The sequence below is a fragment of the Canis lupus genome, chromosome 16, assembly GCF_048164855.1.
Source record: "Canis lupus baileyi chromosome 16, mCanLup2.hap1, whole genome shotgun sequence".
Lineage (NCBI taxonomy): Eukaryota > Metazoa > Chordata > Mammalia > Carnivora > Canidae > Canis > Canis lupus.
In genome coordinates, this window is record NC_132853.1 from 34,532,044 (window position 1) to 34,592,991 (window position 60,948).

Sequence of the window (60,948 nt, forward strand, 5' to 3'; positions counted from 1 at the left end):
GGCTCAGCTCAGCAGAATCAAAAGTGAATTCATCACCATACTTGAAACCTGTTCTTCCTTCTTTGACTCAAATCTCAGTAAATGGCACCATTATCTCCCCAGCCAGAGACCTGGGTGTTATCCTTCATGATCACACTGCCTTCCCAGTCTATCAGGGGCTCTTCCTTGACTGGACTTTGCCATCACATACCTACGATCTATTGAGCCTTTCCCATGTCCGGACCTTACACATTCGTTCAATCCGTAGAACAACCCAGCAAAGTAGGTGCTAATATTATAACCTCTATTTTGCAGATGCAGAATTTGAGGCACAGAAAGGTTAAGTAACCTACCTAAGAAGATATGAGTGCCAAAAGCTGGGATGCAAATCCATGCAGTCTGGTTTTAATCTTCATACTCACAAATAACTGTGCCATATGTCTGTACTACTTCTATTGTAATACTTATCACCTTCTATTGTTTGCCTCTCTCCCCTGCCAGACTGTATTCTTTGAAATCAGGGACTTTTGTTTGCAGCAACACCTTCAGTGACTAGAATAGTGCCTAGAATAATACCCAGTGAATTAGAGACCAAAGGAAGTATAAACAAATGAGGTAAAAGAATAGCCATCAGGTTGCATTCAGTTATGGCCAGGGTTAGAGGTTTTGTTTGCAGAGAAAGCTTTTGTTGTTGTTGTTGTGTGTGTTTTAATGTGAGGATAACAAAAAGACTGAAGTCAAAGATAAGCAGAGGTCCAGTTTAAGAAGATGTTAACATCCACTGATTTAACAGTTATTTTAGGGCACACGCTGTAATCCTTTTAAGGAAGGCTTCACAGACTTTGTCGTGCGGTCACTACCAATTTTTTAAAACTGCTTTTTTAAAAAAGAGGCCACTACCTACTCCCGTGTCACTCAAATTATGTTAAAGGACCCAATTCCAGTGCGCAGCACGTCAGCCTCAGATGCAGTATCACGCTGGATCTGAGAATTAAAATTTAAATTGGGGGACACGTAAAAATGTAAGCTCAAGCTGAGTTCCAATTTGCTTGGGGGTCAATGGAAGTGCGCAGTCGGTTTATAGTCGGCACCACCTGGTGTGCACTGAGTACTGTGCGAATGACTGTGTCAGAATAAACAGACATGGGTTTTTCTTAAACAGTAGCAAGAAAAATGCTTGTCATGCAGACCCTGGGCAGCCCCAAGAGAGGGAAATGAAAACTCCAGGCCTACATTCGTCCCTTCCTAGTTCATCTCCTCCCTTTGTTCAGGCCTTTCTCCTATCCACCCCAGGGTGGTTTCCTTAGTCCTCCCGACTCCATCTGCAAGGTTCCATCCTGTGCAACACGGGAAGATCTCTCCGAGGCACCTGGGCTCAGCGAAACAATATTCTGTTTTCCTCCCACGGTGTGTGTGTGTTGGGGGCGGGGGGGGGGGCGCAAACCAGGGCCAACCCAGGCCCTGAGGTCGATCATGCAGGAGTCGGGCAAATGCTGTGTATATACAGCCTCCGTGGTGCTTTTCTTTACGCTCTTCTATCCTTACATGGTCTTCACGAAGAGTCCTTAACCATGATGTACGAGCAGTAGGAAATTACAGCTTATAGACTCCCAGGCACAATATAAATATTTCCCTGAAAGCCAAAATTAGAAGACCTCTCTAAAGTGAGCCGTCAAACAACAGCGATATTCGAACCGGATGGTCCCCAGCACTGTCGAGAGAAGAAAGAGCAGTGTAATCGGTCTCCGCTACTGCGGGCGGACACTAGGAGGATCGTTTCCAGCCCGTTTCCCCATCCTGCTGGGCAGGAGTCGGCTCAGACAAGGAAAAAGAGCCCAGCGGACTAGGGTGGTGGAAAGCACCGGCTATTATTACTATTATCGTCTTTGAGGCCGCGGCCAGCAGCCTGCGCAGGGCACGGGCTCTTCCGGCGCCCCGCCCGGCTTCGCCCTCCGCGCGCGCCGCCCTCCTCCCCCGGAGCCGCGGGGCGGGGAGCGCTAGGAATAGCGCCTGAATCACGGCGGGGCCGCTCGGTGCGGCGGTTACGTAAACAGCCGGCCGGGCGCCGCGGCCCAGGGTAGGAACGGAAACCCTCCGGGTCGGGGTTGTCACTGCGAATAGGGTCCCCCGGAGGCGGCCGGCAGGAGGCGCGGCCGGGGCGGAGGCTGGGGCCCGCGGCCGGGAGCAGCCGGGGGGCGGCGGCGGCGGCGGCGGCGGGCGGGAGCAGCAGCCCCGGGCCGGGCGCCAGCAGGGCGGGCGAGCCCCGCGCTCTCCGCATGGCGGGGAGCGGGCCGCGGCGGCGGCGGCGCTGACGGGCCCGGGGCGGGGCGGGGCGGCCGGGCGGGGGCCTGGGCCCGAGGGGAAGATGAGCGCGCTCCTAGAGCAGAAGGAGCAGCAGGAGAGGCTGCGGGAGGCCGCGGCCTTGGGGGACATTCGGGAGGTGCAGAAACTGGTGGAGAGCGGGGTGGATGTGAACTCCCAAAATGAGGTCAACGGCTGGTAAGTGGGGAGCGGGGGAGGCCCAGGTCAGAGCAGCGGGCCGGGGGGAGGGGCGCCCCTGCCGCCGAGGCCCGGCGCTGCCCGCGGACGCCCGCGGAGGCGTGGCCGGGCGCCGGGGCCTCCGAGGCCTGCGCTCGCGAGGCCAGCCCGGGCTCCCCCTCCCCGCCGCCCCCCTGCGCGGTGCCGCCGCCCGCGCGGCCCTCCCCAGCCCCCGCCCACGTGGTCCTCCCGGGGCAGCGCCCCCCACCCCCCTCCCCCCCGCACCCCGCTGGCTCGCCGGGCCGGAGGGAGCCCTGCCGGCTGCGATTCGATTGATCCGCACGCTCGTTCGTATGGCGCGCACCCCAGTTCCGGGGGCTGAATTATTTTGCCGTAGGAGCTTCTGGAGAACACACCTGTGCACAGCAGAAAAAAAAAAAAAAAGCATTTAAGCAACCGAGCAACTATGAATCTTATAAATTAGCACGGTTTCTTTTCCCAAGACCGGAAGGAAAAAAAAAAATCACTCTTGTGTCTCTCTCTGTGGCCTCACTGCACCAGTGATTTGCAGCCGCCTGTGGAAGGCAGACTTACTCGGTCCCCCGGAGTGTTTTTGCTTTATTTCCTTATTACAGTTTTACATATAGAATTTGAATCCAGACTCTCGATGTTTGCCTGCAGACTGAGTCCTTCCAACTAAAGGAGTCCCCATCTTAGGATGTGCTGGTCAAATTTTTAGTGTTAAGTTACCGAATGTGGTGTTATTCTGTCCTCTTCACACTTCATTTTTGGAGTTTTATTTGAGCCAAGTCGTGCTTAACCTTAGGCCTGTTTTTGCTAGCTTAAAGTGAGTTTGGAAAGGTTTTATTTTTTAAAAGTGGAATCCTACATTTTGGAATGGAGAGGGACATTGGAGATGGCTCCAACTGCAGAAAAAATAACCTGCCCTAAGGTCACACAGCTACTGACAGGCTAACCAGAACCACAACCATGGTTTCCTGACTCGCTTGTAGACTTACCTACCTCCTAAGGAGAACAGCCTAGATAGCTATCCAGAAGGCCAGGAAACAGTGGCCTGCTGCCTTTTGGTTTTGTTTTCCTTAAAAGTGTTTGCAAACAAGCTTGCTGCTCTGTGCGTACCTTTTCTGAGCATTGCTCTGTGGTTCACAAGCTGTGACTCACTGTTTTGGCAGTGGGAGGCAGTGTTGTGTAGAAGGAGTCCAGTCTTTCCAGCAGGTTCTTCACCCTTCCCTGCTTTAGCTAATACAGCCTTGCCTGGGTAACTTCATTTCCCAGTCATTTGAGAAGAGTGTTGTGAGCAAGGAAGGAGAAGCAGCATAGTATGAATCGCTAACATGTATTGAGTTTGCTCTTGACATAAACAAGGCTCTGAGAGCTTATCTCATTCACAACTACTCAAGAACAGAGATGTTACTCTCTCTGTTGTATGGATGGGGAAACCGAGGCCCGGCAAGATTAAGTAATTTCCCCAAGGTCATAGGATTTACTGAAAAGGAAGCCAGCATCTGACTCCAGACCCTACTTTCCTAACCACAATGCCTGCCACGTTGCAGTAGGTGTTTGGTATTTGTAAGTTGAATCTGAAGCAACCTGAAGAGGCTTCTCCTCAATCGGAGAAGATGTCTGTTAGGCACCTCATGTTGGAGGTTCAGGCTTGCATTCGTGATCTCCCCTCATGCCCCTAATTGCCCCAGGCCTGCTCCTCTGAGGCCTGCTCAACTCGGCGTCTGGGGTGCTCAGACCAGAGCCGATGGTGCCCTGATGGTGTCCTTGCCTCCTGTCTCCCTCATATTCCACATCCAGCCAGTCAGCTAATTCTGTCAGCCTCATCTACAGCTGTAGTTAGAATCTTAACACTTCTCATTAGCTCTACCTCTACACCTCTGGTACACAGCCACCATCGTCCTGTTGCTTGGATTCTCGCTGCAGCCCCCCGACTAGTCTCCTTGCTTCTACCCTTCCACCCTGCAGTCTTCTCAGCACAGCAACCAGAGGGATCCCGACATAAAACATAAATCGTAAGTCGGATCCGTTCATTCTGCTCAGAACCCTCTAGTGGTCACCATCCCACTCTGAGGAAAAGCCTGCAGTACTGGAGTTTCTACTTCCTGTCCCTACCGCTCTCCCTCCTTACCTCTATGTCTCATCTCTGTGTTTGCCTCCTTGCTCCCCTGGCCTCCTGGCTTTTCCTGGAACACCAGGCACCATCCTGATTCAAGGCCTCCGTGGTTTTTCTTCCCTCTTAAGTCTAAAATGCTTTTACTCCCTCACCTCCTTTAGGTCTTAGTGTAGATAGGTTGGTGAGCCTTTCCTGGACCCTTGATTTAAGATGGCACCATGCCCCTGCCCTGCCTCTAGCATTCCCAAGTCCCTTCCCTTGCTTTATTGTCTGTGTAATGCTTAATCACCACCTGGCATACTATTGGTTTGGCTTATTTATTTGCTGACTGTCTCTGTTTCCTCTTCCATAAAATGGGAGGAATATTGAAAATAACTAACTCATGGGCTTTTCAGAGATTGAATGAGTTAATGTATGTGAAGCCTTTAGAACAGTGTCCCCCATGTAAAAAAGCATTATATCTGTGTTAATTATTATTTTCTTCTTATTAAGCAGTGCACTATCTAATGGGATACAAAGGTTACCCTCAAATTCAATCTCTAGCATAGACAAGCGGAATGGTTACTGCTTTCAGTCTGTAGTTGCTCAATAACCACAATTTCAGCACTGATGAATGATACCCCGTGCCTCTGGTCTGAAATACTTCCCAGGGCTAACTGGATATACTGACTGCAAATTTAAAGCCTGAAGAGTTGAAGTTCAGAGATAGAATTCCCACATCAGTTGTAATTCAAGTGTGTGCAAACCCCTTGGCTTTAAGAAACAAGTATAATGGCTGGTGAAGAAGTTGAAAATGCTTCCTGGCTGAGTTATGGCTGCCCAGAGCCACACAGGTCTGGGCTGTAAATGATGATCACTCAGGGCGTGGGGTTGTGGAAATCATTCCGTGTTGACTTAACCCCACTTTACATGGTGATGCTTTAGCTAGTTGGTTTTCCCAGAGTGTCTCAGACCCACTGGCAGTAAATTACCTTCTTCAGTCTCAAGCTTGTCATGAACAAGTGATTTACTACCAGCGAGTGAGTACTTTATTTCCAAAAGGGAACATACTTTTCTCATCATGATCCATTCATTTTTGAATGCTAGCTTATCATTATAATTATTCACTTTTCAAGCCTGTGCCACAGAAACACACACACACACACACACACACACACACACACGTACTCTTTCGCTCTCTCTCTCAGCTGCAGTTTGCCCACAATCAAGGATGTTTGGATCCTTCCACTCTGAGCAATGTCCTTCCACTCTGAGCAATGTCCACCTTGTTCTTGGTTCATTTGTTCAGCGATTAAGTACCTGTATGTCCAAGCAGACACTTCCTTATCTTCATGAGCTTGTATTTCAGAAGTTGAGATCAAGCCTCTTCCCTTATTTCTCCCAAATTGGGAATCTTTTCTTCATACAGTTTACCTTAAAGGTACCCAGGTAACCTAATTCTAATGAATAATAGTGTGGAATATCACTCTGAAGTATCAGTGGAGTGGTTCCCAGCCAGCCAGACAGGCTCGCTTTCTGTAAGTCAGAAATGTTTAGGAGGCCAGGGCAAATCAACATCTCCTTGGAACCAAATGAACTTTCTGGATAGTTAATACTTCCAGGTTGGTGACCTATCCCTCAGTACTGAACACATCATTCTGTTCTTTACTATATTGTATTTGGCCATAAACTGAAGATACTTACCTCCGTTAGAGAATTGATGAGTGGGGACATTTCAGAACAGAGGGGAAAAATACTTTCCTTCTACAATAATCGTTCAGCTTTGGCAACTGAGGATGAATTTCGTAACTTTGAATCCTTTCATTTCTGTTAAGATGGAGTTTTTAACCAGCATGCTAATTACATTGCTATGCAGTGTTAAAATAATAGCCCTTCAGAGTGCGCATAATTCCTTCCTATGTATACAATAGTAAATAATTAGTTTTACTTAAATGAGTCTAATATGTTAGAAGAGCTTGTTCTTGAAAATTTTGGTCATTGATGTACATTTTTCAAGTGCCTTAGGAATTAAAGTCTGTGTGCCATGCCTTACGCTTAAGCAGATGAGCCTTCTGGAGGGGACTAGAGGAGCCAACTTTTTCAAAAATGGAAATTTCAAAACCTTGTGTGTGTATGTGTGTGTGTGTGTGTGTGTGTGTGTGTGAAGGGAAGAAAAGGCAAAGAGTGAGCAACTGAGATTCATCTGAGAATATCTACTATAGCAATAATAATTTCAGCAGCAGAGCAAGCTGTAGATGATTATTAGCCTGATATTTAATATTCGCGTGTCATTTGATGCATATGGAGCAAGTTACTATTGTTCCTGAAAAGGAATGTGGCACTCTAAAAATAAAAACATTTTAAGGAGACTGGGACAATCTAATGAACATTACTGATGGAAAACCACTCAGCAGTACCAGTAGAGGTAGCTGGCCAGTGGAACCCCCTGGAAGCCATTGAAACAAAAGCACCTTGAATAAATTGGTTTTTCCCAAGGGCCTGGAATGAAATTTGGAAATAAATTTCAAGCATACTAAATATTTTGATCATCTGCTTTCTGAAAAGAAAAGCTGAGGTTGCCAGCCTGGCTTCCTGGTTCTGGCTGAACTCTTAATGGGCTTGCATGTATTTCTTGACTAGCATATGGAATTTGAAATCCCAAACCACCTCTCCTTGATTAACTCTGTTTTTTTTTTTTTCCTTTTCTGCGGACAGGACCTGTTTACACTGGGCATGTAAACGCAATCATGGTCAGGTGGTCTCTTACTTATTACAATCAGGAGCTGACAAAGAGATTCTTACAACAAAAGGAGAAATGCCAGTCCAACTGACATCAAGGAGGGAAATTAGGAAGATCATGGGAGGTGAGTCTGTGTTTGGGGGCAACTTTTGATTTTGTCAAACTAATTTCAGACTTGCAGTATTATTGGCTGTGTTCTTTTTTTTTTCTTTAAGATTTTATTTATTTATTTGAGAGAGTGAGAGTGAGAGAGCATGATTAAGGGGAGGGCAGAGGAAGGAGTAGACTCCCCACTGAGCAGGGAGCCCCATGTGGGACTCGATTCCAGGACTCCGGGATTATGACCTCAGCCCAAGGCAGACGCTGAACGGACTGAGCCACCCAGGCCCCCTACTGGCTACACTCTTGATGGCAGTCAAACCACAAATACATTTTTTAACATTTATTTTTCTTTATTTTTTTCTTTATTTCTTTATGATATAAATACATTTTTAAAAGCAAAAGTAATATTACTGTGCCAAGACAGTAATTCCATGTGGTTTCCAGGCAGGTAGGCATTTTCAGGTTTTATATTTTTAATCTGTGAAACTTAAGGTGGCAAAAATGGTAATCACAAACTTTGATGAAACAGTCCTTTCTCTTCTGATTTGAAGAGTCAGTGAACACTGAACAAAATATGTCATATACCAAAGAACACTAGCTTTCACAAGACACTCTTTTCTGGGTGATCTTTAAAGGGCCGTGTAAATGCTCTGTGTTCTCTTCTTTGTAAGTGGAAGAAGACGATGGTGCCGACAGCCTCCCCCAGCTAAAGAAGGAGTCAGAACTGCCCTTTGTTCCCAACTACTTGGCCAACCCAGCCTTCCCTTTTATCTACACCCCTGCGGCAGAGGATCCAGGCCAGCTACAGAATGGGGGCCCCTCCACACCGCCGGCATCACCCCCTGCAGATGGCTCTCCTCCATTGCTCCCCACAGGGGAGGCTCCCCCGGCGGGGGCCTTTCCACGGGACCACACCTCTTTGGCTCTGGTTCAGAACCGGGATGTGTCTGCCCCCTCTGCCATACTCAGAACACCAGAAAGCACAAAACCGGGTCCTGTCTGTCAGCCACCAGTGAGTCAGAGCCGCTCGCTGTTCTCTTCTGTCCCGTCCAAGCAGCCAGTGTCTCTGGAGCCTCAAAATGGGACCTACACAGGCCCGACGCCAGCATTCCAGCCATTCTTCTTCACAGGGGCATTTCCATTTAACATGCAAGGTAAGCCTGCTGCAGTCTGCGGCTGTCCAGAGGTTTCCTGCTGTACCTCCTGGGTGGTGGTGGGGAGGAGGGTGTTGGGTAGTGTCGGTAAGGTGGGATTTATTTATGTACAGAAATCTATTCACAATCTTACAGAAATTTTGCAAGACTTGTATGAGGAGCTCTCTTTACTCTGATTCACAAATTGTTTACCTTTTGCCTTGAAATAGTTAAGTGTATATTTCCTAAGAACAAGGATGGTCTCTCTTACATAACCACAGTCCGATGATCAAATTTAGGAAATGTAACCTTGCTATAATACCATTCTCCAATCCAGGCCATTTTTAGATATTGTCAGTTGTCTCCATGGTGCTCTCTGTGCTGCCTCTACCCCTGCCTCCTGCCCCCAGCTCCTCCTGGGGATACCCGTTGCACTTAGCTATCCTATTGTTCCCTTCTCCTTTCACCTGGAAGGTTTCTCAGCCTTTCTCTATCATTTTGGACCTCTAGTTTTGAAGAGTCCAGTCCAGGTATTGTGTAGAAAATGATCCTCTATCACTTTTCTCTATATACTAGTTGGTATTCTACTGTAAACAGGGGCCTCCCCTTCTCCTCCATGTATATCAGTATGAACCTGTAGATTCTTTTTTTTTTTTTTTTTTTAAGGTTTTGTTTATTCATGAGAGACACACAGAGAGGTGCAGAGGGAGAAACAAGCTCCCTCTGAGGAGCCCAATGCGGGACTTGATCCCAGCCAACCACTGAGCCACCCAGGTGCCCCTCACAGATTCTTTACATTAGGTTATAATGCATTATTATCATTATCTTTTTTTTTTTAAAGATTTTATTTATTTATCTGAAAGAGAGCATGAGTGAGAGAACACAGCCGGGGGATAGGGAGAGGGAGAAGCAGACTCCCCTGCTGAGCAGAAAGCCTAATGCAAGGCTCGATTCCAGGATCCTGGGATCTTGACCTGAGCCGAAGACTTAACCAACTGAGCCCCCCAAGCACCCGCATTACTGTCATTATCTTGATGTTCAGATTATGCCAGATCTGTCCAGAGGGAACCCAGTTCCCATGTCGCTTGGACGTGTCCCATCATTCTTGGAGCATTTCCTTACTTTCTAGTCCAGGAAGAGGGTCCAGGCTCCTACTGTTACCTCCCTCGCCCCAGCCCTGGAGTCAGCCATTTCTCTAAGAAGTCCTGTTCTTTCAGATGAGAGTGGTGTTCAGGTACTAGGATCTGGACACTGGGTACACTTATACTCCAGGTGTGTCATGTCTTCTAGGTCTACATGGAGAACAGAGCCAGGAAAGAAAGGAAGAAAAAAGCAAACAAACATACATGCACATTCATATATACACTTTTTCCTACATTTCTGTATCTATTTATCTTTTTTTTTTAAGATTTTATTTATTTATGTATTTATTCACGAGAGACACAGAAAGAGAGAGAGAGAGAGAGAGAGAGAGGCAGAGACATAGGCAGAGGGAGAAGTGGGCTCCATGCAGGGAGCCCCATGTGAGACTCAATTCCAGCTCCTGGGCTCACTGAGCCAAAGGCAGATGCTCAACTGTTGAGCCATTCAGGCGTCCTGTATCTATCTTTTTTTTAATTTATTTTTTATTTTTTTATTTTTTTTTGTCCTGTATCTATCTTTATAAAAGTATTAAAAGACATAAGTTCATCCAGATACCTCCAATTCTATCAGACACCACAAGGTACAGGCCAGTCTTACCTTCACTTTTTCCACATAAGTCACCCTGTCCTTTTCTGGTTTGGAGGACCTGCTACTCTAGGCGCTGGTGACAGTGGCCTAGGCATGCTATGAAGGACTCGTACATAAGGAGCAAAGCAGAACCACCAAACCCACCTAGGCACTTAGCTTGGGCCATCTTGGCAGCCAGGCTCAGAATTTAGGGGCAGACTGCTTAGATCCCAGACCCTGAATGAAGTGCACAGATTGCTTCCGTGTTGAGGTATCCTGCATTCAGATCATAGATAGACGGTCTTTTTCTTTTTCTTTTTCTTTTTCTTTTTCTTTTTCTTTTTCTTTTTTTTAGATTTTATTTATTCATGAGAGACACACAGAGAGAGAGAGAGGCAGAGACACAGGCAGAGGGAGGAGAAGCAGGTTCCACACAGGGAGCCTGACATGGGACTCGATCCCGGGTCTCCAGGATCAGGCCCTGGGCTGAAGCAGTGCTAAACCGCTGAGCCACCAGGGCTGCCCTAGACTGTCTTTTTCATACTAGTAAGTTATCTTTCTGCTCTCTCACTGTATTTACTGCCAGGAGGTTCATCTTTCATAAATACACTTAGAGTCACAGTCATTACGTTCTCATAGAGTCACTCCTCTCCCATATCTTATGTGTGCCTTTTCTTCAGCTCTCTTCCCATTCCCTGCTCATGTGTGGTTTGATTCTCAAATCCATTCGTGTGCCTTTATGTCAGCTCCAGCAGCAGAAGCAAATTGTCCTTCTACACACTGGATGGTTGTCTCTCCCAGCCCCTGCCCTTACACAACCCCCTTTTATTCTGTGAACCCTGTCTTTGACATAGGGAAGACAGTGCAGGAAGCCGCTGGCAGAGCCAGAAATGGGGTTGAGCTCACCCCCACTGAAGGAGCTGGGTTTTCTCATTGAGAGGTACAGCCTTCGGCACAGGGCATGATTATGTATGATCATCTTCTGGAAAAGATCTTAAATTACATTGGCTGACTGTGTAGGAACCATCCATTAGCATTTCTCTCTCCTTTTTTCTAGAGCTGGTACTCAAGGTGAGGATTCAGAACCCATCTCTTCGAGAAAATGATTTCATTGAAATTGAACTGGACCGGCAGGAGCTCACCTATCAAGAATTGCTCAGAGTGAGCTGCTGTGAGCTGGGGGTTAATCCAGACCAAGTGGAGAAGATCAGGAAGTTACCCAATACCCTGGTAAGAAAGGTAAGAACGGTCTGTTAAGCATGTGTGGTTGGTAGCTTTTTTGCATTTTGGAAAATAGCCAGTTTCCTCCTTGGCTGTATGAATCATAGTTGAGAACTGAAAAGAGACCAGAAAAGGAGCAAAGGGTGGTTTTCCAGACACTATCACTGAGCTTTTCTTTCCCTCTACTAGGTCTACTCGGACATGACATTTTTGAAAGTTGTAGGTGCCCAAGAGAATTTCCTGAGCTGCCACTCACATGTACCTATATTTGGTTGTTTGTGTAGTGACATGTAAGGATTACTTAGTGTACCAGCAGATATGCCCCATGTTAAGAACCAGGTTAAATTACAGGGCAAACCCACATGGATACATGTGTGGGCCTGCCAACATCTGTGGTTTTCAGGGCAACTGGGAAAACTGATCTAAATGGCCTCTCACTTCGGGGGGTGCTTATCCTAGGGCAGCTGCTGTTAAGGGCTCCTGCACCCTGTGGACCCAACTCACACCCCTGGGGAACTTCCTGCACTATCTACTCTCAGTGACATTGTGCCATAGGGGTCTTCTTCTCCTTCCTCTTCTTCCTCCTCTTCCCCCCACCCTCGTCCCCCACTTCCTTTCCTCCTCCCCTCCTCCTTCCCCCATCTCCCTCTCCTCCCTTCTCCTCCCTCCTCCTTCCCCCATTTCTCCCCCTTCTCTTCCTCCTCCCCCTCTTCCTCTTCCTTCCTTTCTGTCCTCCCACCTCCCCCTTTCCCCCTCCTCTTCCTCCTCCTCCCCCTCCTCCTCTTCCTACTCTTGCTCCTTATACTAGTAAGCCGCCTTTGAGGCTTTAAAATGAGCTGAGATACTGGTATGGACACAACACACCAAACACATAGAGACAAGTGATGACTCCTAATCTGTTTAATCTATTTTGTTTTAGGACAAAGATGTCGCTCGACTCCAAGACTTTCAGGAGCTGGAACTGGTTCTAATGATAAGTGAAAACAATTTTCTGTTCAGAAATGCTGCATCCACACTGACTGAAAGACCTTGCTACAACAGGAGGGCTTCCAAACTGACTTACTGACACAGTGGGGACTTTTATTGCTGAGTACTGTGACAGTGTGCAGCACCTCTGGGCCAAGGCCAAGCCATGGATCTGAATGCCTTGGGCTCCCGGGAGGGCCCCGGTGCCACTGTGTAGTGTACACTAACATGGTTCTGCCAAGGTAGGAAGCCCCTGACACCCACCCCACCCCCCAGCAGCGGTGCCACTCCTCCAAGCCTCTTGGTGCACAATAAACCGATTGCTTGAAGCTGCAAACAGCTGAGAAGTGGTCTGGAGAGGCAGAAGCTGGCAGTTCTGAATCCCCTGTCTCATGTGCCCCGAGTAAGTGAGTGGTCCCAGCAGATGAGAGAGAGCAGAGCAGGCCTCTTACAGCCACACCTGTGGCCAGTGCACCTGCAGGGCGGGCCTGGGCCTGCTCTATGGGTGGTGCACCCTTGCGCCTCTGCACCCTGGGCCGGCTGCAGAGGAAACTGGGGAAAGCACAGGTACCGGGCAGAGACTTTTCGTGTGACTAGTGGCTGTGAAGTTTCACATAACATATTTATACACGTTACTCAGGTTCAAAGTATTTAAGAATACAGTTACCTAGTTGTAAGTCCGCTGTTAACCAAAAGAGCTGCCCCTACCCCCGCTACCCCTTTAATCCTTTTTGAGTGCTCACCGGCTTCTCTGGTCCACCATTGCCTGGACAGTCATCGCTGCATTAACTATGTGGCCACTAGAGGGCTCTCTGATGCTTTCCAGAAGAACAAGAGCTTTTTTTTTTTTTTTTCCTTTTTTTTTCTTTTTTTTCCTTTCAATCTCTGAAGTGGTTCCTGTCCTCTCCATGTTTTCATCGCACTGTCTGAGAAGAGCACAAACATCACCAGGTCCGTATTCTCCACTTTCATTTCCCACCAGAAATGAAGAGCATTTTTTGAAACCGAGCCTGTTGCTGTTTTTAAGGTTATTGTGGGAAACCTGACCTAAGGGAGTTAGCATCTTTATTTTTATATCAAAGATAAAGGTTATTTTGAAATTATCAGGATTTTTACACAACCCTGAAATCTGTTGCTTTTGTAAACAAACTATTTCCCCCCCCCACCACCACCACAGGTCCACTTCACAAAGTCAGTTGTGAGCTTACCAGGCTTTGTTCAGGAAGACACCTGATGAAGACTCTTGAGCCTGGCCTACCAGTTTTTTTTTTTGTTTTTTTTTAAAGAGTGCATTCAAGAATTCTTTTCCTTTTCCTCGGTGTCATTAATGTTAGAGGAGCCACTGTCTTGTTGAAAAACAGCTTAACTTTAGAAATAAGAACGAGCACACTTAGACGAACAGGAGGGCAGGGGTTCGAAGCCAGCTGTTGAAGAGCATCCCTGCTGTCTTAAGAAGCGTTTTCCCCATAGTGCCTATAGTTTCCAAAGAGACTTAACTTCCTAACTGTGTTAATTTTATTGGAACACTGCAACCGATGGAGCGAGAACACACAGAAGGCGTCAACGGAAGAGAATGTTGTGCTTAGCTAATGGCCTCCTGCGGTTGCCTCTGTGCTGAGCTGAGGTGGAGGTGTTTTCAAGGCCAGCTTCCTGGAGTCACTCTGTTCTGTGACTTCACCGTCCTCCACCAATTACCCGATGGTGACTTACCCTTGCATGGTGTTGGCATCACCGAGGAAAGGTTACTTATCATCCCTTCTCTGAAAGGCTTTGAAGAGGAAACCTCCCTTGTGTTTCAAGCAACCAGAAGCTAGTTTACCTAAACACACTAACCTTTTTTCCTTCCCTTTGGAAAAAGTTAACAACGTACTGATAACATGAAGGCTAGTTCCATCCTGAAGGAAATAAGTCCAGTATTAATTTATGTGTAAATCACTGGGGTTAAACTCTTCTAGCCGTCTAGATCAATTAGAGACTCAGAAGCAGTGGAGGTCCCTGCCCGGAGGCGGCCCTACGGGAGGAGTAGCTCCAGGGCATTTAGAAACAGAGGTTAGCAAGGGAGACAGGGAGACCCTGGTGAAGGTGAGGGCAAGGGTGGGGCTTAGTGGCTCTGGTGGGAGCTGAGCCCTCCGCTGGCCTCTCTTCTCCTTTAAAAAGTCTTCTGTGGTCAACTGACTCCTGCGTCTGGCGGTGGGATGAGACTGCACAGTTGATGGTAGGTGAGTTTAAAGTCTTAATCTATGCATTCAGAGAAATATTTTTATATGCTTTGTGTAATTTATAACAAGGACTTTTTTTTTAGCTTTGTTAACTGTGAATTCACCCCTCCTCCACTGCATATTTAAAGCATGTGTTCACACTATGTGTAAACATTCACTGAAGACTCTATTCCTTGTGCATTGCCGACTGTTCATAACAAGTATCATTAAAATAAAATATTAACAGACTGAGCCCATATCCTTTAATTTTGGCTCCTAAGCAGTACTGCCCTTCTAACCTTGGTGGGGGGTGCAGTTTTCAGATTCCTGGACAGCCCAAGGAACACAGTGCTCTGGAGGAAAAAATAGAAGGGACCGTTGCCCCCACCTGAGGCACCTCTGTCCTGTGGCTGCTGGGTTCTCAGGCCCTGTCACTTGGCACCTGGAGACAGATATGTTGTGCAGTGCCTTTTCTCCTGGCTCACAGCAGTCAGCTTCATTTCCCCGGAGGAGCTGAGCCAGCTAGATGGAGGTCATCCTCTATTAACCACAGTTTTTGATTATCCTATTTACTTTATGCAACTGAGCCTTTCCTTTGGGCTGTCAGCACCTGTCAGGGCCTCTATGAGCTCAGAAGCAAACTCCCGAGGCAGAAGAGGAAATACATATAGCCTTGCACCTTCAGATCTTCAGCCGAGCACGATGCCGAATGAATCTGCGTTTCTGTTGGTTTAGGGCGGCCGGAGCCTCACAAAGCAGACGTCATGCCAAATTGGCCTAATAAATCAGGGAGCACAGCAGAGACCTTTTCTTAGCACCAAGGAGAAGCAGAATAATTTGGGCATTTGTGCTTTCATACTCGCTTTATCACAAGGATGGAAGTCTTCTTCCATACACTCATAAACATCCTGGGCAGAAACAGGCTGCCAAAAAAAAAATGTGATTAACCTTTAACAAATGGTCCCGCAGCACAGGCTGACCCAATACGTAGAGGAAAACCAGATCAAAGGAGCCATCTCTGCACCTACCACAAACCATTTAGGGAAGAAAGACAAACCATCCTCTCCCACTAGTCACATCACATCGAGCAGAAAGGTCAAGGAAGTGAGAGAGTCAGAGATCAGAAAACTTCTAAGGTAACAAAGAGGAGAGATCCATCCCAAATATAAGGCCTTGTGCCAGATGGACTCTGACCTGCAGGAAATGAGCATTGTTTTGGCTTGCTCAACAAGAAATTTAATGAACCCCCTCAAGATGTGTTTACCAGCCTGGACTTTCAGGGTGGGGGGTGGCCCCTGGGCCCCTCTTTGTTCCCACATCGAGCTTTGGCCAGACTGAGAAAGATGAATGGCTCGGAGGCCTCACTGGTGGTGGGGACCTGTCTGGAATAGACTTCTAAAGAAGCAAGGAAAGGAAGCACCCTGCTCATCTCAGCCACTGGAGAAGCAGGCGTGGAGGTCTGAGGGACGGCATAAACTGTGAAGGTGCTCATAGCAGCCTTCCCAGGAGGCCTCGAATCAGATTTCAAGGGCTTTATTTCTCGCCTTTTTACAGTATCTGCACAGCAGAGCAGGAAGTACTGGCAATTACCCAGTGAATTTTGGCTGTGAAGACAATTTTTCTAGCCAAAAGCTCTCGAGTCTGAAGTTTTCAGATAATTCCAGCCATGTGGATGTGTATAAAGTCCACTTCCACCTCTCTCCCTGCCTCCCCCAAAGGTCCTAACCCCAAACCTTGTGAACAGGCAGAGAGAGGCTACGTCGGGCTATATGTATTGTTGACCACATAGCTTGATTTCATCAGTGCCCCGTTTTTAATGGATTCAGGCCAGCACCCCAGAGTACAGGACTCTGTTCCTGAGGACGGCCTGACCTGGCAGTCTGCTGTTCCAGGAGGAAAAAGCTTTATTTAAAAAAAAAAAACAAAACCCCAACGACTTCAGAGTAGAAAATATGAAAAATCATACAGAGTAGAAAGGTCACTCCATGAAATGATTGAAAACAGCACAGTGTGGAAATAACACTAACTTGGGAATCAGGAGACCCAGGCAGCAGTCTGGGCTCTGCCTTAAACTAGCTGTGCCTGAAGGCAAAAATCCAACAAATGTCCCGGCATCTGTCATCAGGTCCATCCTGCAGATGTGGTTGGTGTCGTCCTCTTTCCTGAGGATGGGTGGCTAGGAGGAAGTCCCAGGAATGTATTTTAGGCAAGTCCAGCGTCTCTGGCCATCCCGTAGAAGATGCCTCTGGCTGCAATGAGGTTGGCTGGAGAATCAAATTCAGCTATCATCCCTTTGTCCAGGACAAGGACCCTAGCCAAAGAAAAGAAGTGGTCAGATTTCCATCAACCTAGACCTGGCCTTCTAGTCCACCCCTCCCTTCTGGGTACTGACTGCTCAGACCCAGCGGTGACATGCCAACCCTCCTACTTCAGGCGATCCACCCAATACAGCCGCTCTGCCACATGTGCACGCTTGCAAGGCTGGTTATTTTAGCCGTTCCGTTTGCTCTCCTGGCAGATGAGGCGGTTTCTGGGATCAAACACAAGGTTCCTATTCATCTCTGCTAGTCGGAGCTCTGAAAACCTTTCCTAATGAGCCCTTCCCTCACCGGGGTCACAGGACTGTGCCCAGGGAGCCACGGGCCTGTGCGCTGGGCCCTGTGCGCTTCCATCTGCTTTGTGCCAACTCACAAAGGCACACGGCAGGAAAGCAGGCTGCTGGGAGGCCTGACACTGGAATCTGGGACTTTGGCTGCAAATCTGGTTGCTGCTGATGGATGGATCTACACACGCACACACAGTCAGGCCTGGGCCTGGGATTCGAATCCCCTGCCAATTAAGCACAGAGTGCCCCTGGGGCAGAGTCACCAGCCTGGCTCCCAGGGTAAGGCAGGAGCAGAAAGGGCTCTCCTGTGCCAGGGGAGATGCCCCTTTGATGGGAGGAGGTGGCCGTACTCTGTTTCCTTACCTCCAGGGCTCCTGGGAACGTGTCCTGGGGAGGTGTGTGTCTCTGCACATCTCTGCCTGGCCACTGCCCGAACTGGAGCCCAGAAGATGGCCTCTCCTCCCTTCAGTGGCTTCTCACTGTTCTTAGGGTAAGGACTGGCTGCTTTACCACAGTCCTCAAAGTGCAGCATAGTAGGGCCTGTCCCTCTGTCTCTCCTCATTTTGGTTCTACTGCCCCCTTCATCCTTTGCACTCCAGTCTCATGTGCCCTCCTACCTCAGGGCCTTTGCATGTGTTGCATCCTTTGCCTGAAATTTGCATCTGTATCCCATTTCCTCACCCACTCCCCAGCTCTTATTCGTCCTTTAGGGCCTGGCTGGTACTTCCTTTTCTTAGGAGAGATAGTGTCCCGCTGCCCAGTGTGGACTGGCTTCCTCTGGTCTACACACATGGACCCCTGCTTCCTTCCTGCAGGCTCTACTAATATGTCCAATAGCATGATGATCTGATTAATTTCCACTGGTCCCACTAGAATGAACGAACTCCTAACCCCCAAGGTTGGTTTGAGCCTTCTACCCTCGGGGCTGCTGGCAAAAATCACATTCAGTTAGCATGGGAAATGATCCTCTCAGCCCATCCTTGTCCCTTTTCTGGACGCAGGGCCTAGCACCTCCTGTCCACCCTCTCTTGTCTAGTGGGGTGCTGGGGTAGGGCTGGAACAGACAGATGGCAGCATCGGGCATTCTCAGCGTGGTTCCCAAGTCCGTGGGGGCTGCATGGGGACACTTCTAAGACAGGGGCAAGGTCTCCCCCATTGCCCTGTCCACGGCATCCTCCCCATGTCCCCAGGCCTGTAGGTGTTTATTTTGTGAATGATGGCCTGATGAGATGTGCTCCTGCCACACTCCTTCAACAGATTGGCTGCAACTTCCTCCTCATCACTCCTTTGAGCTCCCACGTCCCTGAAGGGGCCAGTCTGCCAGGCCAGCACCAGGTCACTTCCTTGAGGCTTCGGAGCCACCCAGGCCCTCACCTGTCCTCTGGCACCACACCTTAACATTGGACACAATGAGGGAATCGGTCCCAGATTTTCCTTTGGGCTGAGTGGCTGCCTCCCTAGGGAAGGCATAAGATCTCAAGGGCAAGGCCCCTTCCCTAATCCTTAGATGAAGAACTGGTGCCAGAGAGCATTACAGAAAGGGGCTGGGGAGCAAACAAACACTTCCCAGGATCACCTGCACTTGAAACACTTCAATTCATTGACTCTTTACAACCACCCCAAGAGAGGTTCGGCACATTGGCCGAGGTCACATGGCAGCCAGTGGCTGCGGGGCCTGGGACTCAGCCCTCTGCTCTCTCACCTCAGAGCACTGCTCCACACGGTACGATCAGGGTCCAGCCCACCAAGGCAGGGACCTGAGCATCACACACTTCTTTCAGTGGCTTCCTCATCTATACACCCAGGCCAGACTGAGAGCGAGGTACAAACGAAGGGATGGCTGTGTGGGTGCTCTAAGCATCAGTGCTCAGGAAGCGAGTGTTTTGTCACAAAGGACCCAGTTCCATGTCACAGCATTCACAGAAAGCTGGAGGGAGGTGGCTGGGGCACAATTCACAATGCCTAGGGAGCCCCGGCGTGCCCCTTCCCTACATGCTGGTGACCTGCAAGTGTCACCTTGTGTCTCAGAAAATGTCACTGTGCCCCCCGTGTGCAAATGACTCCACTCTCTCCTACCCGTTAGCCATAACTTGGGAAGTCCTGCTCTGCCCCCCATGCCCTAGACAATCCCACGAGCTCTCCTGTGTCCGGATCACCTTAACCTGCCTGCCCCTTCCTGGTGGCCTAGATAGCCCCACCAGGCCCCCCTCTGGCAGGGTCTGGTGCCCCACCTGGTGTAGTCCATGATGGTGTTGAGCCGGTGTGCGATGGTCAGCACCGTGCAGCTCTCGAACTGGGTGCGGATGGTGGCCTGGATGAAGTCGTCAGTCTCCAGGTCGATGGCTGCCGTGGCCTCGTCTAAAACCAGGATTCGGCTCTTGCGGAGCAGGGCTCGGGCCAGGCATACGAGCTGGCGCTGGCCCACGCTGGAAGGGGGAAGGCAGGCATCTTGAGCTGGGTACCCCCACCTGCCCCCACCCCCACCCCAGGCCTCGCTCCCTGGACTGCTTTTGTCTCCATGCCTTCCCAATGGCCCCAGACTGGCTCTCTAACTCCTGCCATTTCTGCCTCAACGCAGTCCTCCCAGAACATGGAGTCATCGATGTCTGGACCCCACCGGATGATGAGGGTCTGGGGTGGAGCCAGTGCTCAACAGCACTGTGAAATCCAGTCTGTCTCTGGCACCCCAGGCCTCCTCTTTCTCCATTTTCCCTGTCCTCACTCCTCAACTAGTTCTGTGATGCTTCTCTGCTTTACCCTATCAGTCATGTACACTCTAGAAAGAACACACCTAAATGGCACTTGCTGGATATTTGCACTCATTAGGCTGTCTTGCTGAGTTTAATATGCTTAATATCACTACTTCGGACAGTCATTTCCCAGCCCCATGGGGGAATGCAGGACAGGGCTCTGCGGTGGGAACAGGAAGGGCCAGGGCAGGGAGGACATGGGGATTCCAAGTCTGGTCAGTGGGGAAGTGGAGGGGAGGTGGGGTGCATACCGTCAACCCCTTGCCTTGGAAGCCAGAGCTAGTGAACCAAGCAAGGCTGTGTTCCCAACCACAGAGCTGTACCCCCACACCCAAGGACAAATACCTCAGCCTTTCCCAAAGGGGTGAGTCACCATAGCCCAAGTGAAGGCCAGGCTCTCTCCCTGGCCCATTCCCGCAGCTAATGAAGGTTTTGGCAGCGAAGTGAGCCTCCAGCTAGAACTCGAGGCTGATTTATGGTAGGACTGGCACAGGATGCAGGTTATGCTTATTAAAGTGGCTACGAGCTTTGTGAGGGAGGAGGAGAGCTGCCCCATTTCAGACCCTGGCAGATGTGGGAATGGAGGGAATGCTCTAGGAGAGGTGCTGATAACAAACAGGGATAGGAAGATGGAGCAAAATCAGCTACGGGGTACAGGGTCAGGAACCACCCCAACATGGCTCTGTAAGTGAAATCCAGTTGATGGGCATACTCAGTCTCCCAGGACTGCCTTGGGGCCAGAGTAGGCGCAGGGGCGTCCACCCACCAGGCTGTGATGCAGTGAGGAAGGGTTGGAGGCAAAAGCCCCCACTCTCTGAACCCCTGCCCCTCCCCTTGCTAGTTGAGCAGCTTTGGGCAATAATTTTATACTTCAGAGCCTCATTTCTGGCCCACAGGACTGCAGCAAAGATTAAACAGGATAGTGGATGCCAAAGTGCTTTGAACACAATTAAGTGCTGAGCAAATGTAAAGGTTTTTGTTTTTGCTTCTGAGGTCTGGAGAGAGTCCATGGGTGTGGACTGAGCAGAATAATACAAATAAGAATAGCTAAATATAACAGGAGTGTATCCAGGCTAAGTGCTTTCTATTTCATCATTATGACCTAAAGACTGCTCTGTCCAAACGATAGCCACTGGCCACATGTGGCTACTGAACACTTGAAATGCGGCTAGTCTAAATAAGGATGTACGGTAAATGTGAAAATACACACGAGAGTTCAAACTTAGTGTGAAAAAAAAAGCAAAATATCCCTAATAATTTTATATCAATTACTTGTAGAGATGATAATATTTTAGATATATTGGGATAAATAAAATAGGTACACTATTCAAATTTATTTCACCTGCTTTTTTTTTAAGATTTTATTTATTTATTCATGAGAGACACAGAGAGTGAGAGAGAAAGGCAGAGACACAGGCAGAGGGAGAAGCAGGCTTCATGCAGGGAGCCCGACACGGGACTCGATCCCGGATCTCCAGGATCACACCCCGGACTGAAGGCGGTGCTAAACCACTGAGCCACCCGGGCTGCCCTCTTTTTCTTTTTTTAATATGGCTACTGGAAAAAAAATTTAATGACATACGTGTAATTAAATAAAATATTTAATTACATATATATGGGCAGCACGGTGCAAAGAGGTATGGGGCTGTTGCTGTCCCCCTTTTAAAGTGAAGGGAGAGGCAGAACAGAGAGGTTAAGCAACTTGCCCCAAGTCACACAGCTAACACAGCCAGGGGAATCTCAAGCCTTTAGACTTAGTAAGATGTAACTTCTGGCCCTCCCTGTTGCACAGCCCAGGAGCTGGGGATATAACACTGGGGCTATAAGAAAGTGAAGAAGGGCTTGGAGAGCTCACTTTGCTCACTCCTAAGCTACAGATGAGATTGCAGAGCCATCTTGGGAAATATCTGTGATCTCCCCAACGCATGAGAGATTGCCTCTTACCTGATCCACAGCTTGAGTACAGACTCCCCCCACCCCAGGCCAAGCATAGCACTGACAACCTCACAGGACAGGACCGAATAGGGCTTTGGAATCTCCCAGACCTGATTCTAATCCCAGGCATACCTTCTCCCAGCTAGGTGACTTTGATTCTGCCTCAGTTTCCTCATTTGCAAAATGGGACGATCACCAAATCTAGGGCTTGTGTGAGGAGTCACTGAGATAGTGCACCATGCCTGGCACAGAATATGTTCAATACGAAAAGACCCCGCCTAAGCACACCCAAGCTGAGATGGGAGTAGGGAGGGCCGGAGGGGGCTGGCCTCAAATGACTCTGTGTCATTTGATGCTAGATCCTCTAGCTCCTCAGGGTGCTGTTCCTGACACCCCCCAATCCCAGCTCCCTTACCTGAGGTTCTCCCCTCCCTCTGAGCACTGGAAGTCCAGGCCCGCCGGCTGTGAGCTCACAAAGGTGTGCAGGTGGGATAGCTCCAGGGCTCGCCATAGATCTTCCTCTGAGTAATACCCAAAGGGGTCCAGGTTCATACGCAGGGACGCAGAGAACAGGATGGGGTCCTGGGGACATGACAAGGCCTCAGCAGAGGGCAGCTCAGGCCCCATGAGGAGCCATGGGCCCCAGGGCCAGGGAAAAAGCAAGGGATTAGGTGGCAGCACTCCCATTCTGTCCCCAGCCCTCCAGGAGGGAGGCAGCAGCCAGATAAATGCCTGTGGGAAGGTGATAAACCTCAGCTTTGCCAATCACAAAGTCCTCCGTCAAAGCAGAAAGCGGAGCCGCTAATCTGACTCCAGAGTGTCCAGTCAGCAAAAAAAAAAAAAAAAAAAAAAAACCCAGAGGAACCAGAAAAAGTGATATGAAATTCCGAACTGTGGAGCAAGGAGACCAGGACAGAGCGTCCCAGAGGGTGGGGTGCTAGAAGGATCCTGTGATCTGGGTCTCAACCGGTGGCCCAGGTGGTTGGAGGGCAGAGGTCGATTGGGCCAGGACACGTCTGACCCTTTTGGATCCGTGACAGGTGGCTGCTCTGTGGCTCTGCACCTGTTGTGGGACTCTTCCGGTCACAAGTCCCAGGCCTGGACCCCCAGCAACAGAGCAGAGCCGGGCCTGCCCCCCAGGGCTGGGGGCAGGTCCATGTCAGGCTCCTACCTGGGGAATGATGGTCAGCTGAGAACGCAGGTCGTGGAGGCCGATGTCTGCCACATTGAGGCCGTCGATGCGGATTTCACCCTCGGCCGCCTCCAGGATACGGAACAGGCAGAGGGTCATGGACGATTTGCCGGCCCCCGTGCGGCCCACGATCCCCACCTGGAGGGAGTGAGGGGGGCCATGGGGGGGCGGGGGTTGGGAGGAGTCACTGAGGGGGGTGGGGGGAGGATGGATCTCTAAGGCTCCCAGACGTCTGGGCTGCCGCACCTGCTCGTCCATAGCCTACGTCCACTCCCACCCACAAACCCACGTCTCACGCACCTTCTCACCCCCGTGCACGTGCAGACTCAGCTTCTTCAGCACGAGCTCCAGGCCAGGCCGGTAGCGCACGGAGTAGTTGCGGAACTCCACCTCGCCCTGCAGGGGCCAGCCGGCCGGAGGGCGGCTGCCCTCCACCACCCAGGGGGCCTGGCCCGGAGGGGATGGATGGGTCTGCATCAGGGTGGCACCTCTTCCCCAGCCTGGCCCCCTCCCCATTTCCCGTCTGCCTCTCTCCTGAGGCCCCCTCCATCCTCACCCATCAGGGGCCCTGGAGGAGAGTCCCTGTGGCCCACCCTTATGGCTCAAAGAATCCTTTCTCTCTCTGGCTTTATTCCCTACGGAGCTCCGAAACCTTACCTATCCTGGCCTCTCCCACTCTCTCCTCGGAGCTCCTCCCTGCCCCTCCCTGCCCGCCCTAGCTCCCTCTTTCGCCATCCACCGAGTGGCTACTGTGACAGGTACTGAGATCATATCTGTGAACAACAAAGTATTTGCCCCCGTGAGGCTTACACTGAATGTGGGCAGAGGTGATGGTGGTACATACCATCAACCAATAAGTAAATCTACATCATATAAGCAAGTGATGAGTGCTGAGAAATGCTTAGTGTTGTAGAAGTACAGGGTGACCAAAGAAGGCTTCCTGGAGGAGGTGATATTTAAATAAAGACCCAAAGGTGGTGAGGCAACAAGCCAAGTAAATATTTGGGGGAAAGGCATGCCACGCAGGGGGAACAGAAAGTACAAGTGCCAGCCCAGGTGTGTTCTGGAGCCCCAGGACAAAGCTGACTGGTAGGAGACAGACAGTGGGTGGCCCCATCATGAAGGATTCTGCAGGCCATTTTAAGGACTAGGTTTTTTATTATTATTATTATTATTATTTTTTTTTATTAATGAGGGACACACAGAGACAGAGGCAGAGACACAGGCAGAGGGAGAAGTAGACTCCATGCAGGGAGCCTGACATGGGACTCGATCCTGGGTCTCCAGGACCACGCCCTGAGTCGAAGGTGGTGCTAAACCGCGGAGCCACCAGGGCTGCCCATAAGATTTTTTTTAAAAGGTATTTTTATTCTAAGGTGCAGAGCCATCAGAGGGCTGTGCACAGAGCAATGACATGACTTGATGTGTTCTTAAAGGATCCCCCCGGCAGCTATGAGGAGAAGGGGGAGGGGATGATGAAAACCAAGGAAGCTAGTGAGGAGGTTCTTAAAATAAATTGGGCCTAAGATGATGGTGGCTTTGAGACAGGAACAGCTACACCTTGGGAGGCTTTGGGAGGCCCGGTGTAAAATGAAAATGTGGGGTCTCTTGTTCAATAATTAAGAATGTCCAAGTGGTGACAGCAGAATATTAAACCTTTCTAAGTGTGGGGACCTATGTGACTGTGCAGGTGGCATGAGCCCAGCCCTGCTTTGAGACAGGAGAAGCCAGACTGTCACAGGTCAAAAAGCAAAGCAATTCATATAGACCATTCTCTCGAGCAGGTGTCAAAAGAATGGACAGTGGGGTTGGGGGCAGAACTTCTCAGGCTCTGGAGACAGGATCATGTGTATGGACAAAGGGAAATGGAAACTCTAGACACAAAGAGGGTGAGTTTGAAGATCCCAGACAGTGGGGGGTGAGGGAGGTGATAGGAGATGTCCTGGAAAAGCAGGGGGAAGCTGAGGAGTGGCATGGGGGCAGGAGAGGCCAGACTGGGAGGAACAGGCAGGCTAGGGGCTCAATGGAGACTGATCCTGGGTCACAGAAGTCAGGAGGGAGGCCCTTCCAAGAAGAAGGCAGGAATCATTTTATCTGAATGTTGCTGAGAGATTGAATTAGATGAGAACAGAAAACTGTCCCCTGGGTTTGGAACCCGGCAGATCATCAGTAGAGTGACAGGGCCAGAAACCAGACTGCAGGAGGCAGATATGATAAAGGGTGATAGGGAAGTGGGGAGAGTGTGTGGGTTTTAAAACAAGCTTTGTGACAAAGGAGAGCAGAGAACTGGGGCGGTAGGATGTAGGGGGAAGGGAGGTTGGTTTGTGTGTCTAGAATGGAAGCTACGAGAGCTTAATGTTTGTCCATGGATGGGAATCATCCACCACATGGAGCAGGCTGTAGGAGCGGAAGGTGTCCTTAGGGAGGTGAAGGCAGGGAGGTGAAGTCTGAAGGGGTGGGTTTTGATCGGAGGAGGGACGCTTCCTGCTAAAAGAGGAAGGAAGGAGGTGAATGGGCCACATGGGCGGTTGAAAGTCTGGAGGCAGGGAGATTGAGAGAGTTTATCACTGATACCCGGTTTTCTCACTAGCAAGTCAAGCAAGGTCCACGGCTGAGCAAAGGGGAGGGGATGTGAGGTTTGAGGAAAGAAGGTTCAAAACAGATCTTTCTGGAAGTGGCAAAGCAAAAGGAGAATACCCGTGGTGGAGTATGGTCATAAACTTGAAGCAAAATCAGTGATTTTTCTCCAGCCGTGTCTGTCTTAGCTGCTGGGTGCTGGCATGCAGAAGGTAGACAGAGGGGCTCGCCAGGGAGGGGTTTTGACCAGTGAGAGAGGGGAGGGTAAGGAATCAGGAGCATTGACAAAAGTGAAGCACATAATCCAGGCTGGATGAGCTAGTGGACAGAGGGACAAAGGTAGGTCATGGGACTGGGGGTCCCAGGAGGACAAAGTTCTGGGATAGCAGATGGTTTGGGGCACATGAGCCAGGAGGCCTGGGAAGGGTGGTCTGAAAGCTTGACTTGCGACCTCAGAGATGGTGCAGCTTCTAGGCTTGAAGAGGTCTGGGTGTGACCATGGGAACAAGTGCACAAAAGTCTACACCCCCTCCCTCACTGGGGGATACTCCCTTTCCCCTACTAAGAGCATGCTACCCCACCCCTGCTCCTTTGACCAGGCTGATCTTTGGCTGGAATTCTCACCCTCCTGATCACCCTAGCTGAATGATTCGCCCTCATTTGCTTTCTTTGGATGCATCACCCCAGAGCTCTGGTGTTCCAGGGCACAGCCCTGTCCTACCTCACCCACAACATCAGAATCTGCTTGAGGATAGACCCTGCCTTGCTCAACTCTGGACCCTCTATGCCTCCTGGCACAGACCTCTCTGGCTAATGCTCACTAAGGGTTAAGTGGATGGATAGATGAATGAAGAGCCCCCCCAAATGAAGAGCTGGCCTTGGAACACAGGGAGGATGGATCACTAAGCACCCTTCCCCATCCAGCTATTCCAGAATCACCCTGCCCCAGGCTCATGCCAGTACTCACCTCGGTCTCCGTCTTGGAGTACTCCTTGACTCTCTCCACAGCCACAATGTTAGACTCCAAGTCTGACATCATTCGGATCATCCAGTTCAGAGTCAATGTTATCTGGCCAAAGGGACTGGGTCATGGATATGGTGGTCTCCCCTCCTCCCACAACAGCTGTGGGAGGAGTTCTGACTCCCTGATTATGCTCCTTGTCTCTACAACCCAGGTGGGCCTGGGCAAGCCCATAGGTGTGCCACCTGGGGCTCTAATTATAACTGTATTTCCGGCAGTGACCTTGCAGAATGGACCAAGGGCCACCTAGCCCCGTGTCTCTCAAATTTTAATACACTTATGAAAGACTTTCCAGAAGGCACCTGAGTGGCCCAGTGGTTGAGCATCTGCCTTTGACCCTCGTGATCCCGGGGTCCTGGGATACAGTCCCGCATTGTACTCCCTGCAGGGAGCCTGCTTCTACCTCTGGCTATGTCTCTGCCTTTCTCTTTGTATCTCTCGTGAATAAATAAATAAACTCTTAAAAAAATTCCTAGAGAATCTTGTTAAAATGTGGCTTCTGATTCAGTAGGTCTGTGATGGGACTCAAGAGTCTGCATTTTTAATAAGTTTCCAGGTGATACTGATGCAAACGGTCCCTGGACTACACTGTGCACCAAGGGGCCTTGATAAGACATGCAGAACCCTGAGCCCCATCCTAGCCCTGCCGTATCAGAATCCACATTTTAAGATCTCCAGTTGATTCATAGCACAGGAAAGTTTGAGAAGATTCATTGTCTTGATTATCCTTTGCATTTAAGGCTTGAGCCCTCTGTGGCTTTGAAAATGTGATCTGAGTCATAAAAATGCCATGTGTAGTTATCTAAACCTTGACAATATAGGCTGATATCAGAGTGACCGGCCTGCCCTCCAGCCCAGGCTCCAGTCACCTTCTCTCTCTACTTTCTCTGCAGGCCTGTGAAATGAGGTGTATTCCAGCCCTATACTTCCCATCCCAGGACTGCTGTGAGAGTTGACCTTCTAAATCTTGTGCTCAGTCAAGGCAAGTTCCATTTGTCTTTTGGGGCCAAGCGCCAAGATAATTTCTCCAAAACTAGCACCCAAGGTAGAGGATCTCCTCCGGCTTCTTACCACATTTTGTTCCTTCCGCCACTAACACCTGTTCACCCTGCATTACAATCCTCTGTCGGTGGGACTGTCTCTCTGTGCTTGCCTGTGAGCTCACAGTCCTGGTATGAGCAGAACCTGTGGCTGGTTCCCAAACTGGGCAAATGCTCAGGAGATGCTTGTGACACCTGCATATCCTCTGCCCTAGCTGTGGCCCTGTCCTGGGGCCCAGACCCCTGTGTACCTGTAGTGCATAGGACACAGAAAGGCCCACCAGCCCTGGACTCAGGCTGTTTCTGCCAATCACAGCAAAGAGTGCAGCAAAGAGCACAACACAGTTCCCCACGAACTCCACTCGGATCCCCAGCCACCTGTGGGGACAAGACAAGGAGGAAGTAGGGCAGGTGTAGGAAGGAGGAACTAGGACCCAGAACTCCACGCTCTCTCCTGCAGAGAGCCTGGTGCTAACTCCTGGAGGAGCAGAGGGTGAGGGAGGAGGCTGCTGACCTGTTGGAGGCAATGTAGGGGTAACAGCTCCTCTGGTTGGCATCCACCTTAGCATCACTGATGGCCTTGAAGTCTTGGCTGCGGCCATAGGCCCGAATGACACTGGAGCCAGTCACTGTCTCCGAAAAGTGGGAGTAAATGGGGGAACGACTTATGGATTCCAGCCTCTTCAGTTGCCGGGATGTAGCCACATAGAAGCGCTGGCGGAGGATGGAGAAAGAGCTTGAGGGCAGCACCATGGGACCCCTAACTCCGTCTTGCATGCCTTCTGAACCTGTCTGGGCCTCCTCCCAGCCAACCCCACTCCCCCAGAAGACTTTGCTTCCTTTCCCTACCTGATGTGACTCCATGAACTCATATTGCCCTTCACCCCTGGCCAGCTCTGCTCCATCTTCCAGGCAGCTTCCTCCACGAAGCCTTTCCTGATTCCCTCTTAGCACCTGAACCCCTTACCCCCTGGATTACAGTACTGACTTTGCTTGGCCTCCTAAATCAGTAAATATGCCTGTCTCCTCTGAGGGGCCCCAGCAATGTGCTCACATAGAATGTCACAAAATTTGCAAAAGATAAGATAATTTTGTCTTCTTCTTCTTAAAAAGCCTCTCCCTACCTCACTGCCAGTTTTTTAAACTTCAGCCCCACTAAAACACAGTTCTGCCTCCAGCTTCCATCCTCTAGCCTGTAGGCCCCAAGATGTCCAGGGCCTTACAGGATGGGTATCTGAGAGTCCAGTGTCCCTGCACAGAGCACAGCCCAGATCACCTGAGCTTCCAGCCACCTTGTGGATTACGTTTAGCAACTGATTAAACTCATGGCAGGACAGGAGCTCAGCAAGACAAATGCCCTTTACCATCAGCTGTGTCTGAATGTTACCAAGTCATCAATGTTAAAAACATATATGTACATATATGTTTAGATATGTATAAAAGAAGGGAAGGATAATATGTTTCACACACTGTTAATGACATTTTATTTAAAAATAGGTGGCGGGGCAGGGGGGGAGGGCACCTGGGTGGTTCAGTGGTTGAGCATCTGCCTCTGGTTCAGATGGGATCAAGTCTCGCATCCGGCTCTGCATGGGGAACCTGCTTCTCCCTCTGCCTATGTCTCTGCCTCTCTGTCTCTCATGAATAAAAAAGTAAAATCCATATATATATATGTAATCCATATATATATATATATATATGCACGGCAGGAAGGAGTTCCAGGGTCAGCCACATTTTACAAAGATTTCATTTTATCCTAGCAACAACCCTATGGGATAGGGTCTATGATTCTATTTTACAGGTGAGGAAAATGAATTTCAAAGAAGTGAAGTAGGGGCACCTGGGTGGCTCAATCGGTTAAGTGTCTGCTTTTTGCTCTCGGGTCATGATCTCTGGGTCCTGGGAACCCAGCCCCACGTTCAGCTCCCTGCTCAGTGGGGAGTCTGCTTCTCCCTCTCCCCCTGCCCCTCCCCCTGCTCATGCTGTCTCCAGCTCTCTCTCTCTAACAAATAAGTAAAGTCTTTAAAAAAAAAAATAGGGGACCCTGGATGGCTCAGTCGTGCTTGCTTTGGCCCAGGGTGTGATCCTGGAGACCTGGGATCGAGTCCCCGCATCAGGCTCCCTGCATGGAGCCTGCTTCTCCCTCTACCTCTCTCTCGATCTCTCTGTCTCATGAATAAATAAATAAAATCTTAAAAAAAAAAAAAAAAACAACCAAACAAATGTAGTAACTACTGTCCCTAACCCAACCCAGCTGTGAACCACGGTCTGACCGACTCGGGCCCCAAGAGCCCCGCCCACAGGGGAGCCCCGCCCACAGGGGAGCCCCGCCCACAGGGGAGCCCCGCCCACAGGGAAGCCCCGCCCACAGGGAAGCCCCAGGCCCGCAGAGAGCCCCGCACACCCACTGGCTGCGGACCTGCACCAAGACATAGAAGACGGCCAGGGGCAGGGCGACCACTGTGAAGAGCGGCGTGCTGGCCACGATGACCACGAGGGTGGCGACGGAGTTGTAGAAGGAATTCAGCAGCATGAGGATAGTGGGGGCCAGAACCTCATCAATGACGTAGATGTCCTTGGAGAAACGGTTGAGGATCCGGCCTGAGGGCGTCGTATCGAAGAAGGACTGTGGCGAGCGCATCTTGTTGTGCAGCAGCGCCTGGTGAAGGAAGCGCGCAGCCTGGACGCTGCCCACCGTCAGCGTGATGGCTGACAGCATCACCAGAAGCCCTGTTGGAGGAGGCAGGGGGATGCTCGGTCCTGGGGGCTGCGTGGCAGGCATGCGGGGGTAGGTTAGGAGACAGGGGATGGCGGTGGTGGCTGGCAGCCTCAGAGGCAGAGGGCCGCGGGGATGAACTCGAGGCGCCCGGAGGCAGGTGGGCTGCCGGCGGGGGGGGGGGGGGGGGGTTAGGGAGGCACCGGGGCAGGGCAATGGCTGTGATGGTGGAGGAAGACACAGGGGCAAGGGTGTGGTTTGGCGGATCCAGCAGCCCAGATGGGAGGAAAACACCTTCCAGCAATGTCTGCCGCTCACCTTGCAGAATTCCCAAGGCAGCGTAGACACCCAGCCTCATGGAGGTGTTATTCTGTTGGCTCTCCGTCATAGCCTCATTGGTCCAGGCACTGAGCCACACGTTGGCCCCAATGGAAGCCGCACTTTGACCCGGGTATAGAAGACAGATGGCCACTGTGCTATAGAGCCCCATGGCCTTGGCGTAATCCCAGAATACACTCAGCTTCACCTGCATGCATGGCGGTCAAGGACGGAGGACACTCATGAGCCCCAGGCCTGCCCACCCAGTCCACCCTTCCTTGTCCATCCTACTCACAGTGCCCATCTCTGCCTTTTCCTCCTGGATCAGCGCCCCGCTCGCCTTCGCCTCTGCTGTATGCACTTCCTTCCCTGCTGAACCCAGGCATCTCCGGGGAACAGGCCAGCCCTGGCCCTCGCCTTCCGAGGACATGACACTCAGCTGTCTGTGGAGGTGGCTGGTCAGGCCCAGAGAGGTGGCCTCCAACAAACCCATAGGACAGAACCCTCAGGGGGTTCAGGTTGTAGCCCAAGGCTCAGGGTGTGAGCGGCAGGGAGATTGCCCACCCATGCCCCACCTGGTGGGGCTTAGGGAAGGTGCTGAGTAGTCTCAGGAGCTCACCTCATAAACTGCTTCTGGACCTCATACATGACTGGCTCGTTATCCGTCAGGTCTGTGTGATTGCTCAGCGTGTCTTCAATCAGCATCACCTCCTGATCCTCCACGTCCTCCAAGGCTGCAGCAGGGTGGGAGAAAGCAGAAACAGTGGGCTAGCTCGCCCTGCAAGCTGCTGGTGTTCCCCAGGCCCCACACCAGGGAAGACTCCAGAATGGACACGAAGGGGAGAACATGAGAGGCATGAAAGAGCAGCAAGAACAAGAACAAAAATAAATTACCAGTTTTGTGCTGGGGGGTGGGGGAAAAGGCAGCAAGAAAGACTTAGGTTAGGCGAGGGGGAAAAACTTCCCATCAGGGACTATGGGGAAGGTCTCAAATATAAAGGTCAGGAGCTTGGGCTCTGGAGGCTGACTGGCTGAGCTCAGATGCCACTTCCTCACTGCATGGCTTTAGGCTGGCATGTACAATGAGGATAATAATAGTCCCCACTTCACGGTGTCATTGTCATTGAGGATTAAAGGAAAGAATGTGTGTCAGGTGCTTAGCAAAGGGCACAGCACTAGTACATGTTCAAGACATGATGGCCGTATCGACAGCAGTAGGCAAGAAGACTCAGGAAAAGGTCTGTGAGCCAGAGTTTGGGGTTGGGGAGCCAGGACTGAACAACAAGGGGGGATCTTAGGGGCCCAGAGACTTCCAAATGCTCCATGAGGACTGAGAATTTTCCATTCGTTCACTGCCACTCTCAGTGCCAAGAGTAGTGCTAGAACATAGTAATGACTCAGTCAATCTTGGTTGCTAACAAAATGACTTTTCCAAGCACTTGCATTATTTACCAAATGACTTATCTGTCAAGCGGTCTCACAGTACAGGCAGGGCCTGGGCCCTTATGCCCTTTGGACACATGGGAAGAGTGGGGCCTTGACACCTGAGCTGCTGACAAGGTCACACAGTTAGGGAAGAGGAAGGGAAGTCACTGGACTACATTCAGTGTGCTTTCCCTCTTGACAGTGTCTGATTGTCCCACACATGGTCCAGATTCCTTGGAACTCCCTTGTAGGACACTGGGCCCATCCAGAGACACTCAGAGACCCCCAAGACAGGGGCAATGCTGGGAGGGCACAGGAATATGAAGGATCAAGGATGGTGGATACCAGTTCTGTTGTCCTTCATGTTCTCCTCGTTCTCATCAGGAGCATAGTTGGAGAGGAAGTTGGCAAAGGAGCCATTGCGCTGCAGCAGGGCTGGGTAGGAGCCCACCTCAGAAACCTGCCCGTCAGCCAGCACTATGATGAAGTCCATCTGGGGCAGGAAGCTGATGCTGTGTGTCACCAGCACCCGTGTCTAGGGAGAAGACAGCAGGCTACCATTTCCACCATCCTTAGCACATACCCCTGGCACAGGCACAGGGCCACAGGGTGAGTGTGAGGTGCCTGTATGCCAGGGAGCATGAACAACCACATCAGTGGCTCACCCCATGCTCACTACAGCTGGTTCAGCACCTCTGGGCTGGGACCTCTATGGGTTTCCCCTGCCACCCAGCCAAGATTCCTGCTTCTCAAGCCTCCCACCTCCTCCAGGTCTCCTCCAAAACCCTTGGTCTCCCACCAGTTCTCTCCTAGGGTCCTAGATCTCACCTTAGCCCCCCCCCCCCAACCTCCTGGAGGCCTCACCTTGCCTGCCAGCACACCTTCTGGCCCAATGACTTGGTCAAAGATATGCTTGGCCACATGAGAGTCCACAGCTGACAGGGGGTCATCCAGCAAAAAAAGATCAGCTTCACTGTAAACAGCTCGGGCCAGACTGACCCGCTGTCGCTGGCCCCCAGACAGGTTAATGCCCTAGATGGAGGAGAGAGGTGGGGAGGTGTGTATTAGGTAGAAGGGAGTCAGACAGGCACAAGGGGACAAGGGCCCTGTCACTGTCATTCAACAAAGCAGACCTCTAAATTCTCATTTGATATGCCTGGTTTTGTCCCTGTGAAGCTCTGAAGCCACAGAGGAAGAGGTGGTGGCTCTCAAGAGTCCACCCAGGGCAGGTGAGGACAGCCTGCCCCCTTTGCTCCACTACCCTGCCCAGCTGGTTTCCCTGCCTGCTGCCTTTATACTCTGAAAGGCTGGAAATCCCCAGGGGATCCTTAATAGACCTTTTAATCTCCCATCACCCATACAATTTTCAGATGACTTTCATAACAGTGATCCCATTTGATCCTCCTGTCTGTCCTTTCAGGGAGGTATCGTCAGCCCCACTTTCTAGGTGAAGAAATTAGAGCCCAAGACATTAATGACTTTGTCCAAGGTCCTGAACTATTCAGGGCAGAAGCAAGAATGGAAACCCAGCACCAACCCCCAAATTTGTCAACTCTGCGATTGTTCAGGAGCCACAGAAGAGGTAAGCTCTTTCCTTAAGCCCATGATAGGGAAACTAATGCACATAGCAGCAGGGATATGGCATTCCCTCTAGAACAGGGCCCAGATTTCTCAGGTACCCTGAGAAATTGACCCTGGTGTGGGGGTGGAGGGTAAGCAAGTGTGGGATGGGAGCTGGAGCTTCTGGGGAGAAGCAGGGGATGGACGTGTAGCTGTAGTGACTAAGGCATGTGAAAATGTCTGCATTCAACCAACCAATCTTTCTTGAGTGCCTACTATGTGCTGGGCACTAAATTAGGTTTATTTGTGTTTGAGGTTCGTGTGTACCTCCAAGAGAGAAGAGAAAGATGGGTTATGTCATAAATGGGGAGGTCTTCTCTGGGTTCCTATAACCTCAGACTCCCATCCCCACTGCCAGGTTCAGATCCTCAACACTTCTCCAGACCACCATGAGAGCCTCCTCACTGGTTCCTGTGCCTTTGGGTCCCTTCACACTGCAGTCAGGGAAGCTTTTCAAAATGCAATTCATGTCCCTACTTAAAACCCTCCATGGACAAGTCACACACCAAGATAAATAATGATGATAGTAGATTCTAATCCATTGAATCAAGTAAGAATCCTTGAGTCCATATTGATATAAAGAGATTAATAAGTAAAGAAGGGGAAGGAGAGGGAAGTTTTTTTTAAAGAGTAGAATGAGGGCAGCCCCGGTGGCGCAGCGGTTTAGCGCCGCCTGCAGCCCGGAGTGTGATCCTGGAGACCCGGGATCGAGTCCCATGTCAGGCTCCCTGCATGGAGCCTGCTTCTCCCTCTGCCTGTGTCTATGCATCTCTCTCTCTCTCTCTCTCTCTGTGTGTCTCTCATGAATAAACAAATAAGATATTTTTAAAAAAGAGTAGAATTATAACTAATAACCACAGAAACAATGGGTTTAGGACATCACCATTTGGCATATATCACAGTAAACACTGACTCAGGCAAGAATTATCAATCGAAGTTATGAAATGAGATCACCAATGATAGACACCAAACTCAATCAAGTGATCAAAGTTAACATTGTCAATAAGGCATGAACTGATATGTGTCTCCTGGTACAATGTACCAAGAAGGACACAATGTTACTTCTTTGGTTCTTCCTGCCCCTCCAAAACATATAATCTAACCTAATTGTTTTCAAATGGAGAGACATTCTGCAAAATAGCTGGCCTGTACTCTTCAAAAGTGTCAAGGTCCTCAAAGACAAAGCCTGAGGAATTATCCAGATTGACAGAGAATAAAGAAATGTGACAACTAACTGCAACTCATGATCCTGGATTGGATCCTCGCCCAGAAAAGAAAATAGCTAAAAGAGACATTTACTGGAACAAACGATGACATGTGAATACAAACAGTGAATTAAATAATAATATTGTATCAATGTTAAAATTCTTGATTTTGATAATTTGGCTATAGTTATATAGAGAATGCCTGTTTTGAGGGAATATGCATCAAAGTCATTAGTGTAAAAAAAAAAAAAAGAACCCCAAAGAGCTAAAACAATAAAACTCTTAGAAGAAAACATAGGAGAAAGTTTCATCGTATTTGGCAAAGATTTTTTGGATATGACACTAAGTGCACAGGCAACAGCAACAACAACAAAAAGATATTGAATCACATCAAAACTGAAAGCTTTTTTTTTTTTTAAGATTTTATTTTTAAGTAGTCTCTACACCCAGTATGGGACTCAAACTCACACCCCAAGATCAAGAGTCACACGTTCTTCCATCTAAGCCAACCAGGCGCCCCAAATTTGAAAACTTTTGTACTAAAGGACAGTATCAACAGAGTGAAAAGGCAACCTTTAGAATAGGAGAAAATATTTGCAACTCGTATATCTGATAAGGGATAAATATCCAGTATATATAAGGAACTCCTCCTACAAGTGAACAACAACAAAAAACAAACAATTGGATTACGAATGAGCCAAGGGGAGCACCTGGATGGCTCAGTGGTTGAGTGTCTGCCTTTGGCTCAGGTCGTGATCCCGGGGTCCTAAGATTGAGTCCCGCATCAGGTTCCCCATGGGGAGCCTGCTTCTCCCTCTGCTCCTCTCTCTGTGTCTCTCATGAATAAGTAAATAAAACCTTAAATAAAAAGTGATGCCTTTCCTTATGCATCTCTGCCCTCACTGCCCTCCTTGTCCCATGCACAGGCTTCTAGCCCGGCCCCCATGGCATTCTACAACCCCCACTTGTTCATAAGTTGGCCTCTCCTAGTCATAGATCCATTTTCCTAGTGCTGAGCACAGAGCTGAGTGATTCACATGGAGGAAGGAAGGAAGGAAGGAAGGAAGGAAGGAAGGAAGGAAGGAAGACAGACAGGCATATATAGACCTGAGCTGGGCTGAGCTGGGCGGCTATAGGTGCCAACCACCTAGAGGATGGGAGGGGGCCCAGTACCTTCTCTCCAATCTCTGTCTGGTCCCCACCGGGCAGCATCTCCAGGTCAGCTAGCAAGGCACACGTTTTCAGAGCCTGTTGGTAGCGCTTGGGGTCCAGAGCTTGGCCAAACAGTATGTTCTCCTGAAGAGTACAGTTCTGGATCCATGCCCCTTGAGGCACATAGGCCACGGAGCCCTGGCCGGAGAGAAGTTACCTCGGGATCTGCCCAGGGCCGGGCCAAGCTTCCCTTCCCAGGAGTTCTACCCTCTCACCTTCACACACACTGTGCCTTCCAGTTTCTCCATCTCTCCCAGCAGGGCAGACACCAGGGAGGACTTCCCACAGCCCACAGGCCCCACCACGGCCACCAGTGCCCCTTTTGGCACCTGGATATCTAGGCTGAGGGCAAGGAGTCCAGGAGCCCAATCAGAGTTAGGGATCAGGATCTTGGTACCCCAACCTTCCACCTTGAGACCCAAGCCCTCCTCCCTTTCAGACACTACCCTGACAAGCTGAGCCTTTCTCAGCTTTCCAGGCCAAAGATGGGGGCCGGGGCTGTGTGTGTGGGGGTGGGGGGCGGGGAACTGGGTTCTATTATGGATCTGAACTTTGGCCCACTTCAGGTAGCTGACGGGACAGGAGAAGCTGGTACCTGTGCAGGGTAGGGGGCAGGTCCGGGGCCCAGGTGAACGTTCCATTGTCTATGGTGACAGCATAGCCTGGGAGGACCAAGGTGTACAGGGTCAGGGTCAGGGGGTCCAGGGCAAGGTGGGGAGGGTGCCTGGGGTGGGGGGAAAGGGAGAAGACAGGAAAGCTTGGGGGAGGAGGAGGGAGAAAGGCAGGAAGTCCTGGGACATGGGCAGGGAACCCTAGACAAGGAAGAAAAGTGGGGGAGGTCTGGGGGAGGGATGAAGTAGACTGCCAGAAGAGCCCAGAAGCAGGAGAAGGTGGCGCTGGTGGGAAAGAGGAAGAGGAAAAGACAGTCACAAGAGACAAGTTGGAAGCTTGGAACAGAAGATCTTTTGGAGCAGGGGCTGGGGCAAGGGTAGCCTGGCTAGAGGGTGTCTGGACCTGGGGTGATGGTCTTTCTTTCCACACACTGGAGATCAAGCTCATCTTGGCTCAGGAAATGCTGGATCCGTTTCAGAGACACGCTGGTCTGCAGGAGAGTGAGTCAGCCCTGGAAGCTGTGCTCCTCCTTCCCCCACCTCCTCCTCCAGCCTGCTCCCCCACCCCCCTACTTCCTGGGAGAGGCAGGGAGTCCTAAGGGCCCAGGTGGGGTGCTGGGGCTCCTCCCATGACTGAGTTTTCTCTGGTTCCCACTGCCAAAGTTAGGATCTAGGTTGGTAAGAGGAGGTGGTCTTCAGAGCTCAGGTTTCTAGGGAGCTCACATGTTCTCCTCTGATGCCAAATCACATATGGTTCTAATAGCTTCATGCCAAATACCCACACCCTCAATTCCTTGATTATTCCCTGACACTAATGACTTCCCCTAACTCCAGCGGAATGCCCAGCCCTACCTGGCCTTACCTGGATCAGGTTGCTGATTAACTGGGGCAGCATGTTGAGGGGAATCTTTAAAAGATTGAACAGGGACACGGACACAAAGGCCTTCTCAGCATCTAGCACGTTGTTTTGGTCCACGGACACGTATACACCAAGGGTGGTCAGGGTCACCTGGGAAGGGGTGGAGGGTGGTTGTCAGATGGAGTCTGTGGGGGCCAGGGGCCTGGGCTGCCCAGGTGGGAGGTGGGAGACCAGCCCCAGGGGGAGACCCTCACCAGGAAGGGGGTGCAGACCCAGGTGAAGGTGGATATGGCTTGGAGGTAGGCAGACTTGCGCAGCAGTCGGAGCTCATCCTCCCGGATACCCTCCACCTTCTCCAAGAAACTGGGCTCCCAGGCATACAGCTTTAGCACTTTGATGCCACCCAGGATCTCACTCATCAGCTTGATGCGCGAGTCCTTGAACTTCATTTGTTCTACCTGTGGAGAGAGCGGCAGTGGGGTGCCCTGCTTCCCTTCCCAGATCTCTACCCACAGGGGCTCATACTTTCCATGCACTTACAATGCACCGCAGCCCTTCAGACAGCACCTGTTCCTCCTCCCTCCTCCTGCTGGGTCAGTGTTGCCCCTCAGCCCCAGATGCCCTGCCCAGCCTCCCTTTTTCCTCTGCGCACAAAGTCCAGCTCCAACCTGAGCACCTCCATCACTGACCCTTCCAAGTGGCATCCTCTGCCACCTTCCCTGGGTTTCTTAACCATGTTGTTCTTTCCTATCGTTTCTGTGCAGACCCCTCCCTGTGCATGCATGACTCCACAATTAGACTGGGAGCCTCCTGAGGGGTGCAGATCACTTATTTCTGTTTCCTTAGACCCTAACCCAGGGCACAGCACACACATACTATGTGCCACGCCACATATTAGGCATGAAGCAGATAATGATGAACAACTCAAACAAGACCCAGCCGTCATGAAGCTGATAGTCTGATGGGGGAGGCAGATAGGAAACAGTTACCTGAGTGAATGCTTAATAAATCAGTAGGCATATTTTTTTTTTTAAGATTTCTTTATTTGAGACAGAGAGAGAGAGAGAGGGCCCTGGATGGGTGAGACAAGAGGGAGAGGGAAAGAGAATCTCCAGCAGATTCCCTGCTGAGTGAAGAGGAGCCCAACCTATGTGTCTCCAACCCAGGCCCCTGAGATCATGACCTGAGCTGATATCAAGAGTTGACACTTAATCGAGTGAGCTGCTCAGGTGCCTCTGTATGGGTATTCTGAAGCAAAACACCAGGATTCTGTGAGAGAGTAATGAGGTGGGGACTGGGAAATCAGAGTTTATGCTGGGGGAGAGAGGGGAAGAGTGAGCAAGCAAGGAAGGGATGAGGTGAGTTCCAGGGAACACTGTGTGTGGTGGCCCAGAGATACGCATAGCTTGGTGCTTTGGAAAAAAGAAAGAAGGCCAGAGTGGCTACCACTTGGCCATACCCTATGGGGTGAGAGCTTGCGGGTGAGCAGGGGTCTGCTGGGTGGTCATAGGAAGTTTGTCATTCATTCTACATGCAGTGGGAAGATACTGAAGACTTCGATAAATATTTGCAAACAAAGGACTGGATGACTGGCTATTCACACTAGGCTCAGTGTGGTGGAAGGAGACCCTCATTAGACCAGAAGACACAGGTTTGAGTTCCAGCTCAGCCTGATTCTAGACTGCCCTCATCTCTCTGGGCTTTGGTTGCTCAGCTCCAAAATAAGAATGTTGCTAAAACCCTCTCAGGGTTGTTGTGAGGATAGAGTGAGCTAAAGTTTGTGGAAGTAGCCTACAGCCATCCTTAGTAAGCGAGGCAACAGAGGGGCCCCAGGTTAGTGGATACCCTCACCCTGGTACATGGCCAGGTGCTCCAGGCAGGGGCAACAGACCCATGATAGCACTCACCTGGAAAGCACGCATCTTCACGGCCACAGCTCCATTGAGTGGGATCAGCAAGACCATGAAAGCCACCCCAGCCAAGATGGAGGGACCCAGGTTCTGAGGAGGCATGTGGGTGGATTGGTAAGACAATTAACTAAAGTACCTGCACAGAATCCCACAGACAGACAGAAGCCTATTGATCGGAAACATGGAGCTGGACAGAAAGCAAAGGATGGTAGTCAGCCAAACAGATAGCGAAAGGAAGACATACAGAAAAAGCCCAAATGCTGAAAACAAGTGCGGAAGCCGCCAGCCATCGGATAATGACAACAGGCAGGAACAAACAGGCAAACACAGAAGGGTGTCCAGACGCAACGCACAGGAAGGCAAATATGGACATACAGACAATGACAGCCAGCCTCGCATGCACCCTGCCTCCAAGTCCCTCTTTCCTCCCCTGGGATCTCTGAGAAAGCTAACTGCCCACTTGGAAAGATTCAGTTGCAGACACCAGCATCCTCATAGTCCTGTTCCTGACCCAAATACCTAGGGAGGAGGCTCTGGGTCCATTATGCAGCCCTCCGCTGACCCAGGTTTGCCCTCTCTTGTCCTTTCTCAACAAAGTCAAGGTCAGAGGAAGGAGGCAGAGGCCAGAGCTCAAGAGTCACCTGCCAGAGGAAGTAGATCGCCAGGATGATCTGCAGGGGTGCGGACCACACCAGGTTGAGGAAGGGAGCAAGGTCCATGAAGCGCTGGGCGTCCACAGACATGAGGTTGACAATTTCTCCCACGGTGGACTCACGTTTGGCTGAATTGGTGATAACCAGAGCCTGCAGGGGGACGACAGCGGGGTGATGGACTGGGCCTGCGAGCCTCTTCAGTGCTCTCCAGGCTGGCCTCTAGGGCCTCTCCCCCACCCCCACCCCTACCGCCACCCCCACAGCCCTCCCTGTTCCACCTGACCTTCCTATAGATGACACCTGTGATGGCCGTACGAAGTCTCAACGCCATCTCAAAGATGCAGTGGAAATACTGGTGTAAGACCAGAGTCTGCGCCATGGAGCACAGAAACATCAGCCCAGCCACCAGGAAGCCCCACCAGGTGGGGGCCGTGGGGTTTGATATAAACCTGATCAGGATGCTGCAAGGAGAGGAGCGAGTCATGAGCGCAGGGAGGGATCCCCAGTCTGCTTCCTCTCCTGCCGCCCTCCCCTTCTGCCCTCAGCCTCCACTCTGGGCAGCCTCCGAAACCTCCCAGGCAGGTGCTGCTGGGCCTCCACACCCCCAGCCACACCACCCCCATGTCCAGACTAAGCCCAGTGCTGCCTCAAGACCGTGGCCCTCCTATATTCTTCCCTTCTGTCCTCCCCTCTTTTCCTGCCTGCCATGGCCCCACTGTCCCCCCCTTCCATTGCTCACTGTCAGCCTACCTGGCTGCTTTTCTTGCCTTTGGACCACATGGCAGGAAGCAATGCCACATGTCCATAGATTAGTCTTTCCTGCACCTTCTCCTTGGCTACTGAGGGCCCTAGAGCCTATCATGTGACCCCACAGACTGTCCCCGTCAAATCCAAAATCCGCCCTCTCCAACATCAGCAGCCCCCAGTGCTGCCCAGGGAACTTCTCCAGACCTCTCCTCCCCAGCTCTCTTCACCTCTTTCCTCTTACCTTCTCACTGCCCCCACTCCCCACCCCGCTCAGGAGCTACCCACTTATGTCTTGCCACATAACCACCCAGTGAGAACTCCCTGCCAACCACAAACTTCCCTCCAAGCACTTGCTCTCTTTTTCCTCTGCCTCAGGAGAGCAGGTGTCCATCTGGCTTTCCAAGCCTGGTCCTGTCCCACTGCACCCTGACCCCCATCCACCTGCTTAGGAACGCGCTCCATCAATGTTTGCTTCTTCCTGGTCGTCGATATAGTTATTTCTGCTGGCGGCTTTGTACCTTCACCCTATTGGCATGACCAGGTCTCTTCCGTGTTGGGACAAACCTCCCCTTGACTCCATGCAGCTACCCCCATAGTAGTAGCCAGGCCTCTCCTTCTGCTGTGTGTTGACTGCGTCTCCCAAAAAGATGTTCAAGTGCTAACCTCTGGTACCTGTGAGTGTGACCTTATTTGAAGATGGGGTCTTTGCAAGTATAATCAAGTTACAATGAGGTTGTACTGGAAGAGGGTGGGTTCTAATCCAGTGACTGGTGTCTTTATAAAAGAAGAAGGGAGTTTGCACACAGAGACACGGATGTGTGTATATGCTCATGTACACACACACACACACACACACACAGGGGAGCATGTGGAGGTAAAGATTGGAGTGACATGTCTCCAAGCCTAGGGATGCCAAGGACTGCCAGCAACCATCAGAAACTAGGGGGCATGGTACAGATTCTCATTCAGAATGTCTAGGAGCCAACCCTGCCAACTTGATTTCAGACCTCTGGCCCCCAAAACTGTGAGAGAATACATTTCTGTTGTTTTAAGCCACCCAGCTTGTGGCGATTTGTTACGGCAGCTGCAGAAAATGAATACATCTTCTTTACAGGATGTTTCTAGACCTCCACGGCTCCTGCTCCAGGCCCTTCCCCTCTTCTCAGTCTCCATTCTTAGCGCTCACTAACAAACTCCAAGTCGCCTTCTTCAGGCTCCATTTTCCTGGCAGCTTGTAGCACTGGAGGTGAGTCCTTGTCCTAGAAGCATTCGCTGTGCTCTGCTCCATCATTGGTTCTTTCCCTAGCTCTGGTCCTTTCAAGCCAGTCTTCTGCTCACTCCTTACCTGTCATAATTCCCTAGAGCTCTGTCTGGGATCCTGGACATGAGCTCTCTGGGTGAGCCCAGCCACAGATACTGGACCCTGGCCTTCCATCCGATGTCTCTGAAAATGTGGTCTCCAGCTAGCTGGGAATGTCTCCTTGGGGGCCTCCCCACAGCTTGGCCCCAATGTAGCCAAAATTCAGCTCACCACCTTGCCCAGTGCCCAGCCCCTCCCTCCCACTACATTCATCATCCCAGTGAAAGAGATCTGTCACCCTCCAATTATCCAGATCAGAGCCCAGGAGGCCATGACCCCCTCCTTCTCCCTGGCACACACTCATTCCCCAGAAGCTCCTGAATCCTATCTCATTCCTGGCCTGGACTCTCCTCTCACCTGGTGGGCCCCCTCCCAGCCAGCCATCCTGTCCTACATCCCCCACACAACTGGCAGGGAGATCCTTCTGAAATGCAAACCAGAGGCCCCTCTTTGGCTTCAAATCTTTCAAGGACTCCCTTAGCTGCCCTTCTCTCCCCCTCCTTCTGATGGCTCTTTCCTCCAGAATTCAGAAATACTTGGAGTTCTTGAGTCATGCCCACTGAGGCCGTGATTTTGCATTCTCCCCTCCTTCCTCACCTAGCCAACCAACAACTGCCTATCCAGCAAACTTGATGACCTCCCTGGCTACCTGCTTCCGGTCCTTCCCAGGCTGGCTTCCCTGCTCCTCCCTGGGATTTCCAGACACCCGAGCACACCTCTGCCTCTAATGGTTTCTCTTGCAAGACTTTGACACCTTGTCTTATGCGTCTTATGTGTCTGTATCCCTAGCATCTAGCACCATTCCAGTATACTGGAGGCCCAATCAGTATTTTTTGAATGAGAATGGATGTGTGCATGAATGCAGTGACAAGATGTGTGTGTGTGTGGGGGGGGGGGTGCTAAGCTGCTAGGCAGCTCTCCTTCTTACCCTATCATCTGAGAGCTCCTTCCAGCCCAAGCCACTCATGTGGCAGATGACAGGGTCTACCAACTGGGAAGAGCACCGGAGCCGGAGCGCAGAGCCCTGGACTCCCAACCATCTGGACGAGCTGTGCGCCCTGGGGCCAGTGTACCTCTCTGAATTTCTGCTTCCTGTTTGTTTGGTTTTCATTTTAGTTTTCTTGCTTCCTCTCTTGTAAAATGGGAGTAGATACACCTCTCCATAGGATCATGGTGGGGTGGGGGGGTAGGATTTAGGGACAGAGGGTTTGTTAATGTGAACCAGGAAACAGGTGCAAGGACATTGATGTTTGCCCAAGGTCACACAGCGAGCAGGGAGAGGCTCTTTGGTCCTGGCCTAGGATTCATTTCACTACATGTTGTTCCTTTGGACTGAGTCCTCAGGGACAACCAGCCAGCCAGGAACACCCCCCACCCAGGGGAGGGCGATGGAGCGAGTAGTCAGACCTGAGCAGTTGTGGATTGATGAAGGAGAGCAGATCCTGGACCACCTTGAAGCACATGCTGATGAGGATGCTGGGACCAAAGGTAGCCAGTAGGGCCCACAGGAAGGAGGGCTGCTGGGACCTGGGCTGGCCCCCCAGCAGCACCTCATCCTCACCGGATGCTTTCTTCCCAGAGGCCGCCGCCGCCTCATGCCTGGTCCAGGGAGGAAAGAGCCGTGGGTAGGAATAGACACATGTTCCCCAGAGCCAGGCACCAGCTGGGGCTGGCAAGGAGCAGGAGGCAGGAGGAGCCGCCTTCTTGGCCCTCGGGACTGGGAGAGGGATGGACAGCATGGCCTTCCAGGTGAGAATTCCCCAAGTGACTCTGTCTTCAGGTGCTTGAGGATAGTCACGGGCTGCCCTCACTGCTACCCCAAGGACTAGAACTCCAGCAATTGGCGGCCCTCTCTCCACCTCCACAGGGCGGCTCCATGAAGGATGCTGACAGGGAAGGGACACATGGGCGGGGATGGAGGGTGACCTAGTCCCCAGGTAGCTGAGCAGGGAGGGTGAAGACGTGGCATGGAGAGGATGAGAGGGGGTGCAGTATGCACATTGGGGGGCCGTGTCTCCCCTGAAGCTCCAAGCCAGGGAAGCCAAGACACTAAGGATCAGGCCCAAGTCCCTGGCTCCTCCACCAGCCAGTTGCCAATAAGGGCTCTGGGCTGAGCTGAAGTCCTGGGCCCCCGGCTATGGGCAGGAGGGGAGAAGATTCAGTCCTGGGGTCAGAAATGGGGAGGGAAGCTCTGAGCTCCAGCTCTCTCGGTTGAGCAGTAGCCAGACAGGTTCCTGTGTCCTCGGTGGGAAGCCCCTTCAGTCAGAGGGTCATTTCCTCCAGCCCCTGCCTCCAAACAGGAGGCAGGATTGAAAGGAGAGACTGGCTTCAACCTTCTTCCCCTGGCCCCTTCCCTTTCTGGAAACTACCTTTCAAGATCTTAATGGCAGGGTAGTGCAGCCATTAAGAGCAGCAGGCCCAGACATCTGGGTGTGGGTGCCAGGTCTGCCACTACCCGCTAGGGGACCTCGGGTGCATTGTTAAACCTTCCTTCCTCAGTGTCCCCATTTGTAACATGTAGACAATAGAGCCTACCCTGCAAGGCTGTTAGAGATTGAGTTAATCTACATGTTTAGGACCATGCCTGGGACAGACTGGGTGCTACAAAAGTGTCAGCCATTCTCTGGAGTCAGTAGAGCTGAGGACAGCTGGCCCTACTCAGGCCTGAGTGTCCCACTTCAGGACCCACATGCACCTGCTCTTCCCCCCACCCCCACCCCTGTGATTGCCTTAGGTCTAGCAGCTTCCCCTGCAGGAGACTTGGGGTATCTGAAGTGGGGTGGAGTGGTGTGGGGACCCCGAGAGGGCCTCACCCCACTGCCTGCTTCTGAAGCTTCTTCCATGCTTCCAGTAGCCTGTTCACCACCTTCTGAGAGCAGTCGTCCTCTTTCAGAGACCAGAGGTCCTGCTCCTCCAGGGGGCGCTGGTAGCCAAGGATGGCCATCCTGGGGATGGGCGGCAGCCCCACACAGGGGCAGTTAGCAGCCTGGAGCTGGGACCAGGGTCTCCGGAGCTCCTAGGGTCCCCAGAGAAGGGTCTCCCTAAGGTGCTGGCCAAGAGTGGTGTGTCCTCTATTCCACCAGGGAACAGGTTGGAGGTCATTGCCTCCCATCTTAAGTTCTTACCTCAGCCCCTCCTCTCCTCCCCAGATGCCCCGGGTGACCCTTGGGCCCCAGTGATGAAATTCACACTGACTGGGCCCTCTGGGAGATGACAAGGCTGGGTGGATGGAGTCCCAGACTCAGGTGCCTCCTCATGTGGTGTGGATAATGAGCTGTCACCCGGGGTCACAGACACAATTATCCTGCTCAAGCCACTCTGAGGGGCGGCCAAGGAAATGACAAGCTGCAAGCTTATCCCAGATGGAAGGGCTTGGAACTAATTACGGTTCCCCCCTAGCCCCCTAGGCCTGTTCCTGTGATGTGCCAGATGCAGGGCTGGCGTACGGCCTGAGATGGGAGCTGTGCCAGCCGGGCCTCTGCACTCAGCCCCCAGCCCTTAGGTTTCCCCACCCACCCCATGCCCTCTGGTCAGGGCTTGGGGTGGGGGAAAAGCCAGACTCCACTCTGGCCTGCTCCCCTTCCTCCTACCTCCCATCTCCTCCTCCCTCTGGCCCAGGCTGGAGGAAGAGCCAACTCACTTTGTGAACCACCAGAAAGACAGGCGGGAGAGGAAGCCAGCGCTGACTTCTGGGCAGGGATTCTAGAAGATGAGAGGGTAGGATAGGAAGAATCATCTCAAAGCAGAGTAGAGGGAACAGGAGTCCTCGTTCTTGCCTGCCCCAAGCCCCAGTTGTGAAGAGGACTTGGGGATGGAAGGAAGGAGAAGGGATGGGGGCTGCTGGTAAGGGCCAGGCTGAGGAGCGGGCCATGGAACCCCCACTACCACCCGGCCTCTGTGGAACACTCACAGGGTCGACATTCTGTGGGGAGAAAAATGGTGGCTTCTCCCGGAAGCAGGACAGGATGAGAGCAAAGAGCACCAGGGCGAAGTAGATGTAGAAGGTGGTGAAGTGGAAGGGGTCTGAGACCTCGCCCTGGAGGGAGAGCGCGGAGGGACATCAGAGGCGTGGGGAAACCGGGCCCGCAGTCCTGCCCTGAGGGGTCCTCCGGGACATCAGGCGCCTCTGGGACAGGAGGCAGCCCCCGGGTCTCCCATCCAGAGGGTTCTGAGAGTTAGGGAAAGGACACAGGGGGCCGCTATTCAGTGAGGACGTGCTAAGCACCCCACTTACCTCACCTGTCCAACCCTCCCTATGAGGAACGGAGAAGCACCCCACCCCATCATCTCAGCAAAGGTCAGGACAAAGCCCAGAGAACTGAGATCATGGGGCTTGCAGGCCGGACAGTGCGGTTCATGTGTGTCGCTCCCATGTTTCATTGCAAGATGCTGGCAGGCACCCCGTCAGACACCCCACTTGGCGGTGGTGGTGGTGGCTGCAGGATGGCCCCTTGCACTCCCACGAGCATCCCACAGTGGCTGTGTCCTGCCGCTTCCCCCCGTGTTACATTGGTCCTCGCTCCCGGTAGAGATGTGGCAAGTAGGGGACAACACGGAGAGGACTGAATGCAAGCGGAGGTCCCGACAGCAGGGGAGGGGCAGCCTGAGACCCCGCAGGGACTTTGAGCCCTGAGGCCATGCCCCGGACAGGGGTGCCCCTGGCAGGTTTCTCTCTCTCTCCCCTTACCTTTGCCGTGGCTGCAAGGATCTTGGAGCGGAAGGGGACGATGGCACAGACCACACACAGAAACCAGAAGATGATGAGGACCCCCGAGGACTGTACCCCCCGCAGCCGCTCATATTGGATCAGCAGGGTAGCCAATAGCTGTGCAGGGAGGGCAAGGAAGGCTGGGCCAGAGCACCCACATCTGGGCCTGCCTCTGTCCTCCCCACCCCACACGGCAGGATGTTTGGGGGGGGTCACCCCACCCTCTTCCCACTGCAAAGGCACCCAGCCCCCTCTCAAGAGCCCACTGGTCCCCCAACACAATCCCACAACCCACTGGAGACCTTCCCGCATTAGCTTCCAGGGTCCAACACTGACCATGGTGACCCCCACCAACAAGGGGGTGACAAAGGAGATGGGGGCAGGGGCCCAGCCGTGGACCAGGCCATGGAAGGAGTAGAAGAGTTCAGCCCAGGAGACACACCACAGCAGGACGCCCAAGGCCTACAAACAGGGGACATATTGGAGACTTCACCTTCAAAAGTAGGGGCAGTTCCCACTGGGAAAGGGCCTTTTATTCTGAAACCACCAGGCCTGTGCAGTGTCTGGCCCGGGAAGCTAGGCTGGGCACAGGCCAGAAACTTCCCAAGGGTGGGGAGAATATTGCCAGAGAACTTTGTTGAACTTCCACAAGCAGAGAATATCTCATCTGACTGTAGACCCAGTTGGCAGGCTGCCATGACCCTGAGCTGCCGGGCAGGTGTAACTAGGAAACCCTGTCCAACCACTGATGCTGACTTTGGTGGGGTGGGGAGGAGAACTGTGAAAAGGAGAACCTTCCAGGTGCCAACCCCTCCGCAGGAGATCCCTGAGCCCCTGACCGTCTTGAGTCTGGAGAGGTGGGAGAGGACAATGTAGCCTCGGTTATGGCGCTGCAGGTAGAACAAGTAGCAGGGCAGGGCGGCCCACAGGTAGATGCAGGGAACCCAGGCCAGCAAGGAGTTCTGGAAGCAGGGAGTGAGGTCCGGGTTGTCGGTGTGCACAGACAGATTGGAGTCCTGGGGGATGGAGAGAACAACTCAGTGTTGTGGCAGCCTGCTGCAGAATGGGCCCTCCCTTGAGAAAGGCGGGGGCCCCCGCCCCACCCTGCCAGAGGCACTCCATGAGCTCTGGGGGTCAGAGGTGCGTGAAGACATGACTGTCAATGTGCAAACGAGCAGGTGCTGGCAGCATGCACAGTCTCCTATGAGGCCCTGGTCGTCCCTGTTTCCTCATTTCCCTCTCTCTCTGATGGAGGTATAATTTAAATACAATAAACTGTGCCCACGTGAAGTGCACAATCCAAGGGGTTTGGCAGGTGTACGCACTGGCAAAGCCGCTGCCACGGTAAAGAGACAGAGTATTTCCATCATCTGCGAGTTCCCTTGAACCTCTTTGCAGCCCATCCCTCCCAGGCAACCACTGCTCTGCTTTCTCATTCTAGATTTCCACTCTTTTTTTAAAATTGTTTTATTTTATTGATACAATCAATACATGCAAATGGTTGAAGAGCCCACTTCTCTAAGCCTCTCCCAAGGAAGAGATAGGGAGCCTTTCTGAGCTTTATGTGCTTCACGTTTAAATTTGGGAAGACCATCCATCACCCCACCTACCTCCCTGCTAGCTGTGAGCTCAAAGGAGCAATGGGATAAAGAGAGTTTGTAAATCACAAAGCCTCAACCAAGCCACCATCCCAGTTTGGCACTGTCCTGGTTTGAGCACTCAAAGTCTCGTGTCTTGGGGAACCACTGGTTCTAGACAAGACCAACCCCCGTCTCTGAATATAACTCTAGCCTTTCAGGAGGAGATGGGGGCATACATTCAGACATACATTTTGGTGAGATTGCTTCTTCCAAGGCCACACATGAACTGATCTTTTATTCCCCTCTCAAAAGCATTAGCTGTGCTTTCCAGAAAGCTCAGAAAATATAAGCAAGTAACAAAAAAGCGCACCCACAATCTCATCAACACGAGACGATGGTTAACACGGGAGGGTATAAAACTCCCTACTTCCTGATTGCCAATTTAAATACTTGTCATTCTTATTTTTGTCCTCATTATACCTTCACACAACTTAAAAAGTCAAACCATTAAAAAAGAAAACAGTATCTTGCCTCATCACTCCCCACCCCAAGTTCATTTTTCAGGAGTAAATATGTCCAAATTTGTTAACTTTGTCCTGGCATCTACTTCCATAGTTTAAAGCAATTTGTTCTTGCTCTTATTGTTTGACTTACTAATTGTTTGATATTGAGGTTGCACCTGCCTTGTCCTTCCTGTTTGAGTGTCCTCATCCTTCCAGCGTAGCAACACCACAGGCTTTTGTTAAATAAATATTCAGAGCTAACACTTTTTTTGACTCTCTCAATGTTCACTACAGCAGGCTCTATGACTTTCAAGCTATGTGACGTTGGGCAACATGCTTAAACTTGGCCTCTATGGGCCTTGGTTTCTTTGAGAGTAATGTTGGGATGATAACCATCTCTCCCTCTAGTTCCTTCCATCCTGTCCCCTCAGGTGTCATACCAACCCAGGTCCTCACTTCTTTCTGAGCAATTTCCATGGGGTTCTGGTCTCTTCCCTTCCATGCCCTAGGGACCCAGATCCCTGACCACACAAAGAATCTTTCTTTTCCTCCTGGTCTTTCCTTCCTGGTCTGCTGGCTGATACCCACTCTTGACGTAGGAGTGCCCCAGGGCTATTCCTCCCTCTTCTCCACCTGCACATCCCCCTGCCATTCCCCTGCCCCCTGCCCTAGCCATCCCTTCTGGTCCCTTTTACATGCCAGTGACTCTCCTTACCTTCTCTGTTCTTTCTTTTCTCTATAGCACCTGTCACCTCTACATGTGATATAAGTCACTGGTCTATTATGTTTTCTGTCATCTCTTCCTGATGGCATGTAATCTTCACTTCATTTATTGATGTGTCCTAAGTACTTAGAACAATGCCAAGCACATAGCCGGTGCTCAGAACAAAACGTGGTTAAGTAAATTAAATGAAATATTTGTTGAATAAATGCATGAATAAACAAAAGGATAATCTTCTATCTTCCCCTTAAACTGTCAGCAGTGCCCTAGCCTAGAAGACAAAGTCCAAGCATGTTACTATGGTATTCTAGGCTCCCAGCTGGCCTTGAGTCATCTGTCCATGTGAACTACTGAACTATCTAGGTGCTTTGAGTTCTCCTACCTTAAGAAAATATTCATGGAGTGGTCTGCACATCCTGTTTCCTCTTCCTCAGCTCCCCTTCTAGTCTTGAATTCCATCTAGGTCAACCCTCTGCCCTCTGGTGTCCCTGCCCACAGCCAAGAGAGGACTCTTCCTGAAAGGCATCTCTGTGCCCCTTGCTTCATACCCATGAAGCTGCAGTGCTTCCTTCTGCTCAGGGAGCCAAATCCAAGCACCTCTTCCCCTGCTGCCAGATTACTTCACTCTAAATCTGCTCTGAGGATCTCACTCCTATACCTTTGCTCAACCTGCTTTCTCTCCCTTCCACCTGTCAAAATCCCAATAACTACAGGGGTGGTGAGCCAGGTTTAGGAGCCATGTTTCCCATCTTGAACACCCTTCTTCCTCTGAAGTCAGCACCCAATGAGGGACCCACCTTTCTGGAGCATCCGTTTTCCCCTTGATGAGTTGAGAGAATGCTATGAGTCAGACATGGGGCTAGGTGCACCCACGGCAGACCCGTCCCTGCCTTTGAGGAGCATGAGGTCCAGGGACATGCTGCCTTGGGGTATGCTATCCAAGCCTCGGTGGGGAAGTTCATACCATGTACCTCTTATATTCTAGAGCCTTGCATCCAGTAGTGCCTCAAGCAATGTGAACTAAGGATCCATGAACTCTTGATGAGCAGCTGGCATGCTGGCCCAGGGCTGGGTATATGGGTCACAGAGCTGGGTACCCCCTAGACCTGGTCAGGCACCCCATGGGGAGAGGAGGCAGACAGTAAATCCAGCCCTTTCCCCTTTTTATTTATTTATTTTTATTTATTTATTTTATTTATTTATGATAGTCACACACACACACACACACACAGAGAGGCAGAGACACAGGCAGAGGGAGAAGCAGGCTCCATGCACCGGGAGCCCGACATGGGATTCGATCCCAGGTCTCCAGGATTGCGCCCTGGGCCAAAGGCAGGCGCTAAACCGCTGAGCCACCCAGGGATCCCCCTTTCCCCTTTTTAAAACACTTCTTGGGGCGCCTGGGTACCTCAGTCAGTTAAGGGTCCAATTCTTAGTTTCAGCTCAGGTCATGATCCAAGGGTCAGGAGATGGAGCCCTGCATTTTGGGCTCCGCGCTCAGCAGGGAGTCTGCTTCTCCCTCTCCCTCTGCCTCCCACCACTGCTTACACATGCACATACTCTCTCTCTGTCAAATAAATAAATCTTTAAAACACTCGACTTACAGAATAGTCATTATAAACTTACAGAAAAGCACACACATTTTAAGTATACACCTCGATGGATATTCATACACTGAACACTTCTGTGTAACCAGCACCCAAATCAAGAAACGAGACATTTCTGGCACCTAGATGCCCCCTCCTCGTGTTCCCTCCCAGCCACTAGTTCCTGCAGAGGAATGCTGTCCAGGCTTCTAGCAACACAGACTACTTTTGCCCAATTGAGATCTTCCTATAAAGGAAATTATACAGTAGGGCTCTTTCATGCCTGGCCTCCTTCATAAACTCGGGGTTTGTGGGTGTCATCCTTGGGGTCAAGTGTGAGTGGGGATTGTTTCTCCTCCTTTCTGCATGGTGGTCCATTCGGATAGATACGATGTATTTATCTGTTCTGTGGCCAATGGGCAACCCCACCCTGGTTTAAACCTAGCGAGTCTGTTAGATCCATCCACTTAGTCACCATCTGGATAGCCGGCCCAAGGCCACCCCTAATTCAGACCATCAGGTCTCTAGGCCTGGAGTGCATTTCCCACGTCACTGGGTCCAGCCTGAGCTTCCCCTCCTCCAAGAAGCCTTTCTGGGGCAACTTCTACCTCTGAAGGATTTGCCCTTGCTTTATTCTGCATGGTCTTAGCAGCCAGGTAAGTGACTGTTCCCTGAGAGGGATAAAGGCTCCCTATGTCCCAGTGGCCTTTTATTACAGCACTTACATGGTCACTATCTGATCATTGTTTCAGAACAACTTCCAGAAGCAGAGAGGAGAAACAGTATCAGGCCTGGCTCATGAAAGAGAAAGCAGGTTTCACCTGCTCTGGAGACAGGTCCAAGGACCGGGCAGTAGAGAGCCAGGACAGACACCCAGGCCTCATGACACCCGAGCTGGGTTTCCCCCTACCTCTGCTACATGCACCTGCACCTGTGAACATTTCTCATCTCCTACAGCAACGTGAACCCCAGACGACAGACACTTAGCCCTGCTTCTATTCTTTTCCTTTCTGGCCCCAGCCGCCAACCCTGACCCCCAGCCCCCAGCACAGAGCTGGGTGCACAGGAGCAGCCCAGATATGGGCTGGGTGGTGACTGGCAAAGGAGCGCGTATGTAGCCCAGATGGAACCTGAGTTCGAGGCCATAACAGGGAATTACCATATGAATGTGCAAGTGGGTGGCATGGCTTTTTGAGGCAGGTGGGAAGCGGCTACAAACCCTGATGCAGAGGACCCGGAATGAGCTACCACTCCTGAGCCATGGAAGTGTGGACAGGCTCCTTCATCTTCTGAAGCTCAGCCTCCAGCGTGAGTACTAGGAGTGATGACAACATCTCAGCCAGCTCCCCACGGGGAGTGAAAGAGCAGATAGATGACCCTGGGTCTCACGGGGCAGCACTTGGAGAGACAGGTGCTGGAGCAAGAGGTTGTTGGGACCTTATTTGGTTTCACAGACAAGCTGCACTGCAGCAAACATCAAGAGATCTTGGGAGTGTGAAGCCCCAGAGGGTGGCTTTGACCCACTGGGAGATCCAGCCTGGGCTCCTTTCCCTTTCCTCACCTTGGCAGAGCCCTCTCCAGGGGCAGCGGACACCCTCCATGCCTGTGTTCCTACAATATTTATCCCAGAGCTGTTGCTAGGCCATCCATGGGACAGGTCATAGACGACACGTCTAGAACTGAACTCCTGCCCTTCTGCTCCTCAGAAGCCTGCCCACCCTGATGGGTGGCCACTGCTTCCCCCTCCCAGGTCAAAATCCTTGGGGTCTTCCTTGATTCTTCTCTTCCTCTCATACCTCACAACCAACCTTCGAGTAAATTCTGTCCACTTCACTTCAAATCACTAGGCTGAACTAGATGGAAATGCTCTATTGGACTACAGACAGAGACAGCCAGAGAGCACAAGCAGGGGAGGGGCAGGGGCAGAGGCAGAGGGAGAAGCAGGCTCCCAGCCGAGCAGGAAGCCTGACACAGGATTCGATTCCAGGACCCTGGGATCATGAGCTGAGCCAAAGGAGCCCAACCAACTGAGCCACCCAGGCACCCCTATTTGAATACTTCTATCAACAAAATGGCAACTTCTTCTGGCTCTCCCTGATGTGTCCAGACCCAACCACTTGTCTACACCCCTCTTCCTCGCCTGGATTATTGCCCTAGCCCACTCTCTGGTCTTCCTGCTCCCGTCGCTGCTGCTAGTCCTGGCAGACTTTTCCAGCATGGTAGCCAGAGGCAGATGTTTATAATATCCAAGTCAGACCACGTTACCATGTCACTCTGGTGGTGAAGGCTCTCCATGTCACTCAGTGTGAAAGCCAAAGTCCTATGTGGCCCTCACGACCCTCTGGCCTGCCTCCCCATCTCTGGCTTCATGTCCACCACTGTCCTCTCACTCTGCCCTCAAGCTGGCAACACTATGCCTCATGCCCTCAACACCTGTGAGTGCTCCTTCCCATCGGGGTCCACCCTGACCTTCCTTTTGTTAAAAAAAAAAATTATTTATTTATTCATGAGAGACAGAGAAAGAGAGGCAGAGACACAGGCAGAGGGAGAAGCAGGCTCCATGCGGGGAGTACGATGTGGGACTCGATCCTTGGACTCCAGGATCATGCCCTGGGCCAAAGGCAGGCGCTAAACCACTGAGCCCAAGCAGAGGAGGGGCCCGACCCTGACCTTCCTAATTAAAGTTGTAACTCCCCCCACCCTGGCACTGTCCTGCACCCATGCTTCTTAGCCTGTCCCATTTTCCCTGCAGCCCTGATCCCCTTCCAGCATACTATAGAATCGAGTGATTTATTGTGTTTATTGCTTTTCCGTCTGCTCCCCCTGGAACATATGCTCCATGAGGACCGGGGTTTTCCCCACCGCCCAGAACAGTGCTTGGCACAGAGAAGGCCCTCCTATGCATTTGGTGAACAAAAGAATGAGTGAGTGGACAAAGGAATGAGAGCGCCCTCTGAAGCTCTGTCTGCAGCTGAGCCCCAGGAGAGGTGCTTCCTCTCTGACACCAAGGCCACAGCTCCTGTTACCCAACCGAGTCTCTGACCCAAAGTCAAAGGACAGGGTTGGTGGAGGTCATTCCTAGATCCTATGAAGCCGCCTGCATTCCCGCTGGGCAGGATGGATGATCCCCTCTCAAGCTACTACCACTCAGCCATTCTCATTGGGAAGATGAGCTCTGGCTGAGCTGGGCTGGGCTGGGCTGGGAACACGGGGCCGCAGCCCCTCCCTCGCTGTCACCACACAGTTTCCACGGTGACAATAGCTTCCTTAATAATGTGATTCAACAGCTGGACAGGTCTGATAAGGTCTGACACCCAGAATGGACCACATGGGGGGAAAGGCCCCTCCCTGGGCATAGGCGCTGAAATCCCTGGAGACCCAAGCAGGGGACAGGTGGGCGGGGGCATGGCCCCAGATGAGTCACAGCTCTGTCAGGGACAATCCAGCACCCTCCCCCACTACACCCAACCCCCTCCCCCTCGAGGCCCCAGGCTTGTTGACAGCCTCTGTGGTGGGAAGAGTAATTACTTCCTTAATCCTGTGGGGGGGGGGGGAGGGGGGATCAACTGACAAGTTCATTTATCTCCGCAGAAATGGAGGTGCAGAAGGGGCAAGGGCCAGCTCCGATCCCAGTTTTCGGTCACTGCCCTACTGTGGCTGCAAGAGCAGCCTTCACCAGGGCCTCAGGGTGGGGGTGAAGCCGACCTGAGGAGGGTGGGGGGAGCAGCCTCTGCCACTGCTGAAGGGGGCCCTGGCTGCCACCAGCCACTTTGGTTATTTGAGCACCTGGTTCCCCAGGATTATCACCTCCTATTCACAACAGCTGAGGCCCATGGCTGGCGGGGAGTGACTGCCCTGGTTCCCATGGGCTGGCACCGGGACTTGGACTCTCCCAGGCCCAGCCCTCCGGCACCTCCTCTACACCCTATGGGCTCTGACATGACATCCCACAGGTGTCCAGATCACCTGAAATGTTAAAAATCTCCTTTCCTCGAATGTAGCCCACCTCCGAATCCACTCCCTTGCTGCGGTTCTTCTCCCAGAGCTGAGGGGAAGGAGCTGCCATCATAGGGCAACACGCTAGCTGTGGCTCTGGGAGCCACTGGGCTAGAAGCCTGAACACCCAGCGAGGAGAGATCCTATCCGAGGGTTAGGCCCTTCTGAACAATACCCAGTTTCAGGAAACAGGAACAACTCCAAGATGGGGGGTGGGGGGGCAGGGAGAGGCCCAGTCCCCCAGCAGTGGCACACCTAAGTGTCACCCCCCCTCTCAGGGAGCCTGTCCACCTGTTGCCTGGGACAACCCCACCAAGAAGACAAGACCCGGGTGCTCTGATCCTGTCTCCTGTGTGAGTCAGCTGGCAGGCCCTGCTGGGCGCTCTCTCCCTGGGGAGGCCAGCCCTGTGCTCAGTCTGGGGGCCAGCAGACAGCGCGTGCCAAAGTTCCCTCCCAAATGCTACTTCTGACTCACTTCCTTCCCTAAATCTCTGGCCCTCAAGACTTAGGTCCAGGGGCTGTCTGGGGAATAACAGGGCTGGGGAGGAGCCAGCCTAGGGCCACAAGGGAGCCAGGAGCTTAGGAAGCTCCAAGTGGTCTAGCCCCAGCAGCTGGGATGGAGGGAGGGGATGCTAGAGGCCCTCATGGGGCAGGGAGGACTGGGTTCTCAAGGGGAAATGCTGGTGCTCACTAGGCTGAGGGGTACCCACATCCCACCCCCCTGCCTACCTCACAGCCTTGCTTTTGCCAGTCTCCCCACACCTTTGCAAGTCATTATCTTTATTTGAGAGTCAAAGTACATTGAAATCAGAGTCCATTACTCCTATGTCCCAGTAGCCACCTACTGGGTTGGGCAAAGACCCAGAAGCAAGCCAGAGACTCTAATACCCTAATATTTGGAGGGCTCTCATCATGGCCCGGGCTGTGAGGCTAAAGATCAGCCTCACAGAATCAGCACTGGGAAACTGGACTTGAAGGGGACCCCTGGAGCCCACCTAAGTTCAGCTGGAGCCCAGAGAGGGTGAGCGATTTGCCATAAGTCACAGAGCTAGTGAGTGACAGGATAGAACTAGCTGGACTGGAGCGGCAGACACAGGATGCTGAGCCTCCACAGGATGAGGGCTGCCGGGTGGACAGGCAGCCGCGGGTGGGCAGATGGCCAAGGGAACAGTGAAGGTGCTGGTGCCTGACCAGGGCAGACCCATAGGTCTCTACCAAGAGGTGCTGTTGCGCAAACTCTACGTCCAAAGTGGAGTGGGAGCCGGGTGAAAAAAGGTCAGGGAAGTTCAGAGAAAGAACCTGTGAATCTTCCCGTGGTCACAACTTCCCTCGTCCTAGTTGGTCACAGAATTTCAGGGTAGGACCCCAACTCCTTCCTTGGCTTGAATCCTCTCTCCAGCATCCCTACCAAGTGGTCACTTGCCATATGCTTGCATACCCTCAGTGTTGGGGAGCTCACTACTTTTCAAGCACTCTGTGCCATCTTTGGACTGTTCTCACAGTCAGAATGTAAGCCAACATCAGCCTCCCAAGAGCTTCCTGGGACATCACATCAAGGCTAATTCTGCAAATAGGTCAAGACCTCCTGAAAGCACTTGTATTATCTTTACCACAGGAGTGCTTCCCTGTTTCTAGTGCTCATAACAGAAGGTAATTCTCCATGTAGGAGGCAACCGGCCAACAAAGGAACACTACCGCCTCTTCAATCGAGAGGCATCTTTGCTTTGGCCTCATTAGCCCTGGGCACTTGTTACAGTTCAGTCATTTGGGATTTATTTCGCAAAAAAATCCCAAGGTGCACTCAGAGATGCTGGTGATCTACCCCAAAGTGGCAGACGTGAGAGTTGAAGGGGATCCTTGGGTGGCTCAGCGGTTTAGCACCTGCCTTTGGCCCAGGGAGTGATCCTGGAGTCCCAGGATCGAGTCCCGCATCAGGTTCCCTGTGTGGAGCCTGCTTCTCCTGCGTGTATCTCTGCTTCTCTCTCTCTCTCTCTCTCTCTGTGTGTCTCTCATGAATAAATAAAATCTTTAAAAAAAAAAGAGAGAGAGAGTTGAAAACAGAGACAGATGGTTCACCCAGGGCATTCTGTGTGAGAGTACCCAGGTGTGTGTGCACATGTCCAGGGGCTCACAGACCCCCCTCGAATCTCCTGCCCTCTGACTCAGCTGGGGCTGAGGCTGATGGATTGAGCCACACAATCCCCAGCCAAGAGCTGAAATAGGAGCCCCTGGCCCAGGAGCCCTGTCAGTCCCTTTCTTCTAGGCCTTTCCAGACCAAACTCCAGCTTCCAACTTCATTACTCTTTCACTTCCCTTGTTTCCAGGAACATCAGGACCTGTCAGTCACCCACAGAAAGTTTTGTAGTTCTCAAAACTTTCATATCCCCTACTCATGTGATCTCCACGGCAATCTTGTGAGGTGGTTAGGAGACGGGTTATTCCCCCGTTTCACAGGTGGAGTAACTGAGGCTGTGCAGGGAAGCTAGCCAAGGCTTGGAAAGCAAGCAGCCCAACAGTCCTGAACCATGTTGGGGGCCCCCACCCCTGCCTCTTTACTCCTGGCTCAGGTACTGCCCCGCTGCCCTGAACTACTTCCCACAAGATGGGTCACCTGCAGGCCTCTGAGATCAAAGATTCAGGGGTAAGTATGCCTGAATAATATATAATCCAAATGAGATGCAAACTAGCCCACCATGAATGTCACCCAGAACTCACGGCCTCAGGCCCTCCCTTGTCGCAGCTCTGCAAACTTCCAGAGGAGTAGCTGGGAGCCTTCTCGCTTTCTCCCCACCCTGCCTCTTGACTCCCACCATGCTGGGTGCAGCCTGGCATGACTTTCAGGAGCCAGGAGGTCATGTGGAAGATGGAAGGTGTTTAGACTGGGATGGGGAAGAGGAGTGATTTCCTGTCCTTTGAGATATCCAAGCTGACAGCACCACAAGGGATTCATCTGACTCCCATAGACGTTGAGGTCCTCACGAGCAGCAAGAAGTGTAGGGACAAGGGTTCCAGAAGCCCAAGGATGCACCGTCAGGCAGTGGCCAAGTTGGAACCATATCTTAGGGGTCCTGCATCCCATTCCAGAGCTTGGCAACTTACTGATGTATGACCTTGGCCAGTGCGTTCCCTCCCTGGCTGACAGTTTCCTGAACCTGGCAGTAAGGGGCTGCGCTAGCTGCTTCAAGCCCCAAGTTCGGGATCCCTGGGTGGCGCAGCGGTTTGGCGCCTGCCTTTGGCCCAGGGCGCGATCCTGGAGACCGGGGATCGAATCCCACGTCGGGCTCCTGGTGCATGGAGCCTGCTTCTCCCTCTGCCTTTGTCTCTGCCTCTCTCTCTCTATCTGTGTGTGACTATCATAAATAAATAAAAAATAAAAAAAAAAGCCCCAAGTTCTGTGGGTTCTCTTGGATTCTGCAATATCTTGGAATGATAGAGTCAAAGGATCTCTAAGCTTGGAACAATAAGGGAGTCAGGCGATCTTTACCTCCGCTTCCTCAGAGCCTGTCTCTGGGCAGTCCTAAGCTCTTGGGGTTAACTGTCCGGCCAGCCACAAGGAGCCTTTGTACTTGAGGTCCAGGCGCATGTGCCCCTTTGATTTGCATGTCCTCTACCTGGCTACATCGTGATCATGCCATGGCCATACCGGCCACACTCCAGTGAGCTATGAAGCAAAGTTTACTCATGGGCCACAGGTACAACCTCTGGACTTGTGAATCAGTGATTAGTTCAAGTTGGATGATGGATGGGGGTTTCTGTGTCGATGGGCAAGATGGTTGCACCATCTTTGATTAGTGACCCAGAGGGAAAAAGAGATGCTCAAAGATACGATTTTATAGGTACTCTATTTTATAGGTCCCAAGTTTCAAAAAACCATGTACCACTCCCTTCCGCCCATGCCAAATACAGCCCACGAACAGGGTTTCTGATTGGATACACACACTATGTACACAAACATGAGCACACATGCACGCATACCTGCACAGGACACACCCATGGATCACACACACCAGGCACACACACATCAAGCATATAGGTACGGATACTTGAAATGGGAAAAAGACTCAAGAGATTAAAAATCAGAGGTCCTGGGTTTGAGTCCAGCCTAGGCTGGGCATCCCCTCCACGACCATGGACAAGCCCCTTGAATCTGAGACCACCTGTAGAATGGAGACACACCGCCACCTGCCTCCCAGAGCTGCAGTGAAGACCAAGGGAGCTGCTGTCCATAGGTTTTGGAGGCTATAAAAAGCTCTTGGGCTGCCTACATTTCATGCACGTGAACTGTGCAAGGGATCTGGAATCAGCAGCCCGATAAAGTAGCCTGACACCTTAGAAATGGATTTGACAGGAGTCAAAGGCTTGCTTTTCTATCCCAGCTCTGTTTTCTTCTAAGCAGGTGACTTTGAGCAAGTCCTTTTCTCTTCCTGGGCCTCCCTTTCTCCATCTATAAAAGGAGAGGGTTGGAGGGGGACTTCCTGTTCCCTAGGGGCTCCTAACACCAGACAGAAGACGGTGGCAGGAATGCTTTCCAAGAAGGAAAGCAGAGCCAGCTTCCCAAACTACCTAGCTGAGTAGGCAGGCACTCTGGATGCAGGACAGGGGAAGGCGCCAGGTGTAAAAGTGGACAACGAGCTCCAGTCCACGTGGGGGCACCTTCGGATTCGTGTGCCTCGCTTTCCAGGCTCTTTCTGCAGCAGGGAGGGCAGGTCCGGGAGGCCCCGGGCCCCCGGCTCAGGGCAGCACGGCCAGAGCTCCTCCCGGGGTCACATTGTCCCCCCGCCCCAGGGCCCTCGCAGGGGCTGTCAGGTGCGCGCCCTCGGTCCGGGGATGCCTCCTTACCCAGAACTTGGAGCCGCACAGGGCGTCCATGGGGCCGAGCCGCTGCGGCCAGGAAGGCGAGTGCGGCAGCCAGGCCAGGCGAGGACCCAGCAGCACCCTGAGCCTCCTCCTCCTCCGCTACCACCCACCCTCCCCGGGCTCCGCCCCGCCCACCCCGCTAGGCCCTGCCCTCGGCTCTTTGGGTCAAATCTCCTGTCCCGGCCAATTGCAACAGAGCCTCCCTGAGACTGCATGACTGCGGGTCCCGGAAGGACTTTGGGTCAGGGGTGGGGAGGCACTGACACGGTGACAACCCTGTCGATTGGCCGGTGGGTGATTGGCCGGTGGGTGGTGCCGGAGAGATGCCCCTCCTAACACTGAGGCTGATGGGGCTGGGGCAGGATCTGTGCCCGAGGCGCACACACCTGCTCCCACCCCACCAACTCCGCCAGGCGGTGAGTCATGGAGCTGTGGAAGGTGACTTAGCAAGACGCCCTCCGTGAATAAATCCTTGATGAGGTCTCGGTCATCTCTGGACCACAGTCTTCTCATCTGTGAAATGGGACTGCTTACATGTGCAGACGCCTGGGGAGTCTACCTCTCTGCTCATGAGTTACCTGGGGACTAGCAGAAA

General features: G+C 51.8%; 2 protein-coding genes and 1 long non-coding RNA gene across 8 annotated transcripts; 2 read left to right on the forward strand and 1 right to left on the reverse strand.

Moving 5' to 3' along the window:
* The first annotated feature begins 2,308 nt into the window (after positions 1–2,308).
* On the forward strand, positions 2,309–14,898 carry ANKRD40 (ankyrin repeat domain 40). 2 transcript variants are annotated; one of them, XM_072780060.1, is made up of 5 exons: positions 2,309–2,478; positions 7,292–7,440; positions 8,090–8,572; positions 11,319–11,491; positions 12,402–14,898. In XM_072780060.1, the coding sequence occupies exons 1-5, from the start codon at positions 2,345–2,347 to the stop codon at positions 12,546–12,548; spliced, it is 1,086 nt and encodes a 361-aa protein (XP_072636161.1). In that variant the 5' UTR covers positions 2,309–2,344; the 3' UTR covers positions 12,549–14,898. The 2 variants fall into 2 exon arrangements, with proteins under 2 accessions (XP_072636161.1, XP_072636160.1); XM_072780059.1 differs by having other exon boundaries at positions 2,310–2,478; positions 11,319–11,500.
* Positions 14,899–16,436: 1,538 nt separating this feature from the next.
* On the reverse strand, positions 16,437–60,463 carry ABCC3 (ATP binding cassette subfamily C member 3). 3 transcript variants are annotated; one of them, XM_072780044.1, is made up of 31 exons: positions 60,336–60,463; positions 47,950–48,126; positions 47,447–47,572; positions 47,090–47,227; positions 46,313–46,438; positions 46,043–46,104; positions 45,216–45,347; positions 43,810–44,001; positions 40,579–40,756; positions 40,284–40,445; positions 39,640–39,732; positions 37,987–38,190; positions 37,736–37,882; positions 37,277–37,364; positions 36,858–36,924; positions 36,478–36,604; positions 36,224–36,400; positions 33,090–33,257; positions 32,571–32,760; positions 31,420–31,534; positions 31,096–31,243; positions 30,801–31,008; positions 30,186–30,496; positions 28,281–28,480; positions 28,018–28,144; positions 26,673–26,774; positions 23,429–23,575; positions 23,108–23,266; positions 22,352–22,518; positions 19,483–19,677; positions 16,437–16,957 (listed from the first exon to the last, which is right to left on the reverse strand). In XM_072780044.1, the coding sequence occupies exons 1-31, from the start codon at positions 60,363–60,365 to the stop codon at positions 16,849–16,851; spliced, it is 4,572 nt and encodes a 1,523-aa protein (XP_072636145.1). In that variant the 5' UTR covers positions 60,366–60,463; the 3' UTR covers positions 16,437–16,848. The 3 variants fall into 3 exon arrangements, with proteins under 3 accessions (XP_072636145.1, XP_072636146.1, XP_072636148.1); XM_072780045.1 differs by lacking the exon at positions 46,313–46,438; XM_072780047.1 differs by lacking the exons at positions 16,437–16,957; positions 19,483–19,677; positions 22,352–22,518; ... (3 more) ...; positions 28,018–28,144; positions 28,281–28,480 and adding an exon at positions 29,238–29,397.
* LOC140606529 (uncharacterized) lies at positions 31,525–43,448 on the forward strand. 3 transcript variants are annotated; one of them, XR_012008887.1, is made up of 4 exons: positions 31,525–32,834; positions 33,646–33,807; positions 42,157–42,288; positions 43,004–43,448. It is a non-coding gene; the product is annotated as an uncharacterized lncRNA (long non-coding RNA). The 3 variants fall into 3 exon arrangements; XR_012008886.1 differs by lacking the exons at positions 42,157–42,288; positions 43,004–43,448 and adding an exon at positions 34,204–35,490 and having other exon boundaries at positions 31,528–32,834; XR_012008888.1 differs by lacking the exons at positions 42,157–42,288; positions 43,004–43,448 and adding an exon at positions 34,969–35,490 and having other exon boundaries at positions 31,528–32,834.
* Positions 60,464–60,948: the final 485 nt, after the last annotated feature.

Excerpts from the sequence above, each read along its gene's own strand:
- ANKRD40 (XM_072780059.1), top strand. The coding sequence starts at position 2,345 with ATGAGCGCGCTCCTAGAGCAGAAGGAGCAGCAGGAGAGGCTGCGGGAG. Across the intron at positions 2,479-7,291 it reads CAAAATGAGGTCAACGGCTG|GACCTGTTTACACTGGGCAT; the intron begins GTAAGTGGGGAG and ends TTCTGCGGACAG. Across the intron at positions 8,573-11,318 it reads ATTTCCATTTAACATGCAAG|AGCTGGTACTCAAGGTGAGG; the intron begins GTAAGCCTGCTG and ends CCTTTTTTCTAG.
- ABCC3 (XM_072780044.1), bottom strand. The coding sequence starts at position 60,365 with ATGGACGCCCTGTGCGGCTCCAAGTTCTGG. Across the intron at positions 47,573-47,949 it reads ACCTCTCCAGACTCAAGACG|GCCTTGGGCGTCCTGCTGTG; the intron begins GTCAGGGGCTCA and ends CCCTGTTTGTAG. Across the intron at positions 46,105-46,312 it reads CCCCACAGAATGTCGACCCT|AATCCCTGCCCAGAAGTCAG; the intron begins GTGAGTGTTCCA and ends CTCATCTTCTAG.